Source organism: Zea mays, chromosome 2 (assembly GCF_902167145.1).
Source record: "Zea mays cultivar B73 chromosome 2, Zm-B73-REFERENCE-NAM-5.0, whole genome shotgun sequence".
NCBI classification, from domain to species: domain Eukaryota; kingdom Viridiplantae; phylum Streptophyta; class Magnoliopsida; order Poales; family Poaceae; genus Zea; species Zea mays.
Genome location: NC_050097.1, coordinates 187,623,576 through 187,694,953, shown reverse-complemented (window position 1 = coordinate 187,694,953; position 71,378 = coordinate 187,623,576). Strand labels below are relative to the sequence as shown.

Genomic DNA, 71,378 nt, shown 5'->3' with positions numbered 1-71,378 from the left:
GTCCACGGAAAAATATTGTAACACCACCTGCAGAATTACGAGCGCCGGGGGTCAATGATGACAATACAATGGAAATTGATGACAATACAATGGAAATTGTAACAATGGGAGCAGCAAATCAAATGGTGTCTATGAGGACCATTAGTGATCATGAACAAGATACACCTAATATCCTACGGAGCCATGTAAGTTGTTTATCTTTGATTATGTCTATTCTACAATTTAATCAAACTTATGCATTATGACATTAAGAGTATAACTAATATTATATTTATTGGATTTATGATTATGTTAATGCACAGCCTGAAAGTACTGATCCAAGCATGGTGCCTAGGACCGGTATGACATTTGGAAATGTCAATGAGGCATACAATTTTTATAGTCATTATGCATATGAGGTTGGTTTTCCACTTAAAAAGTATAGGGAGAGGAAGAACTGTAAGTGGTTAAATTGTTCAATGGAGGGTAGAAATACGGAAACGTTAGCTAGTAATCCAATAATCCGTAATACATACTCAAGGAGAACACAATGCAAAGCTGGTATGAAGCTAAAAAAATCTATGATGACTCCAAAGAAAATATTGTAGCCGTACAAATCGATCTGGTGCACTTAGAACATAATCATGATTTCATTAAGAAGGATACTGAAAAGAAGCATCTACAATGCAACAAGACTCATGATCCTGAGTACATGGAGTTTCTAAGTTCAATGCAGCAAAGCAGAATCCTGCAGCACTGAATCATGGACTTCGTGTCTAAGATGCATGGTGGTCCTGAAAATGTACTGATTACAGCAAAGGACATTGCTAATTTGTAAGCAATGTTTTCTTTATGAATTTAGGATATAAAGTTTAAAATCCATGTCAAATTAATGAGTAATAATTCTAATTTATTTTGTACTATACAGGAAACAAGCGAAGCAACGAGAAAAAAAATGACAATGATGTGTCTAAGTTTTTGGCTTTTTTGCCTTATGCAAAAGGGATAATCCACAATTTTTCTCTGACTTCCAGCTAGACAACGAAGAAAAAATATTGAGTATTTTTTAGTCTCATGCTAGTCAGCAAGTAGAGTATGTTGGTTTTGGATATGCAGTTGCCTTCGATACAACTCATAAGACTAATTTGTATGGAAACCCCCTAGGGATGTTTGTTGGTGCAAACCACCACCTACAATGCACGGTGTTTGGGTTCTCATTGTTGAGAGATGAAACTGTTGAAATATTCGAGTGAGTGTTTAATGCATTCAAGACATGCATGAGGACTGAAGGACCAAGAGTAATATTGACAGGTATGATTTATGTATATATAATAAATATGAACTTGAAATACATGGAGTATAAATTCAATAACTTATGCATATTTACAATGCCTGTGATTTTGTTTTGGTATGTACCATATGTTGTTTACAGAAATAATCATCTAAGAATGCCTAACAATATATATTTACATATCAAGACCCTGCAATGCCAGTGGCATTACGTCGGGTCTTCCTAAACACAGTCCATAGGTTGTGTCTATGGCATGTGCAAAATAGGTACATGCCATTTCTAAATGAGTTGTATACACGTTATGCTGAACCGGATTTTAAGACAAAATCTCAGTCTATAGTACATCATCCATTGACTGAAATAGAGTTTGAGGCTGCATGGACAATGTTGCTTGATGAGTTTAACCTGCATGAAGATGGCACTCTTAGAAAATTATATGAAATGTGTAAGGAATGGATTCCTGTTTTTTCAAACATGACTATTATGGGCTTATGGTCTCTACACAACGTAGTGAGAGCATGAACAAACTCGTGAAGAGCGCTCATGTCAATTCAAACACCCCACTTCATGAGTTTGCGAAGCAAATGTTGAAACTACTGCATAGCAGGAAGATGCAAGAAGGAAAAGGGACACTAGGTTGTATGGTATGTAATATTATTTATGCATTATACTATCTAATAGGCTCACAATAAGTATCTAATTAGTACATATGCAGGGTCAAAAGGATACCACAACATTATATATGTTCGAAATTAGGGTTGCAAGGGCATACATAAGGGATGTGATGAATAGGTTCGAGGAGTCAATAAAATACGCTACTGCGTATAGGATATCACTTGATCCAGATGGAGGCGCAAATGATTGGTTGGTGCAGCATACATCGAGATCGAAAAAAATCATGTGGGGGCAACACCAATTCAGAGTGATGGCGGATGTAGAGGCTGGGAAGTTTAAATGTGAATGCAAACAGTGGGAGCACACATGTATGACAGGGTTGTGATATAATGTCATATGATTTATATGCTAATAATAAAAGGTGAATGTGAAATGTTTTCCCTTGTTTAAATGTAGGCCTATTTTGTGTGCATCTTATCCGAACATTCATGCACATTCAGCTAGAAAGGATACCTAAGGAATACATTCTACAGTGTTACACGTACTCAGCTAGGCAAGATGTGATATTTTCAAGAGATGACAGGAAAATGAGTGGAAAGGATGGAGAGACAAAATCATATAGGTAGAAAATGTTGCTTAAAAAGGCAATGAAGGTGGTAAACCATGCTAGTATGTCAAAGGCAGGGAGTGATAAGGCTTTGGACGCAATGGATGAACTATTGGAGATGCTTGGGCGTTTGGAGCTAGATATAGGATGTGATGATGTTGGTGGTGCAAGTACTGGGGAGGGCAACCATGTGGGTGTTGTTTTTTATACAATTATTCTACATTTTATTCACAACTTAATTGTTGCCAATTGTAATAATTAAACGTTCCAGGGCGAAGAGGAGGCTGTTGGAAACGATGAAGGTGAACATGTGTCACAATGTGATAATGAGGAGCATGTACCAGTACGTTCACTGCAACAGGTAATATATGGCAAAAAAGATAATGACAATTTATGTATAATGCAAACACATTTGATGATTTAAACATTATTTGTAATATTGACTATAATGCACTAATTAGTAGGATGGAAGCAGGAATATTGATGCACATCATCAATCTGAGTTGCAAATGACGCTTGTTGGAAATGTTGATTTTGAAGGGACACAAGATGGGGATGTTAGAAAGGTTGAAATTTTAATTTTATTAAATTGCAACTATTCTGTTTATTTAATGTTTGTAAATATTTATAATTTGACATCGTAACATGTGTCACATAATATATTTTTTGTATGGCATGTAGAGACTGGAATTTGATGTAGATGGCATAAGCTTAGTGCGACCAAATAACGCAAGGCCAAAGGGAAGGACGATCAAAATTAGTGAGCAAAGAGTTGTGAAACTGGGTGCGAAAGGAGAAAAGAAGAAGAATCGAAAGTGCCAAAAGTGTGGCTTTGCTGATGGACACAGCAGTCGCACCTGACTGTCTGTGGATAAAAATAGAGTTAAATTGGCTAGCCTTGCTGATAGAAAAAGAGGATGGTCGCCTGGGTCTAGAAACAAGAATTCAACAATGGCTCCCCAATGGAATGAGACATCCACATCAAAGAAGCATAAACTGGTTGATTTTGGAGACCATGAATCTGATGACGATTATTTGACATGATTGTGAAATATACATGCAAAAAATTTCTATAGGATTATATGAAAATGGTATGATCATGATACTATATGATGATTGTTTACGTTAAAAGCTCACTGTATGGATTATATCTATTAATGCAACATAATTATTTCCTATGAAATATGCTAACAGTGGATTTGTTTGGCCATATAAGCTGATATTCATTCCATGGCATAAAGTATTTTTATTGAAAAAACTAAACAGCTGGCGCATTGAAGTCAATATGTATATACTGGCGCATATCGTAAAAAACTAAATAAAAAGGCATAAACCATTACAAATAAATGCATAATCACAATAGAAGAGAAATGAAAGAGTACATAACATAACATACCATAACATAAACAACCGGCGCATTGAAGTCACTATGTATATGCTGGTGCATATCGTAAAAAACTAAATAAAAAGGCATAAACCATTACAGATAAATGCATAATCACGACATAATAAAACTGAAAGAGTGCATAACATAACATATATAAATATGTCCATATAAAACATATCTGGTACATCATATCTAGGAGATTGCTAAGAGTGCATATGGACAAAAGTATTATCTGTATGCTAATAGAAGCCAACAGACCATTATGTACATAAACATCATTCAGTTACAGTAACCTAGACTAGGCTACTACTGAGAGAACTTGAATCTTTCTAGAACTAAAAGCATGGAGTTGTTTTTGTTTAGGCGATGGATATCATGTAATGCAGTACAAGAGAGCGAATGTCCTCTGAATTATCTTGCAAACCAATATAAGGAAAAGGTGAGTTAGACATAATTATACATACATTGTGTCACATATAACACAAAAAAAGTCTAGCTATCAATTACGTACCGAATCAATGACTGCATTGATAGCTCCATCCATGTAGTCGTAGTGCTGCATATATCTCATAACAAAGAATCCACAATCATTAGACCCTGCTTTCATTATTGGGCAGTTCGTGGGGAGTTCGATAGGGTACTTCCAAAAAGCAGGGATGGCTGATCTTGGTCGAACATTTTGTATGGCTAGATTGAGCCTACTCATTATTAACCTGACCCATGAAACCTTCCTGTCACCCAGATCCATAGGTGTACAATGGTAAGTCTTCCAGGTAGTCCCACCCAGTTCTGGCCTATATGGGTTGGAATCTAACACATGTATGCGTCCAATCTGAAAATTAACAACATACAAGGTCCAATGTCCTGCGTGTAGCATGGGTACCATTATCTACATGTAAAAATGAAAAAGCCAAATGTTGAATACACTATGGTTGATATGCATGAATGTGATTGAAATTTAAATGCAGCAAGATGCAGTGACAGTGTGATGGGTCAGGGAACAGAAATTTACTGATTTGTACTCATCCAGCTTCTTGAAGGAAGGCAATTTGTTCAAAAAGTAACTCTCCAGAATTGAAGGGTCAAAAGGACGAGGTGAATTACTATGTTGCTCCTACTCCTCAAAGTTCAATATAGCCTAAATAGGAGAGAGTAGCATTATGTATTTTCCATATATGTTATGCATTCAATAAAAGTGATATAAAGGTAGAAGTGATACCCCAACATTAACATCTAGGATGAGCCGTGATTATTCATTGGAGGAATATGTTTAGACACGTCATCGCGAACACACTCAATGAAGCATTGCATAAACACATTATCGATACACGCGCCATCAGCAAAGGATTGTTGTATGTCACGACAATTGCCACGATGTTCACCAAAGTCAATGATATTTCTACAAAAAAATTGAACATACAACAACGGAAACAACTATTATTTGTAGATATGAGATACATAATTACATAATATATCTGCAAATAATTAACAGTGTCTAGACATTGAATTTAATCTACTACATGGGAAAATGATTTATTGCCTTCATATATTGAATAAAACTTAACAGTGTCTAGACAATTACCACGATGTTGATTGATCAGAATACATAAGAATTAGACAATATGTCAGGTCACACAAATTTACGAGTCTGTACATGTCCATGGCCTTAGAACACAAGTAGGTTCGGAGAGCGTGAGCACATTCTATTTTGGATAGGAAGATGCCTGAGGCACTAACATTTCCAATAGGAGTCTTGTCAAAGACTGGACCAGAGTCATGGTGAACTATGCCACCTGGCACGGTGTGACCTTGCTGCACAAAAAAGTGAAGTATTCATTCAACATAATATGTAAATGTCAAATGCACAATATCATGCCAGAAATTATATATAAGTCAAACTTAAATACTAATAGTATTAGGTGTAACAGATTCATCAGGGCAACTCTCGAAGACTCGTCGCACTTCCTATTGTCCGAGAACTAAATTTTCCACTTGACTAGGAGTCATCTACGACTCCATCTAGGTGGGTGTCATCAATGATCCAGATACAAATTGATCACCAGATTGGGTGGCTGGTTCAACACATTGAAAACTATGAATTAGTGCATCATATGTTTGCATGAAGTATACATATATGATGAAAATGACAACTGACCTGGTACAAATTTATTGCAAGATTGTGTCACGTTATCTTCAATGTCTGAACTATATGACTCATCCCGAAGAACCTCGTCAATCAACTCTCCAAATGTATCAGCTAGCTTATACTGCTTCCTACCAATATTATTCAGACATTGCTTAATAGTGGCAACTATCTTGCCAACCTCTTAGTCATAAGCAAGCAACTTAGCTTGGAACTTGGATCGTTGATGTACAGGAAGTCGTTGGATCTTAGTTGACATCAGATCTTGGATAAGTGGCAGTTGGATGTTTATGTCGGGAAGTCGACCATGTTGATTTGGGTCTACCTCACTTGATTCTGGCCTTAGTCTAGACTAAAGTAAAAAATATATATAATAAGAGAATAAATATGTTAAGAAACAGACACACAAAGAACAGTGTGGGTATGTAATCTAACCTTGAGCTGACCAATAAATGTTGATTTTGTGACGTAACAAGTCTCATTGTTGCTCCAAAACTGATGAAACCGAATGAAAACTAATAATTATGTATATGGATTGACTCGTGGCATCAAGGGAGATCATGATATAACTACTACAATCAATTGGATTTAAAAATAGTCATAGATAACATTGTTGTAAAAACAAAAAATCTGATGTGATACACCTAACATAGATGACACCTTATATTGTGCAACATGGAAACACTACAAAACAAATATAGTATCAAAAAATGTGCATAAAGCTAAAATTATGATAGAAGAAGTGAACACTCATGGGGCAATAACAAAATGGTTCGCCACCTTGTCGAGGTTTACGCTTATCATCCATTGACAGCGCCCTTATGACATTCTTGTTAAAATACTTGATGCGCGGAGTGCCACTTTTATTGTTGGGAGCTATGGCATGGTGCAAGTGGTCCAAATAATACAGCTACATAACATATAGATATCATGTGAGTCATATGCAAATGAAGATAAGTGAACGTAAACACATAATCTATGTATGTATTTTCAGCTTGCAATTGATTAATCTAAGAAAAGATTTACCATATTTAGTATGAAACTTACAAGAACAATGATGGAACACCCGTATATCGTCGCTGAGACGTTATTAGTGCTCCTATTGTGCCATTTCTAGGCAGCTTCACATAGGTCGCTGAAAATGAGATGACACTAATCAATGTGAGGGAACCACTTCAATTCTTCTGTCAGTAGAACCTCGTTGTAAGATATCGACCAGCTAGCCGTTGGGAAAAGCAGCCAGTTGAAGAGGATAAAAACATCGGATTGAGAGCTCATCATCGTTGCCTAGCCTCAATCTGTCCTATAGCTTTGAAATCACAAACTCATCCTTCCTAATACTCAGGGAGGACTGAAGGTTTGCCGCGGCATTCGCTTTGTCAATATTTAGTGGCTTCCCACCACCCGAATTTGGAAGACCCAATATCAGATGGATAGTCTACTTGGTGATTTTCAGTTCATTGTCTAGACCAATACGAAGAGTCATGTCTCCGAGGTCTAGCTTCTGCATGAGCCAACAAAGAAGTGTCTGACATCCAATTGCATCAATCATCATGTCAAGAATACTAGAGAAACATTTTCTGACTATAGCTTGACGTTGCCTTTCATTCAATATCTGAATGGACGCAAGAACATCTCCTGGGTTGCATCTGATGTTGAGTCTCTATAAGAAAAAGGTGGATAGATGGATAAATATGTTAATAATTAAATATCATAATATCTGCATTCTTATTTTTATATAGTTCCATGGCCTATTACTGTTTTTTATTGATATGCTAAGGTAATATAGTAATTTGTATGTTTCAGCACAGAAAGTATGCATTGTAATTGTATGCATGATTAAAATATTGGAAAAGATAGGTTTCTGCAATGTTGTAAACTCACCTGCGTCTTGTTTGGGGCATCCATTTTGATATTACACTTCTTTTTTAGGGGCTCAAAGTCATCATCATCATCCACACTAGGCATAGGGAGCTTTTTATCATCGGTAGCAACACCTCTCTTTCTATGTTGCGGAGGATCACCATCACATCGAGTATTTGGAGGGTCTCCGGTGTCTGTCGAGCGCGGGATGTCGACACTGAAGCATTCTTGACTTGACTCAATGATTAATCGCTTCGGATTGGTTGGGAGTCGATCAACCTTCCGCATAAGTGAAGTAGCAGCCTGCGGAGCAACAATGTAAAACATATGTGCAACTAATAAAATGATTTTTAGTGAACAAATATACATGCTGATTTTACATGTACTTTATTGACTTACATACATCAACATATAAACAAATGATTATACGAAATAATTGTACACTCTACACACTCGTCCACATTAGAATACATCAATTATGTTATATGGCCCTAGCAACATAGTAGGTAAGTGAACAAAACATCATAAACAAAGCACTTATGTGGCATCTATCATAAAAAAAGAAAAAGAAATATATCATAAGACTATTTGCATAACCAACTAAAATGACATATTTGATCTACAACATAGACATGCCTTCGTGAATCATTACATCGTAGGAAAATATTTTTTATCGATTCGAATATATGCTAAATGGTGAAATAGATAGTATAATATAATGCAACCAGACTTTTATAAATTGCAAAGACATCAACAAAACAATTATACTTGAGGATGATTATAGCAGTAATGGTGTAAGCTATGAATGCAGTAACAAATACAACTTAGTAAAAAATACATAAACATTCATATTCAGAGATACTTATGGCAATGGCATACTAGGTTCTTACATTTTAAACAAATGGGTTTTATGGATTAAACACAGCAGGGCTATAATGTAAACCTATTTAATGCATCTAGCCTTAAAAGTCGTAACATTGCATTGTAAAAATTGTCATATACATTTATGCATACCAACATAATGTTCATACAAAACAGTATTTATCCAATGACTAACCAACAAAATAAACAAATGAATGCAGTAACAAATACAACTTAGTAAAAAACATAAACATTCATATACAGAGATACTTATGGCAATGTCATACTAGGTTCTTACATTTTAAACAAACGAGTTTCATGCATTAAACACATCAGGGTTATAATGTAAACCTATTTAATGCAACTACCCTTAAAATCGTATAATTGCATAGTAAAATGGCCATATACATTTATGCATACCAACATAATGTGCATAATAACGATATTTATCCAATGACTAACCAACAAAAACAAACATTTATGCACTAGTAGGTGACCTGTGATTTCTTTGTCATCGACGACCAGAAAATCCGTCAGTGGTTGAAACGCAGCAGCCTAGTCGCCAGTGAAGGAGTTGGGCACCTGGAATACTGCGCAGTTGTTACTCACAAATACAACGCACGAGCGGTGGATAAGAAAATGGCGGAGATGAATGGGTGAGATTGGGAAATAGCAATGTAGCGCATAAGATTTAGTGAGGAATGCGAGCACCTTGGGAAGGCGGACCACTGTCAGCGGGGCGTGTAGACGACCAATGTGACGCGGTGGCAGACGATTGTCAGCGGCGGGGCGGCTCGACGAGAACTGTCAACGGCGGCGCCGATTAGGGTTGAGGGCGTGCGGTGGCGGAGGAACGAAGAATCGCCCTGGCGATGCCCGATGAATCGCGGCGAGTCGGCCAGGTAAGTTGACCGCGACGGGAGTTAGGGTATGGAAGTATTTGACCACGTGGAAAGTGGGCCTAAGCCGGTATTTCTGGAACGTGGGTTCGGATGAGGTATTTACGCCAAATCGATTTTGTTGCATAAACATTGAAGGGAATTGGCGTTAACATGTTTTGACTATGGCAGGGGTAGTTGACCACGTGGAAAGTGGGTCTAACCCGGTTTTCTGGAAAGTGGGTTCGAAAGTGCTGCTCTGTATATGCAGAGCTCTCAATATATATATATATATATATATATATATATATATATATATATATATATATATATATATATATATATATATATATATATATATATATGTGTGTGTGTGTGTGTGTGTGAATTGTAAGCAATATGTGGACGGCAATAATCTTCGTAGTCTCTGACCCAAGGTTCCGAGCGGCTTTCTTCACCAGCCTCTCGCATCGCATTACATTACTTAGAACGAAAGCTTCTGTCCAAAAATATTAATACCGATTACACTGGTTTGTTTGGGCTCCAAGTTCCCCGCTCTAGTATGGAGCTATAGTTTATAGTATCAATTTAAATAGTTTTAAAAATATTTTTAATCTAAATAATGAAAAAATGACTCATGTAAATGTCTTCTAAAAACTTACAGATACAGCTCCACGATTTTTTAAATCACCTAATGATCTGTTCCACCAAATCAATCAAATTTTTTGTAGCTGTAGCTATTCTAAACAGGGCCAAAACTGATGGTTGTTGCTGGGTGCTGCCCCAGAGATAACGAGAACTCATTGAATCGTTGTTGGTTCGACGGCTGGACCATTTGAACTATTTCTACTCCTGTTCGACTATTTTTTGGCTGTTAAAAAATCATTTGAACTATTTTTTGTTGGCTGTTGGACTATTTGTACTCGCTATTGGACCATTTCAACTAACCGTTGGCTGCTAAAAAAACTGTAGCTAAAATTATAACTCTACCTACGTATTGTGCACATGTAACAACTATACCCGCGGGTATCCGATACCCCGCAGGTACAAGCATGGATACAAAATTTTACCTGTGAGTATAGTCGCGGGGGCGAATATAAGTAATCCCCACGGATATTGTCATGGGCGAGTATTTACTCTACCCGATCTAAACCGGGCTCGTTGTCATCCCTACCTACGATGGCCGGACGTTGAGCCCACCGCTACTCTAACCGGTATTAATATGTGCTCATGTACCTCAAGTTGGCACTAAAAGCAGAGTTCTTTAGCACCGGTTCAACCAAACAACTAGTACTAAATGGTTTTTTCTCTCTATTCCTGTCTAGAAGTTTCAGTTCTCATTCAAATGAATTTAGTTACAGCTCTTAAAAAGAACGATACTAGAGGGGTTTTTTTTGAAGTTTTTAGTATCAGGCCATGTTTGGTAGTCTTAAGACTAAACTTTAGTCCTAAGACTAAACTTTAGTCCCTACTTGTTTGGTTATAGGGACTAAATAGATTCTAAAGTTATTAAATACATTGTCCAAAGACTTAAATGCCCTTGGAATACACTCATGTGGGCTTTTTAGTCTCTTTTAGCACCTATGTGAAGGACTAAAGACTAAATAATTTTAGTCCATATTTTAGTCCTAGTGTTTGACAAAAAAGGGACTAAATAGGACTAAAAACTAGAGACTAATCTTTAGTCCCTCTAACCAAACACCCCCTCAGTCCTTTGTACGAATTGATACAAAATTGTCTCTAGTTCCCCACCAGAACTTTTAGCTCATGCCCAAATGTCTTTTGTATCCATTCTTCATTAGAACCAGCACTAAAGTTTCCGCCTATAAATCCGGTCTTTCTCAAGAATTTCTTATTTGTGAGCCCGTCAAGCCCCCTATTACCACAGCAAAACTGGAGACTTCACCACCGCCATGTGCATCACATGCAGCAATCATGCACGGTCACGCCTATCGGAAACCGAAGCTTTGTTATACCATTATTTTTTTAGTATTCAGCTAGTTGTATTGTTCTTATGTATCTTCGTTGTAGAGCTTGCGTTTCCTACCCACAATGGCAAGCTTGACATATAGAAAATAATGTTTATCCATGTTTTTTTTCTTGTGGTCCATAATGCTTACATCATTTAGGGTTTACGGTCGTGACTCAAAAGTAGTAGGGTTTATGGTTATTTCAACAAGGATATCCATTATCTCTTGAACTCAACATTAAACCCTATTTTTTGTTTTTATACGTGTCGGCTGTAAGAAAAATGGACCCCGACCTATTTATAAGTGATTTTGGTGTTTGATGAACAACAAAGTCAGTGAACTAATTATTTCGAAGTGTTTATGTTTTGTAGTTCACAGGATGCGAAGTGGGTTAGACTTAGGCTCTGAGGATGCAACTTTTCAAAAAAAGACAAAAAGGACTCCTAGAAGACTTACAAATACTAAAAAGACAAAGTTCCGAGCGGGAGCGGCTTGCTTCACCAGCCTCTAGCCTCGCCTCGCATTACTGGACAACGAAAGCTTCTGTCCAAAAATATTAATACCGATTACACTAAAACTGATGGTTGTTGTTGCGTGCTGCCCCAAAGAGATAAACTATGCGTTTGGTTGCCTGCATCTGCGCGTGTTTGCATCGTGGAATACGGGTAGTTGCTGTTTGGTTGCTGTGACCTAGGCTATGCGCGTGCGAGCTCTATGTTTGGTTGCCTGCATGCATATCTGGATCCAGGCTCGCACGATCCTCAAAGCACTCTGGGCCAGACTCACCAGATACGAGCAGATTGGTCGCATCTGCGGAGCCAGGCTTCAGCGGTCCTGGCTCACACAGCCAGGTTGCCTAGAGAAACCAACCAAACAGGTTAAGAGAACTCATCGAATCATTTGAACTATTTCTACTCCTGTTCGACTATTTTTTTGGCTGTTAAAAAATCATTTGAACTATTTATTGTTGGTTGTTGGACTATTTGTACTCGCTATTGGACCATTTGAACTAACCGTTGGCTGCTAAAAAAACTGTAGCTAAAATTATAACTCTACCTACGTATTGTGCACATGTAACAACTATACTCGCGGGTACCCGATACCCCGCGAGTACAAGCATGGGTACAAAATTTTACCTGTGGGTGTAGTCACGGACGAATATAAGTAATCCCCACAGATATTATCGTGGGCGAGTGTTTACTCTACCCTATCCAAACGGGACTCGTTGTCATCCCTACCTACGATGGCTGGACGTTGAGCCCACCGCTACTCTAACCGGTATTAATATGTGCTCATGTACCTCAAGTTGGCACTAAAAGCAGAGTTCTTTAGCACCGGTTCTACCAAAGAACCAATATTAAATGTTTTTTTCTCTATTCTTGTCTATAAGTTTCAATTCTCGTTCAAATGAATTTAGTTACAGCTCTTAAAAAGAACGATACTAGAGGGTTTTTTTTGAAGTTTTTAGTATCGGTCCTTTGTACGAATTGATACAAAATTGACTCTAGTTCCCGACCAGAACTTTTAACTCATGCCCAAATGTCTTTTGTATCCATTCTTCATTAGAACCAGCACTAAAGTTTCCTCCCATAAATCCGGTCTTTCTCAAGAATTTCTTATTTGTGAGCCCGTCAAGCCCCTTATTACCAAAGCAACACTAGACACTTTGCCACTGCCATGTGCATCACATGCAGCAATGATGCACGGTCCTCCCCTTGATTGGAAACCGAAGCTTTATTATACCATTATTTTTTAGTATTCAACTAGTGGTATTGTTCTTATGTATCTTTGTTGTAGAGCTTGCATTTCTTATCCACAATGGCAAGCTTGACATATAGAAAATGATGTTTATCCATGATTTTTTCTTGCGGTCCATAATGCTTACATCATTTAGGGTTTACGGTCGTGACTCAAAGTAGTAGGGTTTAGGGTTATTTCAACAAGGATATTCATTATCTCTTGAAGTCAACATTAAACCCTATTTTTTGTTTTTATACGTGTCGGCTGTAAGAAAAATGGACCCCGACCCATTTATAAGTGATTTTGGTGTTTGATGAACAACAAAGTCAGTGAACTAATTGTTTCGAAATGTTTTATAGTTGTAGTTCACAGGATACGAAGTGGATTGGACTTAGGCTTTAAGGATGCAACTCTTCAAAAAAAAAGACAAAAACGACTCCTAGAAGACTTACAAATACTCAGCACAAGTCCAAGACACAGGACCAAAAGAGTCCAAGAAAACAAGATAGAAGATTAAAAAAAAGAAGATAGAAGATTCAAGACATTGTTTAGAGATGCTCTATTCTGACCGGTGTTGAAAAGAATGCAGTATAACGTCTTTGGATTGGGAAGAAAATATTATGAGAGAGAAGGCACAAATCACACGGGTAAAACTTTAGGTTTCCTGTTACTTAAACAACCCATCTCACACACGTTACGGGTAAGAAGGGTGACCTCTAGCTAGCTAGATGCATATTTAACAGTATCCATGAACTGGGCCCGTTTGTATCTTTAGATTTAAATTCCATTTTGGTAATCATAATTTTAGATATAAATTAATAGGTCTAATATAGTTATATGTAGAATATATTTATATACTATAGTTAGTTATATAAGGAAAATATTTATATGTGAGTAAAATGTAGTAGTGGTTTTTAAACTTTGCATTGATACGTCACTTGTGTCACTTAGATAACCAGCAAAACAGGTCCTCTAACTTTATTAGCATGTGCAAACTTGTCTAAAACCGGGTTTGCTCAAACAAGATGCCAACATGGCGTGCCAAGTTGAAACATACTGATAAAAAATTCAGGGACCCAAGTGACATAACATGTCAAGTTCGAGGACCCAAGTGACAAATCATACCAAATCCGGGGACGCAAGTGACTCTAACATGTTGTTGGTGCCGATCTGAACGTCAATCACTGCGATGTGTACCGGCGACGGTGCTCTCTGCGGAAGCGCGGAGAGTCCACAACCGAGGGCCAAACGGTCAGCGACCTAGCGCTAAGGCTACGGTTTCTGCCGATGAGCCGGACGGTCTGCGCCTGGTGGTCAGACGATCCGAGCGTGCGCAGAGGCGACGAAGTTCGCCAATAGCACCTAGATCTCGCTCCTAGTAGGGACCCTGCCTGGGAGGAGAGACCCTAGGGTTTATCCTGGGATCAGCAGACCACCCAAGACGCCTCTAAACGATGTAGAGCCGGAGAGAGGTGAAGATTAGAGGGAGAATGTTATGTTATTGTCTACTCATAGGGCAAAATGTAAAGAACATAAGATATGTTGATTGTTTGATCGATTGTTGGTGTCTGCAATCGATCGTATTCCTTAATATATATAGGAGTGGATGTCTGGATCTATTCCTAGGTGTCTCCCAACACCAACAGTGGGTCTAGAGGGCTAAACTCGCGCGGAAAAGGAATTAACTATGCCTGATCCAATCTATTCACGGACCGTCCGCTGGTCGGACCGTCCGGCCATGCCTAGTGCCACTAATGGTGCTCAACACATGGCATGTCAGGTTGTATCCATTTTGAGCAAATTCGGTTTGGGTCGGTTTTGTACGGACCGACAAAGTTAGAGGCTCGTTTTGCTTAGTGAATAAGTGACTCAGCGTGACAAGTTTGAGGACCGCTACAACATTTTACTATTTATGTGTTGTATTTGTGCTATAGGGAAGTGAGTTGAAGAGTGTGTAGACTCATAGTATAGAGATCTATACAATTAATTTCCATCTACCACCTTCGTGAATTTAAGGTAACTTTGTGTCTAAGCTTTGCAAAGCTATAGAACGCTAAACTCTAAGCTAAATAACCTACCCAAACTAGATTTTAATTCCTTCTAAATATGACGGGATCCAAACGGCCCAAATCTACACGTATGATAGCAACCTGTACATTTCCTGCCAGAGCACTCAGAGAAGACCTTGATCAGTTACTGGCCTGATGGACGACTGTGCCACTTTGATCACTGGAGCCGCGAGCCGCCGCGAGGGTTGGGGGAGCTGAGGCCACCTCCCCTGCCTCGCCGGCGCCAGCCAGCTCGATCTCACCTGCAGCTGCAGGCGCCGGGCTCTGCGCACCAAATGACCACTCGCTCATGTCGTACGTGTGGTTGGACACGCTGAGCGGGCTTCCGGCTGCGATGCGCGCGACGGCCGGGGAGGCGCCCGCGTCGTGGGCGCCGGCGCTCCGACCGGCCACCGACCCGCCGCCATCCTTGATGGTCCTGAACGTGTGCGACGATAGGTCCTTGTCGTCGAGGAGCTTGAGGACGACCCGGAGCCTGATTCTCCAGGGCACGCGCGCCGCACAGATCCGCCGGCGATTGGCCACGACGAAGAGGAGCAGGTGCAGCGCGCAGCAGAACAGGGAGGTGGCGCCGGTGATGAGGAACAGGCCCCAGAAGCTGTCGAAGCTGAGGCTGGCCGACGTGAACGGGCTGCCCTGCGCCGCGCAGCCGTCCGCGTCGCCGAACCACTTGCGCTCGATCGAGCTCAGCTCGTCGCTCTCCGTGAGGTTCAGGATCGCCCGCGACAGGTCCCCCACGTACGGCGACCCCTTGGGGAATGCCTGCTCGGTCGATGGGCCATGCATATTTATCAGTTGCCGAAAAAAATAAATGAAATGGTGCGCCGCACTGCAAACCAAGCGGTTGTGCGGCAGCAGGCAGGGAGGGGAGGGCGCTTACGAAGCCGAAGCCGCCGGTCTTGTTGCTCTGGGCGATCTGTGTGAAGTTGTCGCAGTAGGAGTTGAGGAAGAGCCTGAGGTAGAGCGTCTCGTCGACGATGGCGCCGATGGTGCCGTTGAGCAGCGCCTCGTGGAAGCTCTGCGTGGCCTGGTACGGCCTGAGCCTGTACTGGGGGAAGCCCGTCTTGGTCATGGCCTCCCGCATGAATGAGTTGTTCATGATCCCCACCTTGTCCGTCCCCGGCCACAGCGAGGCGAAGTCCCCGATCGCCGGCTCAAGCTGCGGCACCGTCAGCATGGACGTCAGGCTAGCCGTGTAGCTGGACTGCAGGATGAGCACCACGAACACCCACACCACCACAACGAACCGCGACAGGTTGCTCTTCAGGTTCTCCCCTGCGTCGACCATTCCACCGGACATTCAATTCCCAGCTCAATAATAATGCATGCAAAACTGGAAGAATCGGAGCTAGCAGAGAGAGAGAGAGAGAGATTAGTTACTGTGTGCAAAGACGAGGGTCGAAAAGCCGAAGTAGAGGAGGGTGCCGATCTGGTAGGATGGGGGGCCACGGAACTCCTCGTTGCTGCGGTGCTCGATGGCCCACACCACGAAGCCGGTGAAGACGAAGAAAGCGAAGCTGATGAGCCAGAGGTCGTAGCGGAGCGGCTTGAGGAAGACCCAGGCGGCGCGCTTGCTCCGCTGGTCGCGCATCGGCACCACCATGGAGATCCCCGACGACATGTACGGCAGCGTGAAGTCCACGTGCTGCGACCGGTTCGCCGTGATGGTGATGTCCGCCACCGCCGCGTCGAACTCCTGCGACACGATGCAGTGCAGCTATGTTAGGAACTAAGATGTCTGCAGCAGATTAAGTAAAATGGGAGATTTGTACCGTAGATCACATTGTTCGTAGAATGAAATTTAAAATATAGCATGTTATAAAAGAATACTGACAGAGACAACGCAGATTTGCAAATCCTTGGCTCGGATACTTTGGACGGAGCCTAGGCTATTTAAATTTATACCCTTAGTTTTGTCACCTTCTTCATTTTTATCCTTCGTTATATTTTTTTGTTTAGTTTTGTCTTTCTGCTCTATAGTACTGGAAGGGCAACTAGAGGTGACCCGTTTTACCATTTATAAGTGACATTACAGGTAACTTGATAGGTTCTATGATATTAATCTTATGATCCCTCGTCTTGCTATATCGTGGATGCTAGTACATTATCACTTATATATAAGCTGTGTGGCATGCAAGTACATTCACGATTTTCGATCGAGACAGAAGTTTCTAACTGAAACTATTATTGTTAAGTGTCACTAAGCAGTGCAGTGTATAATGATTTGATTCCAACCAGCGTCTATATTACGACAAATTGGCAGGTGCAAGGGCATGGGTTCACACTTCAAGCAGCCGGCGTCACAGAAACAGCATGCATGTGGATCAACAGCGCGATACACACTTGCTGGTTAATCTCAATTTCAGAGTGACCAGAGACTCCAGAGGTTCGCAGACAATGCTGGGGGTCCACCATGTGTTGCTCTGCAGTTGCTCATGGTTACTGGCTTGAACTCAGACGGTGTCCGGGAGAATTGGACTCTTCCGTGTACGTAGTAGTCAGGGAGGAAGAATATACAAAAGGGTCGACATTGAGGAATGTGACGCGTCTGGTGTGGTTGTTTTATATAGACCACGGGCATGCAATGGTACGCAACGTACGTCGGGTCTGTTTGGTTCGTGGCTAACTGTGTCACACTTTGTCTAAGGTTAGTCGTCTAAATTATTAAAGAATTAACTTTAGGCAGAAAAGTTAGATAAAGTGTGGCAAGTTAAGCAGCAAACCAAACATGCCCAGAAGAATAAAGCAATGGTTACACCGTGTGTTAAGTATTCTATCACTAGCTTATGATGCTTTAAGTGGACTAGTCTAGTGCTAATAGATGACGTGGTTGCATCCACAACGATGTGACTTGATTAATCTTAAATGTTGTTTTTTTTTGAAACAAAAGAAACTTATACAGAATCGGTCAACTTCTTATATGTATGCAACTCTTGGTTTGGTCCGATTCAAAATGCATTATTCCGAGTCAATTCAAACGGTCAATGAATTCCGAGTCAAAATGTACGATCGATCGGCGACAGAGAAGTTTCAACTGACAGCACCCTATGAAGAGAAGTTGAGAAATAATATGTCCTGGTGTCCAATTATTAGTACATCAGGGACAGTTCACTAGTACAGTGTTTAGGGCCTGTTTAATATATATATATATATATAATAAGGGGCAAATAATTGGCCCACATTTTTAAATACTAATTAGAAAAATTACACGTGAGCTATTTCTACACTAATAAAAGCTAATTTTAGCTAGTTAGTAGTTAAAGTTCAGTACCCCTTATTAACCTAAAACTAGTCTTACATTTAATCTATTTTCGCAAGATTATTGCATCTTTGCCTAGTGTTACACTCCGCAGAGTTTCCCTAGTGGGCTAACAATTACTCCATATTTTTAAATATCTATTAAAAAGTCTGATGATATGTTAATAAGAGCTATTAGTTGCTAATTTGTGGTTAGAGTCCATTAGCCCTTATTAGTTTATAATCAATCTTTTAATCTATTTTACTTAAACGGGCTTATTTTTAAATGCAAGAACGTATTTGGACAAAGTCTATGTGTCCTGTGCTAAGGAATAGTCTGAGGTCAACGGAACGAAGCCTCGTGCTCTTATATATAAGACAAAAGAAAAGTCTCTATAGATGTAAATTGCAGGTTAAATTCCTTTCGAATAACACAGACCATGAGAATTCCTGTGCAAACCGTTAAATCTATAGACTAAGTCAACTCGCGACTGGTCAAAGGCGATCGACCCATCATTTTGTAAGAGCATCTCCAACAACGTGACCTATAAAAATGCCCTATAATTTGAAAATAGGTATATTTTATAGAATTTAGGGCACCAACAAAACACCCCGCTCCAACAGTAAAGCCCCAAATCTAGACTATAGGGCAGCCCACTACGGTGTAGTATATTTGAGTCACTTGAGAGAGTGCTCTATAGTTTTTTGACAAAATTTTATGAAATAGGGCACTGTTGGAGTAGTTTTTCCTGTGTAGAGCCCTATATTTCAATTTGAGGCACTAGTTTGAGGCATTGTTGGAGATGCTCTAAAGCTTATATTATAGGGGTGTATATTATACTCACTTTGTTCTTTTTTATTTATCGCATTTTAGTTCAAAAATGAACTAGTGACTGACAAATATTTAAGAATGTTGATAGTACTAAACTATATATGTGGCCAAAATGTTTGCATCCAATATCTCTTCTCCTTTAAAGCATCAATTTTGCGTGTCACGTGCCACGGTGCCAAGCACGTAGTTCTGTTTATCTCTTGTGCTTCGCACCTAACTATGCACCATTATACCATAATGGGTAGTGATAATTTATCCAAGCCCAATACGACATAAATCCACACACAGGCTTCTCGTCTAACAATGGGTTGTTACACCTAGACTTGTTCAAACATCGGGTCGGGTCGGCCTCGGGTCAGGTTAAGATCGGATCGTGGACCATTTATTACGACCTATACCCGACCCGTGCCTAGTGACGGGTCGGTCGGCCCATGCCTCCCTGGCACGGGTCGGTCGGCCCATGCCTCCCTGTTTAACATGTCGAGTCAGATTTTTTCGGTTGGTCGGGTTTTTTTGGCTTTGGATCGAGTTTTTTTTGGGTTGGGTTGGGTTTTGGGTCAAAAATCACGGTTCGTACCCGGCTGTGAATTATGGTTCGTACCCGTCCGTTGCATTGATCGGGCCCGGTTACATTTGGTCTAACCAAACGACTCCTTATTGCGGGTAAAAAATTATGGCCCATATCCGCCCGTTGCATTGGTCGGGTCGGGTTGGGTTTTTTCGACGGGTCGAGTCGTGTTGGTCGGGTAGCCCATGATCAGGTCTAGTTACACCATAGATGGACCATGAGAAACCATCCAAATCAAACACGACAGAAAGCTATATGCATTACAACGCTCTCACATAGTACCACCTCGCTAGCTGGAGGAGGAGGACCGACCGAGCGGGCTATAAAAAAAGGGTCGAGCTCTTTTTAACTCAACTTTCTCGGTATATTGGCTAAGATAACGTGTAATATTTGTTATTACCAATTTAATATCCAATATATGGAGCATATGTTGACTTTGATATTAAATTTATTTTTAATGGAATAATGTCACTAACTCTAGGCTCCAATCCTAAATTTATTTTACGAATTTAAATTTGTCGGCCTTTAACATATTTATCTTTGGCCACCAATACAAAAAAACATCATATGTGTGTGAAAAGCATGATCTATCTGAGGAATGTGTGTAACTACTACGAGAAATGCTTTCATATGTTTAGATTATTGCTGATCTGAGGTCATCAATATAACCACGGGAAAAGCATGATTATCTGAGGTCACCAATATAACTCTTTCTACTGTATTATATTAGAATGCTTTTTGGTGCTTCGTATATCTAAAAAAGTTGTATTTGAGAAGCATGCATGTAATTGGCACTACACCATTGACGGCTCAAGATGAACTTTAATTTAGTGGCGACATTACATCAGATATGATTTGTTTGTTGTGTTGATCTTATTTTCCAATTGACAAAATCGATGGTGGTTATTTTATACATATATAAAAGCAAATTTAAAACCTTAGCATGCTGTGACATGCGAAGGAAATGAACTCCTATGTCTAGATTTCAACACGAATGTTTGGTTGACGTTGTTATAGAAATCATAAAATATCAATCTTGCAATGTAAAACATATAGGAGTAGTAATAAGTAGTAGTAACAGAATAGCAGTATGTAGAGAAATTAACAGCTTGGAGATTTGATATTGCACTTACCCCTTTGCCGACCCTCTCGACTAGAGTGTCGTAGCGCATGGAGCCCACTAGCACGTACTCGAACGGCAGCGCGTAGGGCAGCAGACGCACCGCCGCCTCGAACACCTCGATGACGAACCCACCGGCTACCGTCCGGTTTGTAGCTGGGTCGACGTCGAGGTGCATGATCGGCCAATAGCCAGGGTCGACTCTCCCCAGCACAGCCACCTGCAGCTTCCGGCCGCTCGTCGGCTGGACCCAACCAATCGGCACGACGGTCGAGTCCGCCGGCCAGATCACCGGCAAGAGCCCGCTGTTCGACGCGATCCCGCGGCGCCCCAGTTGCCTGTGCAGTCCGCCCTTGCGCGTCCAGAATCCGATGCCCCGCTCCCTGGCGTCGTCCATGATGTTGACGATCCGGAAGGCCGGCACCGCCAGCTCGCCGTTGATGAGCTCGAACCTGCCGCCGAGGCCCTCGAACGTAGTGCTGGTTATTGCCGCGAGGAACTTGGCCCCGGACATCGACTTTCCGAGCCCGGAGAAGTCCGTGGGGCCGCTCCTGCCGCCGACAAGCCCCTGCAGCGATGGCTGGTCACCGGGGCTAACAAGGCGCTCGGCGGCGGACGCGACGGCCCATGCGGCGTCGTACGCCCACAGCGCGTAGCAGCCCATCTCGGCTTGAGCCAGATCGGCGTCCCGGTGTTGGCGCATGAACTTGTGCGCCCACCGCTTCCGGACGTCGCGCAGGCGCGCGGTGGACGGCACGTGGGGCGCGAGCCCGATGACGCCCTGCGGCGGATGGATGGAGCCGAGGAGGCCCGTGAGCCCGTCGGTGATGACCCACGCGTAGCCCTCCGCCATCATCCCAGCCTCCACCGCGGCGGCGAACACGAGCTCCGCGAGCGCCGGGCGCGCGTGCACCACGAAGGCCCGCGTCTGTTCGGACTCGAGGCGATACATCGCGGCGGCGACGGCGTCCCTGGACGCCCCGGAGGGCAGCGCGCAGCGGTAGGGCACCTCCGCGCGCACCGCCGTGAGCGCGTCGACGAGGAACGGCACGAAAGCCGCGCCGTAGTCGTCGTCCTGGTAGATGGGCACGACGCGTCGCCAGCCGAAGTAGGTGGCGAGCGCGGCGATGGCCTCCGCCTGTGCGGCGTCGCTGAGCGCGGCGCGCACGAAGAAGCGCGCCTCGGAGTGGGACACCGAGGGGCTGGTCGCCGAGAAGGACACGACGGGGACCTCGGCGCGCGTGGCGAGGTCCGCGACGAAGGCGGACTCGACGGAGGACTGCGGCCCTAGGATGGCGCGCGCGCCCTGGGTCGTCATCAGCTGCAGCGCTGCACGCACGCGAGCGACGGGCCGGCGTCAGGAACGGAGGCGACGGAGTGGGGGCGGATGGGGGGGGGGGGGGACACGTGTCCATACCGGCGGACGCGGCGGCGACGACGTCCCCGCCGGAGTCGTGCTGCAGAATCTGGACCCGCGTTGAGGAGTTGGGCAAGGCCGCGTAGAAGTCGTCGAGCGCCATCGGGATGGTGGTGCTGGCGATCCTGCCGACGGGCGAATCGGCGTCGATGATGAGCCCCACCGTGACCGTCTCCGGTGGCTGCGCCCGCGACGTGGCCGGGATGAGCGAGGCCAGCAGGCCGATGAGGTAGAACATAAGGCGGAAGGGCGGGTGCCGGGCGCGGCCGGCCATGGGTGGAGACAGCTGCGTTGAGTCGAGATGAGACGAGAGTATGAGACAAGCGGAGAAGGCACAAATGGAGCAGCGAATCAACAGTTTGGCGGGCCTTTGACGACGAGGCGAGAATTTCCGCGCAGTCGCAGTTGTGGGCGACAAGAAGAAAGAAGGTCCCACTCCCACGGTATGATATAGATTACAAAATGGGCCGAGTTAAATTAGTGGGCAGTAAGCTCGTAATTTATAGTGCTTCTTCACAGCACGAGCGATTCATATACCGTGTGTTTAGTTCATGTATCCTTAGAGCTTGGGTACAACAATACAACACTTAGCATGTATCCACCTATGCTCGATGTTTGCGTATGGGTGGAGCCTTGCCAGAGGTCTTCATCTGCACGCACTGACCCTGGTCTAAAATCTAGTACATGTAACCAAATAGTTTTAAAGTAAAAAATGTTGTATGTGCTAATGCATGGCTACACTCACAGTGACCAGTAGCGAATCTAGCCGATAATATGATCGGGGTCATCAAGAGCAGCTTTGCTATATCATATAAATTTTTATGAACTTTAACAGTATTTTACTAAAGGATTTATAAAATTTATCGGGGTCGGCTGACCCCGATAAACCCCCCTAGATTCGCCCCTGACAGTGACAGTGCCGGCTTGACATAGGTTTAGTGTCATACTTAGGCCGCCATCTCGATACGATAGGTTGGCCCGATTAAGTCGCCGACATGATTAGGCACGACTGCGATTATGATATATAGATACAATTGTGATATATACCTGTGATATATACATGTGATTATAAATTGTTATTTGTTATGGTTTTAAACATAATAAATTCATTATATTAAGTTTTAAAATTATATATATATATATATATATAATTTTAAAGATCTTCTTATTTTTTAAGCTCTTAAGATTAAATGCTGGCACGGGTACTATTAGATGTTAGTGTCGCTGTCACAACATAATTAGACACTATAATGTAGTGTCTCGGCCGCTGGTTAGCCGCTAGTACCAGCACGATAATATTGTCTAATAGTGTGGGTTGGGGGGGGGGGTTGCGGGTTGTGGTTCCGTTCAGTACACGCGGCGATTGAGATGGGTGCTGGCTGGGCCTGATCAGGTATTGGGCCACACCCTGACGGACACCAGGCTCACCAGCCCAGGATCACAACATGTTTATGGCCTGGCACTCTGGCAGGCTGGAGGCCAGAGTCTCTTACTCATTGTGCTGAAGTCACCAAACTACTAAGAAAAAAAGTTTATTTTAGCTCTCTCAACTATCACGAAACCAGATTTTCTCCACTCAACTACAAACTTGGCATAACTCTTTCATCACCTTCTAAAACCGGACCTATGACATCTTAGATTGTTTTTCTCCTTTTCTTTTATGAGAAAATTCTCTCAATGCCATCAAAATCTATACCAATTCTCTATATGCCATCAAAAATTATAAGTTCCCTTCAATACCATTAATTTAGTTTTTAAATCCCTTTAATGCCATCACCGTCACTGCTGCCATCTACTACCGTTACTGGTTTATTTGGGCCTACTTGTCATACTGAAGGTCGCTGATCCTGCTCAAGCAAATAAATTTAAGTCACTTTACTCACTCGCTGGCAGGAACGCCATGAACACAGATAGATAGATGTAGAAGAAGCACAACACGAGACCAAAAAAAATGACCCTCAAATTGCAATAGCAGTTCTGCTATTTTCTTGCATGTGCTTCTTATAGATATTTAAATAGGCTATGACAGTTGCTAGCTAGCAATGCATGCCGCGCGAACCTGAAGACATAGCGAACTCATGCCTTTGCATGTCTCTATGGCTACACGCACGAACTGCCTAACAGACTCCACGTAATTTACGTAGGAGCATCTATCTCCATGCACACACACAGACACGATGCAGCACCTACACATGCAACCAACGCAGCCCCAAATCGCCACACGATGGAGCAGACACAAACAACAGCAACACGCACACAAACGAGCTGGGATTATTTTCTAGCTAGCAAACCTTGCCATCCTCCTCCATTTGAAGCACTCAAGACACCACATCACTGGTGCCTTTTGGCCTGCACATGTCCACATGCCTCGAACTAGTGAGCGTGCTCTGGACCGGCCTAGAGCGAGCGTGCGCGCTGGCCGACGAGCCGACGCCTAGGCTGGACGGGATCCTGGTGTGCCTCTCGGCCATGGCGACGTCAGTGCGTCCAATGCATGTCGCGGGAGGTGCTCACCGCAGCAGAGACCCAACATAGACCGCGAGGGCTCAGTGACTGTCGTGTTAAGGTGTTCGACGTTGTGCACAACCTCGAGCCGCCACTGCTCTACCGCATGGTCGTCGCTGGGACCTGCCACAGTATGTCGCCCTTCTCGGGTAGCTCGAGGTCGCGCTCCACTTGCTCACCGACACCTGTGGCCTTGCCACATAGTGGTTAGCTGACATTGTCGCAACACTGGCTTGGAAGAGAACACGTGAGGCCAAGACGGGCGACGATCACGCCCGCATGCATGACTCGTGAAGCTAGGGCGGCTCTGGCGCACCCGTTGGGCAGCAGCCACACCTTTTTTCCTCCTGTACACGAGTCATGGAGATAAATAAAGAGAGGTATAAGCCGCACCTTTTTTCCTCCTGTACACGAGTCATGGAGATAAATAAAGAGAGGTATAGGAACGAGGTTATAGTATGACGAGTGGGTCCAAATGAACCAGTAACGGTAGTAGATGGCATCAGTGACGGTGATAGCTTTGAAGGGATTTAGAATCTAAACTAATGGCATCGAAGGAAACTTATAACTTTTGATGGCATATAGAGAATTGGTATAGGTTATGATGGCACTGAGGGAATTTTCTCTTCTTTTATATCCATGTCGATTGAACCTTTAAAAAGCTATATTAAATATCAAAAAATATAAATTATAAAAATCCAATTTTATTGAACTCCACAGATATATACAGGCTGGAATGGAAGGCTTCTTCGTCCTCGTGTTTTCGAGACCCCCTTCTCCAACCTATTCTTGTTTGGTGTTACTCATGTGGCGCTTGATCTCACCGTCGGCTAGCTGGCCACAGGTTGTGACACTAGACCGGGACTGGGTGTGGAGGGGCGGTTGTGTTGTGGACACACCACTACACAATAATGTTTTTAAGTCGTTGAGTCGGTTTAAGTGGTCACAACATCGATTAGAGATGGTAATGGGTACCCACGACCCGATACCTGATGGGTATTTACTCCATTAGAGTATGTATGTGGGCTAAATATTCTATCCGTGAGTCTGTTATTGGGCAAAAATCTTCACTCAATGGGTAAACGAGTATTAGAATGTTCCACCTTCACCCATACCCGTTAACCCGTGGGTATAAATATATCCAATATAAACTTAGCTTAAACATGAACTTAGACTTTAGTCATCCATCTTTTTTACTATTTAATAACCTTTTAAGCCATTATGTCATAGAAGGCTTAACGACAATTTAATGACCATGTAATAGAACATGTAATTCACCTTATGTGTGTTGAATGGATGGTTAAATGATGCTAGAAATTTTGTAATGGTATTTAGATGGATATACTTTATATTTGTATAATATAATATTTTGATAGATGTTTAATTTTTGTGGGTACGGGTAACCCGATGGGTGACCCATACCCACGTGGGTATGGGTATGGGGGTAAATCCATACCCACCAGTGTATATGGGTGACATGGTGAGGTTATTTTTTTGTCGTGGTATGAGTATGGGGTAGTAATACCCGTTGGGTATTTACCCATTGCCATCTCTAACATCGATAAAGCGACTCATACGACTAATTGATAGTAAGTTGTTCGTCAGATCGTCTAAATCGTCTATGACGCAATAAAACGATGTTGGCCGACTTGCCCTATTTTTTTACGTAGAAATATAATCTGCTTACAAAAAAATGATTATAATGAGTAGAGTGATTTACTTGTCTAAGTACAATTAAAAACTCATAAGAAAGTGACTAACTTACTTGAAATGACGCCCATAAACCTTTCGTCCCTTGTGATTACTTGTCCAGGTTTTTTTTTATTTAAATCATCCACGGTTCAAAACTGCGACTAATTCGTTGCAAAAAAAAAAAAAAAAAAACCCGGACGACTTAAAATCACTGCTACCCAGGCAACAGGCATATAGGCAGTTGCGCCCGGTTCGCATGTATGTGAACTGCAACAGCAACGTGATGGACGACGTGGCCCAATAATAGAGATTTAAGTTGATGTGGAACGGTTATATCTCACTTGGGTTGGGGGTTATATCACTTGGAAGTTCTCGCTAATCACCCCGTCCTCCACCCTTGCTTCCCTTGTCGACCGCTGTCTCCGGCAACACGACGCAGGCCTACGTACCACGTCCCGGAGATCAAACGATCGACCGGGCCATGGCCAACCCCGCCGCGACCTCCCGGCGTTCAGCCCTGTCGTCGTCGCCGTCGCCGCCGCCGCCGCTCTATCTGCTTCTCTGCTTGTCTCTGTTGCTCGCCTCTACGGTGCAGCAACCGCCCACCTCCCAGGCCCAGCAAGTGCAGGCCCCCGAGCCGGCCTTCATGTTCGGCTGGCTCGGGAACAAGCGGGAGTACACCGCCGGCGACACCGCGGCCATCCGGGTCATGTCCCTGGACCACCAGGCGGCCGCCGCCGTCCGCGCCACGCTGTCCTTCACGCTGTCGGTCAACGGCAAGCCAGGCAACAGCAGCTACGTCACCGACGTCGTGGCCAACATCGGCGACGACCCGTCCTCCTGGACCGTCTCCTTCGTGCCCCTGCGGGCCGGGAAGTTCGCCGCGCTCATCGGCGAGCCGCGGTTCGTCCCCGCCGAGTGGCCGCTCACGTTCACGGTCGCCGCGGCCGGCGTGCACCCGTCCGCGTCGCGTGCGTCGTGGACGTTCGCCGACCGCCGCGTCGTCGCGGGCTACAGGGCGTTCGTGTCCGTCTTCCCTCGGGACACCTTCGGCAACGGCATCGCGCGCGGGCCCGACATGCCTGGCTACTTCAGGGTCTCGGGCTCCTACCCCAACGGCTCTGCCGTGGAGCTCTTGAATTTTTACTACAACGGGTGGATTGCAGATGGACGCATCGGCCTCGAGTTCAGAACGAATGTTGCAGGCGACTTCTTGGTGCATGTTTACGGGAATGATAGGGAGCTACGTGATTCGCCTCTAATGCTCACAGTGGATCCAGGTATATATCAACGTACTTGATTGAATGCTCACCCAACAGAACCTGTGAACGGCTTTTGTGCATGAGTGCGTCCAGGTTGAATATGCTGATGCAGCGACTTGATAGTTTCATTAGAATCTTGGCCGTCTCCTAGCAATGTTTCCCTTGATGTATTTCATCAAAATACTATTCATTGATTTAATGTGCAAGAGGCTCGCAAGCCGGCTCGGCTTGGTTCGAAGCAGCTCGCGAGCTTCGAACAAGCCGAGACGAGTTCGCTTTTTCAGCAAGCAGCACCAAATTAATCAATTTATAGACTAGTGATGAATATTAGATAATTTTATTGATAACAACTCATTTTTAAAATTTTTAGTCTTTGATGATGAATATATACAATTTATAATTTAAATTAATTAGAATATTGAATGATGATTTCATATTTCAAATTATTATATAATGTTAATTCATTAAATAATGTAACAATAAGGAATAGGAAATGGCTCGCGAGAAGAGCCGAGCCTCTTTCTCCAGCTCGCCAAATGGACAAGCCGAGGTCAACTCGTTCAGTCACCGAGTTGAGGCTCGGCTCGTTTCCCGTCCTACTCCTAATGGATATCAGGATATTTGTGCATTTTTATGGAAATTTTAATGATCCGTCGATGTATATATTTTACATATGCAGGTTTCCTTAACATAGCAAGAAGCACATGCAGCTGGAAGCATGGAATCAACACTTTGCAGCTATCTTCCAAGCTGGAGATGTTCATATATCAGAGAGATTCCTTTGGAAATATTGTTCCTGAAATTCATCCATTCGATGCTCAAGTAGTTGACAAAGCCACAAATTTATCCATTCCAATAGTAGATCTCGCGATGGAAGCAGTAGGTGATGGAGTGCAGCTCCTTTCTTTTAATGTCGTGGAGCGTGGACAATTTTTCCTCAAGGTTTTTGATGCTAAACTGAACGAAAGGGTTTCCAACACTGTGCACTCGTTTGATGTTTTTGTTGGTACGCAACTATACTATTTAGTTCGCTCACCAGGACGCTCCATTCCTGATCATGGCTGATTTTGCTGTGCTGCTACTTTCAGGATATTGTGATGGAACAAAAAGTTTCGCAAATGGGTCTGGTTTGGCAAACTCTATTGCTGGCTCAACATCATCCTTTTCTGTTTTCTTGAAGGATTTCTACAACATCCCTTCTCCAGTTGAAACTGCAAAGCTGCAAGTGAAGATTTTGGGTAAATATGCCACATCATACGTAGACCCGATCATATCACCTGTGAGAGAACCAGATGGTAAGTTGTATGCTAATTTAGCGGTTCAGCCTTCTATTAATCCTAAAATTATTTTTTTGAAAGAATTCTAAAACTATTTTTCTTGAAAGAATCCTGATATTCTTTTTGACTTGAATGCTGAATAAATTTGCTGAGACGAACCTCATGGAGGAGAAAGTTCTTGTCAATTTAGGACCCGCTGGCCACCAGGAGGCAAGTACTCTATTCTTCTGCTTTATTTTGGTTGGTACAGCTAAGTGGCATTGATGACTGAAATTCTTTCTGTTATTAGATCATTGCTGGGAATTCAAATATGCAAACCAGTAAATTCAATGTTTCATATACTCCTCAAATCGCCGGGGAATATGAAATTTGGGTACTGTGTGGGAACATAGTGCTAAATGGTGGAAATCCATATGCCATGACAGTTTTGCCAGGTCTGGTTAGCTTTCTTATGTGCCTTTTCTTTAACAATCTTTTCACGTTCATGTAATGCATGAATCAACTGTTGTATAGTAATGCAATTGTAATTCTTACAATATCGATACGCTGGTGCTATTACACATGTATTGTATGTAGTATTGTAGTATGATGATCCAAATGGATTATATTCAAGTGAAATATCAAACAAATTGAAATTTATGCAGCTTCTATCTGATATATAGATTGATGTTTAACTTCCTGTACCATAACCTGCCCTTTTTATAGTTGCGATCAATACATCTTTATCAAGGGTTGTCCAGTTTGACCCCAAAGTAAGACTGTCAATTGAAAACGAAGTTGTTGTTCGACTTGTTGACTCATTCATGAACCCGGTGGAGTCTTCCAAGTCAAAATTGAAATTTCGGCTGACATCTGCAAGTACCACAACCCCTGTAACTACGACTACGAGTTTTGTGGCAAAAGAATTTGTCAACAACAGCGATGGATCATATACTGGTCATTATGCGGCAGGGGGCCTTGGTTCATATGGCATATGCGTTCTTTTTGAGGACAAACAGCTGCCTCCATGTCCATTCGAGGTCACTGTTCATGCAGGTAATTTTTCAGTCAGTACAGAAAAAGGCTCGGCACATAGAAGAAAAGGAAATGGTCACACGAGATAGATAATTAAGCTCTAGTTTGTGACTGTCTCGTTATGTACCGAAATATTTCCACCATTCCCAGTTTCTCTGCATGTTTGTCGAGTACTGATGAACTGTATCTCTTTGCAGATGAGTACTTTTCAGATGTTAAGAATGACACTGTTTCGGTGTGGGAGGATGAATCCGTTTCCTTCGACGTATTGTCAAATGACCGCATTGCAGGAAGTAAAGCGGAGATAGCGAACTCATCTTCTGTAAGTTAATGCCGTGAAACATGCGATGGCCACATCAAACATATATATTCTCATTACTTCACATCAAACATATCTTGCGTAAAGTTAATGATATCCCTTTTCTCTGAAGCCACTTCACGGGTCAGTCCTGCAGTTCGGCCAAACCTACCGTTACACACCTTTCCAAGGATTCTTTGGGAATGACTCGTTCTCGTATACAGTACGCGATGAGCATAACAATGTCGTCACTGCAACGGTCTTCATATCTGTTCTCTGCAGACCACCTCAGTTCGTATCTTTACCCGAGAAGTTGCATGTTACTGAAGATACAATCAGCCCACTTTTTGGGTAAGCCATAATGTCTTTTACCTAAGGCTGTCTTCAGCAGCTTACACATGCTATCGTATATCTCATTTGTTGTTTCAAACTTTATTCTGTGAACTATACAATCTACGGTGCAAAAAAAAGTGTTTTGCACGATCATATACATGATTTACAGAAGACATTGCATACTTAAGATTAACCTCACCTCTTTTGTTCTCTTTCTAAAGTAATCAAATGCGTGTATGTTCTTGGCAGTGGATTCCCGGGGATGAAAATGGTGTATTCAGATACGACAGAAAATATATCTGTCACGGTGACAGCACAGTCCGGGAGCGTGTCTTTTGATCCAGTGAGAATTAAACTTGGACAGTTTTCAGAAGATGTACTTTCAATCAGCAGCAGAGGTGGCAAGGACCTGGTGTTACAAGGAACTGTAGAAGCGGTGAATGGTGCACTAGACTCTCTGCTGTACACTGGGTACTAATCCAAGATCCTGACTCTCCCCTGGTTCTTTTTTTTTTTACTAAGATCTTGCCGTTTTCGTTTGCGTATGGTGGTACGATCCGCGCAGGAACGAAGACTTCCACGGAGACGATGTCGTAGCGCTAAATGCCTCGAGCAGAAACGGTGTGCGAAGAACCCAGTTCCCAACATTCGTCGAGCCAATCAATGACCCTTCGGTGATACTTGCTCCAAGTTCGATTTTGCTGAGTGGGAACGAATCATGGGAAGGGTATAGAATATTTGATAAGAACAGGGATACATTTGAATTTTCCATTGTTGACCCTGATATTTACAATTTCCCAGGTACATATCAATCCTTCTATTCTAGACCGTTCATGGTGTTGTTTAATACTTTAATTATGCACTGTCTGAAGAAAGGAAAAAAAAATCAATCGCAGGGAAGAAGTCCTCCTTTTTCCTAGTGCTCTCGCTAGAAGTCCTGGAGGGGACGCTAACCGTGACCTTGCCGTCCAGCGTCATTGCCGCGGCGTCGATGAAGACCGAAGCCGGTAGCTGCTGGCAGCCGGTTCAGACGTACGTGACCATCGCGAATCGCTTCATAGTGAGAGGAACCGCCATCAGGTTCCGTGGGAGCGTCCGGGACTGCAACAGGGCAATGCGGCAGCTGCGTTATTACCAAGTAGAATCCAGCTGAACCCTCGTCGGATCTCTCATGCCAGCTGTTCGTTTTCTCACATCTGCTCGCTACTTTTCTCTAAAATTGCTTATTGCAGGGTCCGACGCATGGAACGACCTTGTCCATCGCTGTGAACGACCAGGCAAACCATGGATGCTACCCTGACTGCTCGGAGAGGATGACGATGCCGCTATCCACCGCCAAGACCATTCGCCTAGTTCCACTTCCAGTCGTTGCAGGCGCCCTAGGACACGTGAGCTCAAGGCGAGCTATCTGTAAGTACAAGAACTGGTGATGTGTTCCTCTCCTCCTGGGCAGGAGACTGAAACTCCCTGTAGCGTGGAGCTCATATTTCAGTCTGTTGCTGCGATTGTTTTTTTCTTTTTCAGTGTTCAGATGGCTGGCGGCGGCCGGGATCGTGGTAATGCTATGCCAGGGCTGTGTTCTCATGTGCTGCCTATTCAAATGCATGAGAGCTCTAAAGAGCGAGCGAAGACATAAAACCTACGGTCAAATTCGCGCACCGGAGCAGACGGCCCCATTTCGTCAGAATGTGAGCGCGTTACTCTCTGAAACTTCCATAAAGCGAGCAGGGTGGCCATCGTTTTCGCCTTTTGCTATCCTATTCTGACAGTTCGTTTCTGTTTTTTTTTGCTCTTCTGCAAGATGTGTGCTTCAACATCGCAACGCGAGGACGTTGGATACTCCCCTGCTACTGCAACTGCGTCCCAGCTTGGTGCAAGCAGATCGAGTCTTCGCCAGAGGTGAGCAATGTTATTCGCTAGGAATTCACATGTTTCCGTTGCGCTGTAATTTGCAAGTGGTTGTGGTTCAGTATGCACAAGCAAAACCAGATAGATTTTTTTAAAAAAAAATTAATCCAAAACTGTCGTCAGTGAAGAATCAAAATGTTAGATTTTCTGTGTTTAAAAATCACATCAGTCTCCTAATCGTCACTGTTCTTGGTATTCCAGGTCTCCGCGTTCATGCAATCAAGAAATGGAACTCCAGCCAGTCTCTGGGGCCGTAAACAATAGAAATGAAGGTAGCCGTCCTGTTTCATACAAGGACAAATAAGGAAGGCACTTTATCGTTTAATCCGTTTTCCGAATCCAAACTATCCTCTGCTCATCCAAAAACTTGTCAGATGCCACCGAACGAGTTTCCAGTGTATAATAGTGAGTGCAGCACAACGTGAAAAAATAATGGGGGGAAACGAGATGTGTCTGTTCTATTGACAGCCATTACAATATAGGAACCCAAGCTAATTCCCTCCCCGCTCCATTATAAAAGAAGACATAACCAAATCCTGCACAAATACAACAAGCAAGCAGACACGTACGAGTTTTAAGGTCGAGATATATACTGGACTGACTAAGGTAGAAGGAAGAACTGAACTTCGTTCCAGTGAAACAATAAGGAGAAAAGCTAAAATACTTTGGCAAGTTAAAATGTACTCACTCATGCACCAAATCCGTGCTACAGCAACAAGGGTGACGAGAGAGCTCTTTGAGGAGCGCGTACCTGTCCTTGACGCGCTCCATAGACTCGAGCTTGGCGGCGACGAGCAGGGCTCCATGTAGGACTCGAGCTTGGCGGCGACACGGCGTGTTCCAGATCACAAAAGAGACAACTTTTACAGGACTGAGCCGGCGTGGGCGGTGCGGCCGGGCCGGGACAGGCATGCGCGGCGCGTTGCCTGCGGAGCGGCATGGATGTGGTCCGTCCGCGCGGTAGATAGGAAGAGACACCTGTTGACACCTTTTTTAGAGCCGTCAATCACTCAACAAGAACCGGCGGCGGTGCTCTCTGCACAGGCGTGGACGATCCGCGGCTAGGGGCCGGACGGTCCGCGACCTGGCGTGAGGCGGAGGTGCTCTCTGGTCAGGCGCGGACGGTCCGCGACCTGGTACAGGAGCCCGGGTTCCCTGTCTGACGGCCGGACGGTCCGCGCCCTAGGGCCGGACGGTCCGCACGTGCGCAGGGGCGGTGGAGGATTGCCGGCGGCGCCTGGATCTCGCTCCCGGGAGGGACCCCGTCGAGGAGGAGAGATCCTAGGAGTTGTCTAGGCTCGGCAGGCCGACCTAGACTCCTCTAATCGACATAGAGTCGAAGAGAAGCGGAGAATTTGGGGATTGGAATACTAAACTAGGGCTAAACTAGAACTAGACTAGAACTACTCCTAATGCATAAGGTAAAAACGAGTAATAGACTGGATTTGATCGATTGTTCGGGGGTTCAATCGGCCGTAGCCCTTCATCTATATAAAGGGGGAGGTCTGGATCCGCTTCAAACTGATTTCCGAGTTAATCCCACGGTTTTAGGTAACAAATCCCGCGAGAAACTAGGAACCCTAACTGACTCTGCGCACGCGCGGACCGTCCGCGCCACCACCGCGGACCGTCCGACTTCGGGGGCGGACCGTCCGCACTGCTCTTTTTAGAGCTCAACATATGCCCCCTGCCTTTTGGTGAAGGTTGACGAACCAAAAGCATATGAACTAAACCTGATGTAGGTCACCGGCCTTTCGATATGGAGATTATTCAATAAAGCACCAATATAAAGGCCGTTTCGGATTGTATCTTTCTCGGCCATGACCATTTGATCAATGGATCAAAAGGAATAGAATGGAGGTGCCCCCCAGTCTAGATAGACGAAGTGACTATACATGTACCATGGATTCATTATCGTGCCATTCCATGTTTGAACAGGATAATATACCGACGATGAGTAAATAGGTGGAAAGCACCCTGGTCTCATAGAATGAATAGCCGATGCTTGTTGTGTCGCCTTTCGGGTCGTTTTGTTTGACCGTTTTGATTTAGCAGGTGACCGAGGTTTCTTTGTTGACCGATCACGTGGAACAGTCTTTTTGCTAGTATTTTTGAAGAGCAACTGATCAAAAGTAGGATCGGCTTTGATCAGCCGATTATATGTGCTTTGACCTTGCGTCTTTTTCCTTGCTTTGTGTAGAGGTTGATGCCTTTGGTCATAGGTGGACTGTCCGGCTGAGTTAGCCGGACCGTTTGTCTGAGCACCGGATTGTCTGCACGTAGGTGCCGGACCATCTACGATACTGGGGCTAGGCTGATGTGTTTGGTTCATTAACTGTGCCTGCCCCCCGGCGTCTTCGGACCTTTTAGCCTTCTCGTCCGAAGCCTTTCGAGCAATCTCCTTTTGTGATATATCTGACATGCAAGGATTGCTGATGACGATGCCCTTGCCTTCGCCTTTATCGACCATTTCGGGCCGAACCAAGACCTTTTTGCATGTGAGTTCTATTGTATTAACAGGAAAGGGTTGTGTGTCTACTTGCATCTCCTGAAAAGCCAATCGACCCTCATTTATGGCCGATTGTATCTGTCGACGAAAAACATTACAATCATTGGTGGCATGAGAAAAGGAATTATGCCACTTACAATAAGCACGCCTCTTTAATTCATCAGGAGGAGGAATAGTATGAGTTAATTTAATGTTGCCGTTTTCAGTAACTCGTCAAATATTTTATCGCATTTGGCAACATTAAAATTAAACTTAACTTCTTCTTGTCGATTCTTTTGAATCGACTGTAAAGCAGAACACGCTGAAGGTTTAGCCAGTCCTGGCCAAACTAGTTCGGCGGTGTATACATCCGTGGATTCATCGTCTGAATTATCGTATCCCACTAGATGCATCTTATGGCTAGCCGATTTTGATGTTTCCTTACTTCGGCTTTCACAGGTCATAGCCCGCTGGTGTAAGTGCACTAGCGAAAAGAATTGGGTGCCATCTAATTTTTCTTTTAAGTAGGGTCGCAACCCATTGAAAGCTAGCCCTGTCAGTTGTTTTTCTGCGACATGAATCTGAAAGCATCGGTTTCTAGTGTCCCGGAATCTCCGGATATAGTCATTAACCGATTCTTCAGGCCCCTGTCGGACTGAAGCTAAGTCAGCCAATTCTAACTCATGTTCTCCTGAGAAGAAGTGTTCATGAAATTTCTGCTCTAATTCTTCCCAAGAGTTAATAGAGTTTGGTGGCAAAGCTGCGTACCATGCAAATGCAGTATCAGTAAGGGACAACGAGAATAAACAAACGCGGTAGGCTTCCCCATCAGCCAATTCTCCCAAGTGTGCTATGAATTGGCTTATATGTTCGTGTGTGCTTTTCCCACCTTCACCAGAAAACTTAGAGAAGTCTGGTATTCTAGTTCCCTGTGGATATGGCACAGTGTCGAATCGGTGGCTATAAGGCTTCCGATACGATTGCCCTGTACCTGACACACTAACACTGAGTTTGTCCCTGAACATCCCGGCTACCTCGTCTCTGACCCTCTCCGCCATGTCTGGCGACCATCCATTGAGTTTGTGGGTGGAGATTTCAGGTTGCCTGACATTACTCTGTCGGCTTTCCTCCTCGGGATGTTTGAGGTGTGTGTTAGGTGTCCTATTAATATCACCAGCTCCTGCCCTATACCCCTCAGGCTCTCTTGTGGCCAAATAGTATTCAGCCCTATGTCCATGAGGTGGTATGGCATGATTATAATGTGTTGCTGGTGGGGCACCATAATGTTGCTGCGATGAATGTGGGAACTGTGCGTATTGCGCAGCTCTCGGCTCTGCGTATGCATATCCGGACGGTCCGGCGTAAGAGGCCGAATGGTCCGCGACCTGGCCAAATGGTTCGAAGGTATATCCGGATTGTTCAGCCGTATATGGTGCTACGTGGGTAGTCTCGTACCCAGACCGTCTGTCGTAAAGAACTGGACGGTCCGCGATCGGGCCGAATGGTCCAGGGCTGTACCCGGACGGATCGGCCATATATGGCGCGACTTGGGCAGTCTGCGCATGGACTCGTGTAGAGTCGGATGGTCCAGCGTAATACGTCGGCCGGTTCATGCCATACCCGGACGGTCCGACGTAAGATGGCGGACGGTCCGCAACATGTCCGGACGGTCCGGCGTGATGCACCGGACGGTCCGTGATGGGGCGGAAGTGTTCAGGGTTGTACCCTGATGGTCCGGCCATGTACGGTGCGACCTGAGTGTTTTGTGTGCGGGCCAACATCTGGTCGGACGGTCCGGCGAAATACGCCGGACGGTCCGCGGTATAACCGGACTGTCTGAGATAATGCTCGGACGGTCCGGTCGCGTCCAGTACCTGCCGCGTGCCTAGTGGTTGCGGCTGTGATGGTGACACGAAAGCGTGCATCGGCATACCATATGATGGCTGGGTCAAGGGTGACCCGTTTATAGCCGATGTGTTTGACGTGGGTGGCACTGTATTAGACTCTCGCGATGGAAAGTTAGGAGCAGCTGATTTCTCGTATGCACGTAAATGCATTTTAATAGATTCATCTACATATTGCTTTAATTGATCTCCTCGTTGATCCATGAAAGTCGTAAGAGATAGGTCTGGAGTACTTACAGCGGGACCCTAAAGTGGAGGTAGGAGAGATTCCATATCGATCTCCCCTTGACGGACGATCTTCTGGTGGCGATCTACCGTGAAGTGTGACAAGTACTTGTCCGCCGCCTCCTTGCGCCATTCGGAGAGTTTATGCAACAGTTCCGCCTCTTCCTTGTCGCGTTGTTCGTTCCATTGCCGCATCACCTCCTTCTCATCGCGCATTACGAGGTCTTCAAAGGGCCTTTGGTCATCAGCCGGGAGCGCCTCCATGGTCGGCTTGATGATGTTGGTAGTGGAGATCTTGGTGTGATCCTTAGAACCGGCCATTTATGGGCCGATTTTTAGCAGATCTAGACACCTAATCCCCAGCGGGGTCGCCAAAAAGTATGTTGACACCTTTTTGGAGGCGTCAATCACTCAACAAGAACCGGCGGCGGTGCTCTCTGCACATGCGCGGACGGTCCGCGGTTAGGGGCCAGACGGTCCGCGACCTGGCGTGAGGCGGAGGTGCTCTCTGGTCAGGCGCGGACGGTCCGCGACACAGGGCCGGACGGTCCGCGACCTGGTACAGGAGCCCGGGTTCCCTGCCTGACGGCCGGACGGTCCGCGCCCTGGGGCCGGACGGTCCGCACGTGCGCAGGGGCGGCGGAGGATCGCCGGCGGCGCCTGGATCTCGCTCCCGGGAGGGACCCCGTCGGGGAGGAGAGATCCTAGGAGTTGTCTAGGCTCGGCAGGCCGACCTAGACTCCTCTAATCGACATAGAGTCGAAGAGAAGCGGAGAATTTGGGGATTGGAATACTAAACTAGGGCTAAACTAGAACTAGACTAGAACTACTCCTAATGCATAAGGTAAAAACGAGTAATAGACTGGATTTGATCGATTGTTCGGGGGTTCAATCGGCCGTAGCCCTTCATCTATATAAAGGGGGAGGTCTGGATCCGCTTCAAACTGATTTCCGAGTTAATCCCACGGTTTTAGGTAACAAATCCTGCGAGAAACTAGGAACCCTAACTGACTCTACGCACGCGCGGACCGTCTACGCCACCACCGCGGACTGTCCGGACCGCGGACCGTCCGGCTTTGGGGGCGGACCGTCCGCACTGCTCTTTTTAGAGCTCAACAACACACTAAAACAGTAAAACTAGTGTACTAGTAGCGTATAACTCTACGCATCTTCTGGATAACAGCGATATCAATCGGTTTTCATCTTAGCGCAAGCTGCTGGAAAGTTCTTGAACCCTCTGCGAAAAGAGTCTATTTGGTTAGAGCGTAGCTGTGAAGAAAACTGTTGTGGATCGTGAGCTGTGAAAAAAAGTTGATGTAGGTTATGAATAGCTGAAAAGCTAAAAACCGTTTTATAGAAAAACCATTAAAAGTCGCAAAAAAATCATTTCATATATATTTTCAGCTTCATCAAAAAGCCGCTAAAAACAGATCCAAAATGCTTTCAGTTTTATACCATGTTAATTTTTGAATTTTAAGTATAAAAGACAAAAGCCAACCAAACATATTCTAAGGCTCACTCCAACGGAGCAACCATCCGGCTAGGCAAAGCTAAAATAGGTGCCCTAGAGCAACTGTAGCAGTGCAATCCTTCTTCCAACAGAGCAGCTAAACGGGCCATGCAAAATGGAAGGCAGGAGAGAGAAAAGCTATATTGGCTGGTATTGTGACCGACAGCTAAATTCTTCATTCTTGACTGACCACTGGGCCTCAGTGTCTACTCCATTTCAGCTGAACGTATGGATGGCTGTGCTGTTGGAAAGATCTAACGTATGGCTAGACAGATAAACTACAGACACCAGCCAAAAGTACATATGGCTGCGGGATTTGCATGCCTCCTGTTGGAGTGAGCCTTAGGCTAAAACGTCCCACCTTTTTTTTTCAGGAGCACATAATCTTTGCATCCATTTTAAGCTGGGACGGATTACTGCTCATGAGGCACAACAAGGCACCTTTTTTTTGTTTTTTGTTTTTTTGCATGCAGATACACAGCGCTAGCTCCTGACAGATACAGTACCGTAATCCGGTTCTTTGCCGAGTGCCAAATGATTTACCGAATGTTTTTTCGGCACTTAGCGAAGAAGATCTTTGCCGAGTGCAAAAAAACACTCGGCAAAGGGTTTCTTTGTCGAGTGTTTTATTTTTGACATTTAGCAAAGAGCTTTTTTGTCGATTGTTTTGCCGAGTGTTTTTTTCCAACACTAGCCAAAGTAAATTTAAAATCGTAGTTTGAAGTAGTAAATTAATTCAAATAAAAAGTTTTCAAATACAAATTTGTATAATAATTTCTATTTTGGTCATTTCTTCACAAAATAAAAGTAAATTTGTTTATAAAAACTATATCTCTCTCGTAGTTTATGAAACTACATGGGAGATGCATATGATTTGTGAATAATGTTAGAACCAACATGTAGGATGAATAAATGACTAAAAAACTAAAATAACCTTTTAGATCTTGAGAAGTTATATAATTTTTTAGTCAGCAACATTTTGATTTGAAGTCATCTTGTCAACGAAAACTACGTCTGAATTTTAAAAATTTAAAAGTTGAATTTTCAAAACGACTTCAAACGGAAAAACCACCAAAATAAAAGTTGTAGGTATTAAAAAGTTATGAAACTTTATAGTTGACAACATTTTGGTTTGAAATCATCTTGTCATGAAAAACTTTGTTTGAATTTTAAAATTTGAAATTTTCAAACGATCTCGGATGAAAAAACCACCAAAATAAAAGTTGTAGGTCGTAAAATGTTACGAAACTTTATAATTAACAATTTTTTGATTTGAAATCATCTTGTCATAGAAAATATGTTTGAAGTTTTCAAATTCGAAATTCAAATTTTGTAAACGATCTTGGAAGAAGAAACTATCAATATAAAACTTGTAGATATTAAAAAGTTATGTAACTTTACAGTTGACAACATTTTCATTTAAATTCATTTAGTGCATCAAATAATCAATTTACTCTCGGTTTGTTATAATACATGGGGAAGGAAAACGTAATATAGAACAAGTTCTATAGTGGTGTAGTGATATAGGAGGTTGCGTGCGAGTTTAAATCTCACCATCGGTCACAAAACACGTGAATTCAGTTAAAAAATTGGTGAAAATGATAGGACGATAAGTAGACAATGGTGATGGTTAAGGGTTGTTCCTTTAATTAAAAAATGTTTTTATTTTTATTTTCGATTCTTAATTTACCGAGTGCCGAAAAAAATATTCGGCAAAGAACCATTTGCCGATAAAATATTTGCCGAGTATTTGGGACACTCGGCAAATAATGCCAGTCCGATAGCGATAACGTCAGATTATATAAACTAATTTATTTTAAACTAAGTGGTAATACAAAATACGTTCGATTACATATATAATCTGGGCAGATTATAATTAAGAGACAAATAACCCCTTAGTTCGTGAAAGTGGTCTTCCATTTTTTTTCTCTCATTTGAAGAAGATGGTCAAGTATTTGACTCGAGGGAGGTTTATTTGTTGAAGTGATAGAAGATTTACAACCGTTTTAATGGTAAGTGACAATGACATCACAGTGTGCAAACTCTAATTAATACTCTTATTCTTCACGAGCCTTGAGGAAGCTCTTGCAGAGCATGAGCCAGAACTCCCGGTCCGGCGCAGTGGTCTCCAGCTGCCTGTTCACGGCCTCAGCAAAGGGAATCTGCAGCGTGTGCGAGTGGCAAAGCGGAATCAGAGTAGAGATGCGGAGAGCGACGCGGCTGCTTGTCCGTTTGGTGAGAGGAATCAGTCGCTGTAAGGTGACGTGAAAGCAGGCACTCACGGTGATGGATCCCGCGGCGAGGAGGCGGTCGACGAGGCTGAGGAAGATGTCCTTGGTGTACTCCGGGTGCCCCTGGATGCCCAGCACGTGCTCGCCGACGCAGAACATCTCGACACCGGTCTTGTCGGAGGAGGCCAGAACCTCCGCGCCCTCCGGCACCTCCCACACCTGCTCGATCGACATGCCAGCCATGATGCACGCAAGGAGCAAGAAACGCAATCAGATATGCATGCCAGGAACGTAACGAGGGGCGTGTGCTGTTCTCGTGGCCGTGCAGCATGCAGCGGTGGCCTACGTGCATGGGAATTAATGGCTACGTGCGATGCGACAAGGAAACGCACGGGCACGGCACGCACGCACCTCGTCCTGATGGACCTCGGTGATCCTGGCGCGGAGCGGCAGCTGGTCCCGCTCCCGCAGCGCGTCGAGGAACCTGCGCGGCGGCGCCTCGGCGATGGCCACCTCCCTGACGCCAACGTCCCAGCCGGCGCGGGCCTTGCCCACGCGGCCCCCCAGCGCGCGGCAGATCACCTGGTGGCCGAAGCAGACGCCGAGGACCCGCTTGCGCATGCCGTGCAACGCCCGCACCAGGAGGCACAGCCGCAGGATCCACAGCTCGTCGGCGTACGCGTCGTGGGGGCTGCCGCTGATCACGAACCCGTCGTAGGCCTCAAGCTCACCGGGGCCAGGGAGCTCGCTGTCGATGGCCCGATACAGGTCCCACGTCTCGCCGGCGTCGCCGAAGGCCGCCACGAAGACGTGGAGGTACCCGCCGTACTTGTTGAGCACGTACTCCGAGTCGTGCGCCGCCATCAGCAGCGCGTACCGCCCGCCCGTCGTCGTCATGGTCGTCGTCACCGCTGCCTCCGCAACCGCAACCATGGCTGGTTTATCAACAACAACCGATCTCGGTCCTTGGAGGAACAAGCTAAATAAGAGGTCGATCTGTGTAGCGAGCTAGCGATGAAGCTGAAACTGAAGAAGCGATCGTTTCTCAGATCAGCTCAGCTAGCTTGAGCTTAGCGAACAAGCTAGATTTGAAAATGTGTATGTGTGGTGTGTGTCGCAGCTGGAGGGAGATGCAGATCAATTTATAGAGGCACGTACGTTCGGGCGGCCGACGAGAGAGCGACGAGCTAGCCAATGTGCAGCGCCGCACCGCATTATGCCAGGTCGGAGGCGAGGCGGCGTGACACTTTCCGGACATGGCGGGCGCGCGGGGAGAATGTTGACAAGTACGGTGGCAGCCATCTGATCGGATGAGACGACACCATGCGATAATTCATCATACTGCACTTTGATGCATGGAAAAGTAACATGGCCGCCGGCCCCGGATGCTCTGTTCTCGATCTTTTTGACTATTGTCATGATGTGGGACCGGAACTCGGAGCTCCATCGGTGTGGTCTTGTTGACGGGTACTGCATGGCTGCCGCTGTGTGTTGCGCGCGATCGACCTTGGCGAGAACATTCGTCAAAAAAAAAACATGCGCCAGAATTACTACATCCATCTTCGTTTACTTTTAGGTACCGTTTGGTTCACATATTAGTAATGTAATGGGTAACCTATAACGTTAAATCATGTCTGTTTAAATCCAATCGTAATCGATACCACACTACAAATGAATACCACCTTATTCAAATTTGTTACTGCCGGTGCTAGTACCTTGAAACTAGGGTACCCCTTGCTACTGTATAAAGACGCAGCACCCACGCGGCTATCTTTAGTCGCGTGGCAAAAGAGCTATATGTGGTGAGACCAGGCCATGACTCGCCCTAGCCTCGGGCGACTACTCTGGGCCAGCAACAGCACCTGACCCCACCACATGTGCGGGTCCGGTACCGCCACGTGTCCAGAGAGAGTGATATACTCTAAGGCATCAACAGTGAGTCCGGACTCCCATGGGAAAGTGCCGGACCCCTGGATGTACAGTCCGGACCCCCAAGATTGGTCCAGGACCTCTACGTGTGCAAGCTGGACGCCTGGAATGGGATCCGCCACCCCCGGTATGGGGTCCGGGCCGCCCACAATGGGATCCCAAGGTTACATGACAGAGCATACTCGGGCCTTGATCAGGACCCAGGCGAGGGTCCGGTGCCGACACGTGTCTAGACCTGATCTGGTTATCACGTACTCCTGCTCCCCGCTCAGGCGGAGACCCGATGCTACCACGTGGCCTACTGCGCATGGCATAAGCCAACGGGTGGAACCTAGCATGACGCCTCAAGGCTACGCGCGCTTTCGCATTCATTGCGGATAAGATGTGCACCTGTCCATTCCACTGACAGGCGGCGTGCTCAGTCCACGATACGTGGGCCGTGCTGTTACTCACCATTACTCGTACGTTTTGACTATCAATGCTACATGGACTGCGGTCATCATGACTCCCGCTGATTACTCATACGTTACTAAGGCGGAGGATCCTTGTGTACTGTCAGCATTTACTATTCACATAATGTATTACTACCATTATGCTCTTGGGCCCGCATGTCGGGGCTCGACATCCTTGTATGTGCCTCCCTTAAACTATAAAAGGGAAGGCACACAACGTTACAAAGGACAGGTTCACATACACAAGCTCATACGCTCACGCTTACACACTCAATACAACATACACACAGTAGAGGTAGGGTATTACGCTCCGAATGCCTGAACCACTATAATCCCTCGTGTGCTCTTGTGTTTATCTCGAATCCACACAACAAGCAAAACACTTAGGCCCCCTCCTCATCTTAGGATTAGGGCGGGTGCATTCCGCCACCCGACCGGAGGATTTTCTCTCCGACATTTGGCGCGCCAGGTAGGGGGCTTGGGCTTTAGGTTTTTCGCCTGTTTTCCTGCTCGACACGATGGTTCAGATCATCGAGCATCGTGACTTGCCCGAGGACTTCCTAATGGAGGAAAAGGCTGCATCTTCCATGCCACGGGGCTCCAACCGCCCTGCGCCTGGTGCTACTGCTGTGCACGCTGCGCAGCAGCATACGCCCGCGCAGACATCCAGGGCTCCGTCAAGGGCTGCTCCTAGGACGCTGTCTATAGCCAGGGAGTTGCTACGCCACCCTCCGAGCTCCACGGCCTCGCCGAGGGCCATGAAGCAGTGGCGTGACGATGTCGACCGTCTCCTCGGCATGGCGCATTCTGGCTCGGCTAGGCCCAGGCCTCGGTCATTCCGACGTCAACATGAGGCATCGGCGTCTGTGCGCTCACCCTCAGTGAAGGCCGCACAGACTGACGACCTGCTGGCGGAGCTCAACCGCAGGCGTGCGGGCGAGGATGCTCCAATCTCTCTAGAGAGGCCTGATGATCTGCGGGCAGAACTCAACCGTAGGCGTGCGGGCGAGGACGCACGAGTCTCTCTAGAGAGGGCACGTGAGCGCCGGCAAAACTTCGAGGGCCGCAACCTCGACCAAGACTTCGCTTCGCTTGCGCCACAAACTCCAAGGGGCGCCCGAATCCACACGGGTGTCCCATTGGTCGGCATGGGCTGTGCCGCGCTAGCGGATCACCTCCACGCGACGACTTGGCCGCCCAAGTTCCGGCCACACCTGCCGGAGAAGTACGACGGTACGTCAAACCCGTCGGAATTCTTGTAGGTCTATGTCACCGCCATTACGGCAGCTGGTGGAAACACTGCTGTGATGGTGAGCTACTTCCATGTAGCCTTGACCGGGCCGGCCTGGACCTGGCTCATGAACCTGACCCCGGGGTCCGTCTACTCCTGGGAAGAGCTCTATGCACGGTTCACAATGAACTTTGCCAGTGCTTATCAGCAGCATGGCGTGGAGGCTTATCTCCATGCCGTAAGGCAAGAACCCGGGGAGACTCTCCGAGTTTTCATCGCCCGCTTCACCAAGGTACGAGGGACTATACCTCGTGTCTCCGATGCCTCCATTTTCACTGCTTTCCGATAGGGTGTGCGTGATGAGAAGATGTTGGAGAAGTTGGCGACGCATGACGTGGAAACCGTCACCATGCTCTTCGCTCTGGCCGACAAATGTGCCAGAGCTACCGAGGGCCGTGCATGGCACTCGGCACCATCGACCGGAGTTACCCAGACGGGTGGCTTGGGTGCCATCACCCAGGGCGGCAACAACAACAAGAAGAAGAACTGCGGCCACGAGAGGCTGCAGTCTGCTACTTTGGTCGTTGTAGTTGCGACTAGGGGCCAGAACGAGCGCAACAAACGCCCACGACAACAGGGAGGCAACAGTGGTTCATGCCCTGTCCACCCCAACAATCGCCACAACGCCTCGGAGTGCTGGGAGATCATCAAGCTCATGAAGCGCGTCAGCGAGCAGACCTCCAAGGATGGCTCGCCGCCTCGTCGCCGTCCTGGCAAGGAGAAGGTCGACGAAGGTGACGCGACCGCGGGAGAACGGGACCTCAGGTATCAGTCTCCTAAGGGGTCCTTAAGGATGTCTTCACTGGAGACTCTGACTTTGGTGACGACAAAGACCGCCGCAAGAAGCTGTACGTGATGTACGGCGGGAGCTGGGAGCTCACCTCTTATAGGAACGTGAAGTCCCTGCGCCGAGAGGTCCTTTCGGCGACCCCAGGGGTCCCGAAGGCTGCTCCACATCAGCGGTGGCGGAGCACCACTATCTCTTTTGGGGCATCCGACTGCCCCGAAAACATGGCAGGGGCTGGCATACTGCCACTCATCACCGCCCCTGTCATCGCCCACATGCGGCTGCATCATGTCTTGATTGACAGTGGGGCTAGGCTCAACGTCATCAGCCATGCCACATTCAAGCAGCTGCAAATCCTAGGGTCTCGACTGGGACCCTCTCGTCCATTCTCCGGAGTGGGCCCACAACTGGTGTATCCCCTTGGGAGCATCATACTCCCGATAACATTTGGGACCGAGGAGAACTTCCACATAGAGAACGCCCAGTTCGACGTTGCGAAGGTTAACCTCCCTTTCAATGCCATCATTGGCAGGCCGGCCCTGTACCGGTTCATGGCCATTACCCATTACGGGTACTTGGTCCTCAAGATGCCATCCCTTGCTGGGGTCCTTACTATGTGGGGCGACCACGCCGCTGCGCTTGCAGCTGTCGAGAAGCTGCACGCCCTGGGGGCAGAAACTGCTCGTCCGAACGACAGAGGGAGGGACCCCTCGACTTCCGGTACCAAGGCACCTACCAAGGTGCCAATGGTGCAGCCATCCAGAGCAGATGGTGGACCCATCAAGGCCATCCAGGTCGGCGTGGACTGCTCCCAGACCACCCGTATCGCGGGCAATCTGGAGGAGAAATAGGAACTCTCGCTCGTCGCCTTCCTCCAGGCAAATGCCGACGTGTTCGCATGGGAACCGTCGCAGATGCCTGGGATGCCCAGGGAGGTGATTGAGCACCATCTGAAGATCCACCCTGACGCCAAACCGGTGAGTCAGAAGCCTCGGAGATGGTCCGTTGAGCGGCAGTACTTTATCCGTGAGGAGGTCCGGAAGCTGCTACACGTTGGCTTCATCGAAGACACCCAGTGTGGCTGGCTAACCTAGTCATTGTTCCAAAGGGAAACGGGAAGCTTTGGATGTGCATCAACTACACCAGCCTTAATAAGGCTTGTCCTAAGGACCCGTATCCACTTCCACGCATAGATCAAATTGTGGATTCTACCTCCGGGTGCGACCTCTTGTCCTTCTTAGATGCTTACTCTGGTTTCCATTAGATCCAGATGTCTAGGGAAGATAGGAAGCATACCGCTTTTGTAACAGTGGATGGGCTTTACTGTTATGTTGTAATGCCTTATGGTCTGAAAAATGCCTTGCCAACATTTGTACGGGCGATGAGTAAGACCTTCGGGGACCTAATTAGGGACATGATAGAGACATACGTCGATGACATCGTGGTCAAGACTAAGAGAGGGTCGACCCTAGTGGAAGACTTGACCCTGGTCTTTGACAAGCTGCGGGCAACGCGCACGAAGCTGAACCCAGAGAAGTGCGTCTTTGGTGTCTCCGTAGGGAAGTTGCTGGGATTCCTGGTTTCACACAGGGGCATTGAAGCAAACCCGGAGAAGATCAAGGCAATTGAGGCAACGAGGCCTCCGGCCCGGATCAAGGACGTCCAGAAGCTTACGGGGTCACTGGCCGCCCTTAGCTGCTTCATCTCAAGGCTGGCTGAGAGGGCGCTACCTTTCTTCAAGCTCTTACGGAAGTCCGGCCCATTCTCTTGGACCGAGGAGGCAGAGCGAGCCTTCCAAGAGTTGAAGCAGCACCTTGTGTCCCTACCGATACTAGTAGCTCCGGAGCCAGGGGAGCCGCTGTACTTGTACATTGCAGCGGCTACAAAGGAGGTGAGCATGGTGCTGGTCGTCGAAAGGACGGTAGAACATCCCCAGGGGAGTCAGAAAGTTCCCCTAGGAGAAGGTGGTGGTCCAACCACCATGTAGCTTGAGGACTCGGGACCAACCGTAGGGGTTCGGACTATCCAGAAGCCAGTCTACTACGTCAGCGAGGTCCTCCATGAGGCGAAGGCCAGGTACCTCGAGACGCACAAGCTTATCTATGCTGTGCTTGTTGCGTCCAGGAAATTGCGCCACTATTTCCAGGCACACAGGGTCGTGGTGGTGACCTCCTTTCCGTTAAGGGCCATCCTCCACAACTCTAACGCCACAGGCAACATCGCCAAGTGGGCAGCAGAGCTTGCTGAGTTCCAGCTGGACTTCTAGCCTCGCCACGTTGTCAAGAGCCAAGTCCTGGCTGACTTCATCGTAGAGTGGACCCCTCCCCCAAGTGCTCCTGGGGGTCTGGATCTCGATTCAGACCCCACACCTACGAAGCCTAGGGTCCCGGTCTTCACCGAGCCCCACTGGACGCTCTTCTTCGACGGGTTCGCCCGCCAGCAAGGTGGCGGTGCTGGGGTGGTCCTCGTCGACCCAAGCGGAGATCAAGTGAAGTACATGGTGCACCTTGAGTTCAAGGCCACCAACAACATGGCAGAGTATGAAGCTCTGATCTTCGGCTTGTCTGCGGCCCTATCCCTAGGGATCTGCCAGCTCCTCGTGAAGGGGGACTCCTAGCTAATTATCAAGCAGGTCCACGGGGAATGTAGCTGCAACGAGCCTAGGCTCGCAGCTTACCTCCTCCACGTAAGGAAGCTGGAAAAGGACTTCATGGCCCTGGAACTGCAACATGTTCCTCGGGCTAACAACTCAGTGGCAGATGAACTCTCCACGAGGGCATCAACTTGGGCACCCATGCCCGAGGGCGTCTTCGAAAGACGGCTGCTGAGACCTACCGCCTAGCCTGTCGAGCCGGGTGAAGGGGGTGAGACTAGCACCTCGAAGCTAGCGGTCCCGGTGGCATACCATCTACAGAACCTACCGAAAATTGTGTGTGCTACGGAGGGTCCTGCCAACCTCTTAGCGCCACAACCAGTATCTCAGAGTGGTCCCGATGCATGGATCTTCGAGATCCGGGACTACCTGAAGGAAAATATCCTTCCTGAAGATCATGTGTCCGCGAGTGCATAGTGTGGTTGGCTAAACGATACGCGGTGGTAGAAGGGGATCTCTACTGCCGTGGCACCAACGACATTCTCATGCGGTGCATCACCCAGGACGAGGGTCGTGAGTTGGTCGCGGAGATCCATGGAGGTGAGTGCGGAAGTCATTTGTCATCCTGCACACTGGTCGGTAAGGCCTTCAGGCACGGTTTCTACTGGCCAACCACTCTCCAGGATGCAACTGAGTTAGTAAAGTCCTGCAAAGCATGTCAGTTCCATGCAAAGCAGATACACACACCAGCTCAAGCTCTACAAATGATTCCACCCTCTTGGCCATTCGCTGTATGGGGGGTGGATATCCTGGGACCATTCCCAGGGCTGTCGGCGGGTACCGTTTCCTCTTCGTCGCCATTGACAAGTTCATAAAGTGTCCACAGGCCACCCCTATGGTCAGTATCACCCAGGGTGCTGCTGTTGCCTTCCTCAAGTCGATTGTCTATAGATTTGGGGTCCCAAGCCATATCATTACGGACAACGGGGCCTAGTTTACAAGTTGACTCTTCTAGGAGTGTTGCGAGGGCATCGGCACCCAGCTCTGCTTTGCGTTTGTGGCTCATCCCAAGAGCAACGGCCAAGCCAAGAGGGCAAATGCAGAAATCCTCAAGGGACTCAAGACACACACCTATGACTGCTTGAAAAAGCATGGTGCAAATTGGTCAACGAGCTTCCGTCCGTACTATGGGGGAACCGGACCACACCCAACCGAGCTACTAGGGAGACCCCGTTCTTCCTGGTCTACGGGGCCGAAGCCTGCCTTCCCCCAAAAATCATTATGGGCTCCCCACGGGTCCAGTCTTTCGATGAGTCTATGCAGGAACAACTATGGCGTGAGGATGTGGACTTCATCGACGAGCGCAGATGGCGAGTGGCGATCCGAAATGCATGGTACAACCAAGCGCTCAGGCGCTACCAACAATGGTTCGTGCATAGTAGGGAGCTCAGGGTCGGGGACCTAGTCCTAAGGCGAGTACTGAACCGAGAAGGGCTCCATAAACTCTCCCCCAGTTGGGAAGGACCCTTCAAGGTGACGGTAATACGCCAACTCGGGTGTGTCCGCCTTGCCACAACTGAAGGAGTGCCTCTTCCTAACCCCTGGAATATAGAGCATCTCCATAAGTTCTATCCATAGAAGCAAAACTGGGGGATTGAGTTTTCTTCCTTTGTAGCTAGGTTGCGCATATGTGTACGTCAATCCGGTGAGGTCCGCCCTCGTAAGCCCGGCCTGTTGGCCTACACCCATGTATATCAAGTTATAAGGAAGAGATTTACCCCCCAGATGTGCTTTTGTGATGGTTTTATTCTGCTACTGTTTTCAAGCATTATTTTTTATCTAACCCACCCATATAGTTCCCACCCTTGCTGGTATGATGACATCCGAATTGAGTAGCCAGGCTTGCAGTTCAGGACCCCTCTACTGCTACAGGGGGTCCGGTAACTTCGGGTCTGGTTCTAGAGAATGGGTGCTCGTTTCCTGGAGTGGTCCGGAGCTGTGTAGTCGCTTAGCCTGGTTCGTACCCTAAGCCTGCACCTCCACCACTCTGCAACTGGTACCCTACTATTTAGGGCTATGATCCTGTAGGTCCAGGCATATGGCATGGCTTCCTAGGCTAAATCCTGCAGGTCCTGTTGCATGAATCAAAGGATGGCAGATACCAGACGATGGGTTCTATGGGTGTGCTACTAACACTTCAAAGCCGAAGCTGTGTGCAGGTCTAGGTCCCCGTCCAGAGGTAGGTAGTCTCAAACTGTAGAGACTACCCCCTAGGGGCCGGACCACCAACTTTGTCTTTGGTGTACTGGTATCCAGCCTCGACACGTCGAGCCTACCTACCAGGGGGCCAAGTACCGGATGGAAGTTGGTGATGCTACACATAACAACGACAAATAACATATAGATAAGTACTAATACTGCTTGATTATTGGTTCTCAAAAGTATGTTACACCACCAAAAGTTATTACAAGCCGCTCCCCAACGGGACCCTTGCCTTGTTTCTGCAGATTTGGCTACTTGTCGTCAGTAGGATCCCACTAGAAGTGCTCAGCCACCAGCTCCACGGCGTCTTGCACGCTCTCCCGGACGACGTCTTCTATGGCGGCTACCGGACCAGCGATCACCGGCGCCAAAGATATGGCGGGGTCATGACTTCGGAAGCACGTCAGGACATACTCAACCACCGCCTGGCAGAGCTTGCTGCCCTCTACCTCTAGGCGGGCGCCAAGGATCTGATCCAGGCGTCGGAGGCGATCAGCGGTGGAGTCCAGCACCTAGAGCGCATCAGAGATTGACGCTGGTAGCTCCGACACTGGGATGGGGCTCATCCCTAGCGGCACCAGTGCCGTGTTTGCCTCGCCAGCCCATGCGGCAATGCGCTGGACCCTGGCGCGATGCTCCGCCTAGAGATCTTCAAGGGCCTTCCTGGTGGCCTCCACCGCCTGGGGACCTGGCGCCGCCTATGCCGTGTTGAACTGGCGGATCTGCTCCTCTAGCTCCTTTTCTTTCTTCTCTGCCTCGAGCTCATGCTCGGCCAACAACTCACCTCGCCAGGTGAGCATTTCCTCCCTGAAGGCGAGATCCGTCTCCCGCCTGGCGAGGTCCGTCTCCCGCCTGTCCAAGGACTGTCCCTTCGCCTTGAGATTTTCCTCGGCGAGGGCGGCGTCGCTGGCCTTGCCCTCGAGCTCCTGCTGCCATTTCTGCATCCTCTCCACAGCCTTGACCTGCTGGGCCCGCTGGGCTTCCAGGGTCTGGTCCAGGGCGCTCAGCTTGGCCTGAGATTCTGTTGTGAGGGCCTCCCTCTAGCTGACGGCCTCCTCCCTCCTGGCCACCTTCTTCTCCCTCCGGTGCGCCTCTAGCTCCCTAGCATACACCTTCTAGAGGTCCTTCTTGTACTCCTTGCGGTCCCGCTAAAGTTGGGACCGCTCGAAGATGAACTGGCGGGACGCCGTCTTGGCGCGCTCCTCCAGTTGGGTGCGCCAGTCGCTGAGGCGCTGGTGCTCGGCCTCAAGCGCCTCCCACTCCCGCAAGATTGCTGCCCAGTGTCACTAAGGACCTGGTGGGCGCGGGACAGCATGTGGGGGAGGGGGATTGGCACAGCTTCTTCCTTGGCACCTGACCGGAGCCGTCGTCCGAACACCACTTACATCTCCTCCGGTGCAGGTGGGGGGTTGGAGCTGGACGCGCCTCCGGTGTCACCCTAGTGACGGAAGTGGGCGCGATGTCGGAGGTGGGCACGGATCCCCCAGCTGGGACCCCCTCTGTCACTGTGACGCCGCCTGATGCTGGTGCCACTGCCGCCGAACCCCTGGCTAGGGCATGGGAAGCCGCTAGCGCTGTGTTGGCAGCAGCTAGAGGCGGACCGCCGGCACCACTCCCAGCAGATTCCTGCTGCTGAGAGTCAGACCCATCAGTGGGCCTGGTGCCTGGTGAAGGAGGCGTGGCCTTGGGAGCGGCGGAGGAGGAAGCCCTGGCGATCAGATGTTGGGTTAAGAATTGTCGGCATGATGATCAGATTCATGGAAAAAGGGGCTACACTTACTTGGGGCTCTGGACTTTCCAGCGACCCTGGAAGCGAGGCGACCGCTGCTGTTGCTGCTGCTGCTGGTGCCCCTGGGGGTGATCACCCCCAGAGGGTGGTGGTGGCAGCGGCACCGGAGGACAAACACACCTCTGCGCGCCGTGGGCCTAGGAGCTGGCCACCTCGGCCCCGCCAGCAGTCCTCTGGCGCTTCTGGGGGGGTCCGAGACAAGTGACCCATCAGCCCGACGTAGCCTACGTCGCCTCTCCTCCTCCGACCCACCGGAGCTACCTAGGGCGGAGGCACTGCTTGCAGTCCCTTTACCCTTGTCCAAGGGGCTGGGGGCCACGACGGGGTTGACGCTGGGGGCCACACCGGCGGGCTGAGGACCTCCAGCTGGTGCATCAGAGATCTAGATTCTACAGAGGGGGTCCTAGCCGCCAGTCTGGCGAACCGCCACGCCGCTGTTGTCGAGGGTCGGCAGCGTGGCCAAAATCGCTGTCCTCAAGCCTGGGTCATCGCAGAGCGCTAGGGTGGCCTAGGGGAGGATCAGGGACTCAAGGACAAAAGTCTCCCCGGTAATCCCTCCCACCAGGACAGCCAGCTCGTCCTAGGACAGATCGGTGCCCGGCCCGCGCTGGATCCTGCCGATGTTGTTCGGGCCGGTGAACCAGCAGCACAGGTGTCGGGTACCATAATTAGGGGTACCCCCAGTACTCCTAAACATGGCTGGAGAACATTTTTAAAACAAACCATAAAGACTGGTAAGCACGATTCAAGTCAAGGCCTCATCTACCAAGGGACATGGTCCGTCTCACCCGAGCCCAGCCTCGGGCAAGAACAGTAGTCCCGTACGAATTCACGGCTCGCCTGAGGGTCCCCTCAGGCAGTGGGCGCACCCCCGGCTCGCCCGAGGCAAAACTCGAGCAAACTTTGTCGTATAGCGGCCTCGGCCAAACCGCCTTGCCACCGACCGTGTCACGTGCGCATTTAATGCAGGGATCACCTGACACCTTATCCCGACACGTGCACCGCAGTTGGCAAGATCGAAATGACCGCAGTCACTTCACCCTTTTACTGATCGTTCCGACATGATAACGACACTATTCACCCCGTTCCGACCACTGTGCCAACCACCGGGGTAAGACTAACAACAGTAAGTTATCGCCTCTCCCGAGTTCAGCCTCGGGCACAACACGGAGTTCCGCCTCGCCCGACCCCAGCCTCGGCCTCGGGAGGAATCATCACCACGCCCGACCCAGGCCTCGGCCTCAGCCTCGGCCTCGGGAGAAGGTCTTCGCCTCACCCGACCTAGGCCTTGGCCTCAGCCTCGGCCTCGGGAGGAGGTCTTCGCCTCGCCTGACCTAGGCCTCGGCCTCAGCCTCGGCCTCGGAAGGAGAACTTCGCCTCGCCTGACCTAGGCCTCGGCTTCGGGAGAAATCACCGCCTCGCCCAAGACGGCCTCGGACCGACTACGCGAACAGGGAATACAACACTATCCTACCCCTAGCTAGCCATCTCAGGCTACAAAGGAATAGGACCGGTGTCACATCAAATTACTCCAGTAACAGGTAATGATGATCCCCGGCATGCGCCCATGACGTCGATTGTCCTCAGCTCTCTACAAAGTCAAAGAAACGTCAACAGGACACAAGCTTCAAGGCCACCTTGACGACCAGGCCACACCATCGGCCACAGCGCTACAGAGCTCGGCTCCGACTCAGCGGAGCCGGCCGCGCCGCTACAGGGGTCAGGACCTGGGACCACGCCGCCGGCCACGCTTCTATAGGGCTCAGGCACTTCTCCACTGTCCACATTAGCGCATGGCTACACCCCTATATGTACTGCTAGGTCACCTGCTTGTACCTATAAAAGGAGATGCCCAGGGCCTTCCTAAGGAAAGCTTTAAAAAGCTCACCTAGATGGCTCACCCAACATCAACAAAAAACACTTCAGGGCAAACCTTCTCTCCACAACACTAGACCTCTCAAGAGACCTGGGATCCGTTCCCTCTCTCGCAAAGCTTGTATCCCCTACTACAAGCACCTCGGCGCAAGATAATATAAGCCTCATCCCCCCTCTACAGGAAGTAGGGCCTTCTTAGCCCGAACCAGGATAAACCTTGTGTTTCATCTTGCATCAATCCATCCGGGCAGTGACACACAGCATAAAATTCACTAGTCAGCTGAGGGTCCCTCGGGTCCGAAACACCGACAGTTGGTGCGCCAGGTAGGGGATCGCTGCGTGTTGACAATACTTTCCCGTTAAGTTCCAGATGGACAATCTTCAACAGCCTCTTCAGCCCGGGATGGTGCTCCACTTTGGGAGTCTCGAGTTCATGTCCCTCGACGACAGCTACGACATGATACTCCTCCCACCGCAACACAACAGCAACGATGGTCGTCAGCTCGCCTGGCGAAGGCAAACCCGTCGACGACCTCTCCCCAGGGCGGAAGAGGGACATTCGGGTCTACCCCGCCACCCTCCTCGCCGAAGGAGATGGAGATGGGGCAACCATGGCTAGGCAAGGGGCAGCACCTCGTCGGCTGTCGGACCAGAGCGAGTTGACGGCGCCGGCATCCCTGCGGGGGACATGTCGGGCGTTAGCCTCGCACCTGGGACAACGACGGGCATCACTTCCCGACAACATGCCAACCCCAGGCGGACTGATGACGCCAGCACCCTTGCGAGGGACTTGTCGGGCATTAGTCTCGCGCTTGAGATAGCGACACGTTTCATCCCCACTGCAACTTCACCACCATCCACCAACCAGGAGGTACCATTGGTTTTCCATCCTGTTCCTTTTAGATTTAGCTTCGATCCGCCAGGCAACCCCACTTCGGCGAGCGCTTCCACAAGGATATATCCTGACCTCCCAGAGTATCATATGTGGTCAACCTGGGACCTACTGACAGTCGCCTCTACCTCCGAACCCATGGGTCCCGAGGAAGAGGACGACCCCGACTTCAGTATGGATTTCTCCGAACTCCGCGATCCTAGAGCCATGCGAGACTTCATGTCCGCATGTGACCATTGCCTCTCTGGTGACTCTGACGATGGCCACAACCTTGACGACGAGGGTTATGACCCAACTCACGAATGCTTCCACATCGATCAGGAGGAGCACGACGGAGACAACCACCTCGGCATGCCAAGAAACAACGACGCCCCTGCACCCGTGTCTCGCGTCGAGATCCCGCGGGAGCTAGCTGAGGCCCGGACCCCTGCAGGGGGTCAGGACACGCAGCTTGAGCAACTCCACGAGATGCAGGCCAAGCTCGATGAAGAAAGGGAGCGACTTATGCAGCTCCGACAAAACCTTGAGCAAGAGTGGGCAGGCCGAGCCCTCGCCGGAGGAGCGCGTCATCAAGCCCGAGACGTCCAGCGCCGTATTATTGACGACACCAGGGCAGAACTGCCCCCGACCTTCAACGGGGCCAGCCAGAACCTAGCTGCAGCGGCGATGTTACTCCGAACAATGCCAGAGCCATCCACCACCGAGGGGCGACGTGCCTAGGGCGAACTCAAGGGCCTCCTGGAAAACGCCGTAGTCCAACAAGCCGAGAGCTCTACCTCCCGAAGGCGGGGATGCCCGTCGGAGCATCACGCCGAGCCCTCCCGACATGTGCGAGAAGCCTCGGTCCATACCGAGCACACAGGAGATAGGACCCCTGCGGTCCTGGACCGCCTCAGCAACGAGCAACACCACCGCGACCGTCGAGCTCGCCTCGAGGAAAGGGTGCGCCGAGGCTATCACCCCAGACGCAGAGGACGCTATGATAGTGAGGAGGATTGGAGCCCCTCACCCGAACCACCAGGCCCGCGGGTCTTCAGCCGAGCCATACGACGGGTGCCGTTCCCGGCCCGGTTCCGAGCTCCGACTACCATCACCAAATACTCAGGGGAGACAAAGCCGGAGTTATGGCTCGTGGATTACCGGCTGGCAGGCCAGTTAGGAGGGACGGACGACGACAACCTCATCATCCGCAACCTCCCACTCTTCCTCTCCGACGCTGCCCAAGCCTGGCTGGAGCATCTGCCTCCTGCGTAGGTCTTCGACTAGGACGACCTAGTCAGGGTCTTCGCCGGAAATTTCCAGGGTACATACGTGCGCCCTGGGAACTCATGGGATCTCCGGAGCTGCCAGCAGTAACCAGGGGAATCCCTGCGAGAATACATCCGACGGTTCTCAAAGCAGTGCATCGAGTTGCCTAACATCACCGACTCGGACATCATCAGAGCATTCCTTGCCGACACCACTTGCCGGGATCTGGTAAGCAAGCTAGGACGCAAAACTCCCACCAAGGCAAGCGAATTGATGGACATAGCCACCAAGTTCGCCTCTGCTCAGGAGGCCATCGAAGCCATCTTCTGGAAAGACATGTAGCCTCAGGGAAGGCAGAAGGAAGACGTCCCCGAGGCGTCCGTCCAGCGCGGCACAAAGAAAAAGAGCAAGAAGAAGGCGCAAGCAAAACACAACGCCGTTGAGGCAGATCTTGTCGCTGCTGCCGAGCGCAGGAACCCTTGGAGACCTCCTGGAGGGGCCAACATGTTCGACAAGATGCTCAAGGAGTCGGGCCCCTATCACAAGGGTCCCGTCAAGCACACCCTTGAAGAATGCGACATGCTCCGGCGTTACTTGAGTAAGGTTGGGCCCTCGGCGGAAGATGGCAAGGACCAAGGCAACAACAATAAGGGGGGCGACAAGGAAGAAGAGTTCCCAGAGGTCCACAACTGCTTCATGATCTATGGTGGGCAAGTGGTGAATACCTCGGCTCGACACCGCAAGCAAGAGCGCCGGGAGGTCTGCTCGGTGAAGGTAGCAACGCTAGTCTACCTAAACTGGTCCGACAAGCCCATTACCTTCGACCAGGACGACCACCCCGACTACATACCAAACCCAGGAAGGTACCCGCTCATCGTCGACCCTGTCATCGGCAACACTAGGCTCTCCAAGGTCCTCATGGACGGAGGCAGCAGCCTCAATATCATCTATGCTAAGACCCTAGGGCTCTTGGGGGTCGATCGGTCCAAGATCCGAGCCGGTGCAACACCTTTTCACGGGATTGCCCCTGGCAAGCGTATCCTGCCCCTTGGGCAGATTGACTTGCCCGTCTGCTTCGGAACTCCCTCCAACTTCCGAAAGGAAACCCTCACTTTCGAGGTAGTCGGGTTCCGAGGAACCTATCACGCGGTGTTGGGAAGACCATGCTACGCCAAGTTCATGGCCGTCCCCAACTACACGTACCTAAAACTCAAGATGCCAGGCCCCAAGGGAGTCATCACCGTTGGATCCATGTACCGCCATGCTTATGAGTGTGATGTGGAATGCGTTGAGTATGCCGAAGCCCTCGTCGAGTCTGAGGCCCTCATCGCCGACCTGGATAGCCTCTCCAAAGAGGTGCCCGACCCAAAGCGGCATGCCGGCAACTTCGAGCCAGCCGAGGTAGTTAAGTCTGTCTCTCTCGACCCCAGCGACGGTGCCGACAAAAAAGTCAGGATCGGCTCCGAGCTCGACCCCAAATAGGAAGCAGTGCTCGTCGACTTTTTCCGCGCAAACGCCGAGGTTTTTGCGTGGAGTCCCTTGGACATGCCAGGCATATCGAGGGATGTCGCCGAGCACCCATTGGACATTCGAGCCGGTGCCCGACCCATGAAACAACACCTGCGCCGTTTTGATGAAGAAAAGCGTAGGGCCATAAGCGAGGAGGTCCGCAAGCTAATGGCAGTAGGGTTCATCAAAGAGGTATTCCATACAGAATGGTTAGCTAACCCTGTACTTGTAAAGAAAAAAAGGGAGGAAATGGAGGATGTGTGTAGATTACACTGGGTTGAATAAAGCATGTCCAAAAGTTCCCTACCCTCTGCCTCGCATTGATCAAATTGTGGACTCCACTGCTGGGTGTGAAATCCTGTCTTTCCTCGATGCCTATTCAGGCTATCACCAAATCAAGATGAAAGAATCCGACCAGCTCGCGACTTCTTTTATCACACCTTTCGGCATGTATTGTTATACTACTATGCCATTTGGCTTGAGGAATGCAGGTGCTACATACCAAAGATGCATGAACCATGTGTTTGGAGAGCACATCAGCAGAACGGTCGAGGCTTATGTCGATGACATCGTTGTGAAAACAAGGAAAGCCTCCGACCTCCTCTCTGACCTTGAAGTAACATTCGGGTGCCTGCGAGCAAAGGGCGTAAAACTCAATCCCGAGAAGTGTGTCTTTGGAGTCCCCCGAGGCATGCTCCTAGGATTCATCATCTCCGAACGAGGCATCGAGGCCAACCCGGAGAAAATCGCAGCCATCACCAACATGGGGCTCATCAATGATTTAAAGGGAGTACAAAGGGTCATGGGATGCCTTGCGGCTTTGAGCCGCTTCATCTCGCTCCTCAGCAAGAAAAGATTACCCTTATACCGCCTCTTAAGGAAGACCGAACGCTTCACTTGGACTCCCAAGGCCGAAGAAGCCCTCGGAAACCTTAAGGCACTCATTACTAATGCACCCATCTTGGTGCCCCCTGCTGCGGGAGAAGCCCTCTTGATTTACGTAGCCGCAACCACTCAGGTGGTCAGCGCTGCGGTCGTAGTCGAGAGACGAGAAGAAGGGCATGCGTTGCCCATCCAGAGGTCAGTCTACTTCATCAGCGAGGTGCTATCCGAGACCAAAATCCGCTACCCGCAAATCCAGAAGCTACTGTACGCGGTGATTCTAACACGGCGAAAGCTGCGACACTACTTCGAGTCTCATCCGGTGACTGTGGTGTCATCCTTCCCCCTGGGGGAGATCATCCAGTGCCGAGAGGCCTCGGGTAGGATAGCAAAATGGGCAGTGGAACTCATGGGGGAAACACTTTCATTTGCCTCTCGAAAGGCCATAAAATCCCAAGTCTTGGCCGACTTCCTGGCTGAATGGACCGACACCCAATTGCCAACAGCTCCAGTCCAGGCCGAACTTTGGACCATGTACTTCGATGGGTCGCTTATGAAAATGGGAGCATGCGCTGGCTTGCTCTTTGTCTCACCCCTCGGAGAACATGTGCGTTATGTAATACGCCTCCATTTTCCAGTGTCAAACAACGTGACCGAATACGAGGCCTTGGTGAATGGGTTGCGCATCGCCATCGAGCTAGGGGTTCGACGCCTCGACGCTCGTGGCGACTCGCAGCTCGTTATTGACCAAGTCATGAAGAACTCTCACTGCCGTGACCAAAAAATGGAGGCCTACTGTGACGAAGTTCGGTGCTTGGAAGATAAGTTCTATGGGTTGGAACTCAACCATGTTGCTCGACAGTACAATGAGACTGCAGATGAGCTGGCTAAGATAGCCTCGGGACGGACAACGGTTCCCCCAAATGTCTTCTCCAGAGACATATATCAACCATCCGTAAAACTCAACGACGCACCCGAACCCGAAGGGACCTCGACCCAGCTCGAGGTACCTTCAGCCACCGAGGGTGAGGCCCTGCACGTCAAGGTAGAGCGGAATGGGGTCACACCAATCCTAAACTGGCAGACCCCGTACCTGGAATATCTCCTCTGAGGAGAACTGCCCCTCGACAAGGCCAAAGCCCGGCGACTGGCTCGGCGCGCCAAATCGTTCGTTTTACTAGGTGATGAAAAAGAGTTGTACCACCGCAGCCCCTCAGGAATTCTCCAACGATGCATATCCATCACCCAAGGACAAGAGCTGTTACGTGAAATACACTCGGGGGCTTGCGGTCACCATGCAGCACCTCGGACCCTCATAGGAAATGCTTTCCGTCAAGGCTTCTACTGGCCGACCGTGGTGGCTGACGCCACTAGGATTGTACGCTCCTGCCGAGGGTGTCAATTCTACGCGAGACAGACACACCTGCCCGCTCAGGCTCTACAGACAATACCTATCACTTGGCCGTTTGCTGTGTGGGGTTTGGACCTCGTCGGTCCCTTGCAGAAAGCACCCGGGGGCTTCACGCACCTACTGGTCGCCATCGACAAATTCTCCAAGTGGATCGAAGTCCGACCCTTAACCAGCATCAGGTTCGAGCAGACGGTGGCGTTCTTTACAAATATCATCCACCGCTTCAGGACCCCAAACTCCATCATCATTGACAATGGCACACAGTTCGCTGGGAAAAAGTTCCTAGACTTCTGCAAGGACCACCACATCCGTGTGGACTGGGCCGCCGTAGCTCACCCGATGACAAATGGACAGGTGGAGCGCGCCAATGGCATGGTTTTGCAGGGACTAAAACCAAGGATCTACAACGACCTCAACAAGTTTGGAAAGCGGTGGATAAAAGAGCTACTCTCGATGGTTTGGAGTCTGAGGACAACACCTAGCCGAGCCACGGGTTTCTCGCCGTTTTTCCTGGTCTATGGGGCCGAGGCCATCCTACCCACAGACTTAGAATATGGTTCCCCGAGGGCAAAGGCATACGATGACCAAAACAACCAAACCAGCCGAGAGGATTCATTGGACCAGCTGGAAGAGGTTCGGGACGTAGCCTTGCTACACTCAGCGCGGTATCAGCAGTCTCTGCGACGCTATCACGCCCGAAGGATTCGGCCCCGAGGCTTCCAAGTTGGAGACTTGGTGCTTTGGCTACGACAAGACACCCGAGGGCGCCACAAGCTTACTCCTCCCTAGGAAGGGCCGTTCATCATCGCTAAAGTATTGAAGCCCGGGACATACAAGCTGGCCAACGATCAAGGCGAGGTCTACATCAACGCTTGGAATATCGAACAACTACGTCGCTTTTACCCTTAAATGTTTCAAGCCGTTCATGTATCTCGATTCCTTTACATATATAAATAAAGTCTAACCGTCAAGGGAGGATCGGCCTTGCCTCGGCAAAAACCGACCCTCCCTCGGGGGCTAGAAGTGGGGAACCCCCTCTGCGTCAAAATTTTCTTTCTGTGTCACCCTTTTTCTTCCTCGGAAAAGTTTTCTACCAAAACGACTTTCGTGCCTTTCGACTATATCGATAACGAAATCCTAAAACGAACGAGAGAAACCTCGAACGACAAGGTCGGCCGAGCCAAGGGACTCCTACGCCTCCGGGATACGGATACCTCGCTCACCACCTTCCGCAAAAGGTAACTCACGCTCAGATAAGTGATTCTGCTACCGCACAAGCCCTAATGCTCGAAACGAGAGGAAAGAAACGCAAGGACACTCGCGACTTCGGATCTGTTGCACGCGAAAACACTGAATGAACCAGGGACAACCCTAAAACAATGAGGCCAGCCGAGCCGCAGGAACTCCTACGCCTCCGTGATACGGATACCCCACTCACCACCTTTTCGTCTAAGGGATGCCTCAAAAAAGCAAGCCAAAAACACGACTCAAGAGCAACGCAGCTTTATACTCAGACATCCAAATGTTCGGGCCTCGGTAGCCTCAGAAAACATACACATACTTAAAATAACCATTCTACACAGGTTCAGGCGTCGGCTGGGGAGGAGCAGCACCCTCGGTGTTGTTTCCACTTGCGGCAGACGAAGGAGCCTCACTGGCGGGGGCGGCAGAAGGTGGCCCAGCCTCGGACGACGACACGGGCGGAAGGATCTCTACCTCAAAAAAGGAAGCCAGCGCCGCGCCTGGACCCTCGGCAACCACATTAAGCCTTTGGGCCTCAGCTAAGGCGGCATCCTTGTCATCGGGTAGGTAGTATCCCTCGCTGACCCGCTCCAAATCCATGTCGTAGTGGGAAGCGAGGACGGCGAAGGCCCGCCTAACACCGTGATGCAGCGCCCCGCGGAGTCTGATGCGCACATGGCTGGCCAAGGCCCGTAGGCGACTCTGGGGGGAGCTGCCCGAGGGAACATCGTCAAGGCCAAAGGTCCGGCAAAAGGCCGAAATGGACTCGGACATGGCCGTGCGGTCAGCCTCCTTCTTCTCGGCCGCCTGGGCAAGCGCCTTGCAGTTCTTAACGGACTCATTAAGAGCCGTCTTGAACCCTGAAGATAGCCAGACAATATTCAGACACGAGGAGAAGAGTTAAGCTAAAGCAAAATCACAAAGCAGGCAAAACATACCTTTGGCCCGGGAACTCTGCTGTGAAGCCGTAGCTTGGGCAGACCAGGCTGACCCGATGACTACGGCTAGGCCCTCCGAAAGGATCCCGACCCGAGCAGTCGCCTCGGCTAGCCGCTCCATGACCTCAGCCAGCTGTCCCTTAAGGGTCTCAGCCCGGCTCGCGGCCTCGGCAGCTTGGCCCCGGAGCTGGTCCTGCTCGCTGGTGACCTGGCCAAGCTCCAGCTGCCGTTGCTGCATCTCCTCGGCCTAGGAAGCCACCTGCTCCCGAGCCAACGAATCCTCCGTCCGTGCTGACGCTGCCCCTATCCGCGCCACCGCTGCCTCCGACTTGAGCTCCTCACAGAGCAGCCGAAGGTCCGCCGCCTCGGTGCTCTGTTGGGCGAGGCGCTTGTTGGCCTCGGCAAGCACGACCCCCTGGAGCCGCAACGATTCCCAAACACTGCTCTCACGGTGGAGGAACAGCGACTTAGCGGTGCTCATGTCCGTGAGCTCCTGAAAAGAAAAATGGAATATCACAAAGAATGCTCTGACCACATGAGGTGTGCGTCTAAATCCTTACCTGGAAGACCCTGGGAATGTCTTGGGAAAGGACATCCGTGGCCGTCTTAAGCGACCTCATCACCGCCTCGCTGTAGTCGTGGAAAACTTTCCGCAGCCTTTCCTCTCCCTCATCATTGAGGGAAAGGAGAGGCTCTGAGGTATCGTGGCCCCAGAACACAAGCGGCTGCGCTCCCCACTCATTGGGATTGAGCTACATGGGGATGAGGCCGCTGCTCCCCACGACGGGCCAAGGATCTGCGTGCCCCACGACCGAGGCTTCGGGTCCCTCTGCAGCCAACGCATCGGGCCTCTCCTCGGTCAAGGCGACATGCCTCTGCTCACCAACCTCGGCAACAACGGCTGCCCCCTCCCCATGGTCAAAAACGGGGGAATCAGGGATGACCAGGACCGAAGGAGCTGGGGGCGAAGGCACCTCAGCCATCTCGACATCGGCAGCGGGGGGCGGCTCCGTGGGCGCACCAGCGGCGGTCCCGGCAGGAATCGACGTTGGTGTCGGCGACGAGGAAGGCGGGCTCGAGGCCGCATCCGTGTCACCTGTCTCCCCTGGCACGGTGGCCGCTCCGATAGGGGGGCTGACCTGGGAGGCTTGCCCCATGATAGCCCGTGCCTCCTGGGCCCCCTGCCGGAGGGCGCCTTGCGCGGAGGCCAACCAGCCAGCATGGTGCACCGTAGCTCCGGCTGAAGAGGCTGGCCCCGTCTTAAGGGCCTTCGTGGGGGCCAGACCAGCCGAGCCCTGCCTCCGCTTGCTGAAAGGAAGAAAATACAAAATCAAGATACACAGAAAAATGGCTAAAACAAGGGTGCCCTCGGATACTTACCCGCTCCGGGGCAAGGCCAATGGTGCCTGCGGGGAGACCTCTCGGACCCCGGTCTCCGCAGACGCTACCGAGGGTTGGCCAGCGGCCGGCTTCGACGCCACCTCCGCCTCAGACGCCCGAGGCGCCGGGAGGGCGACCTGCCCGGGTGATGTCACGACAGCCGAGGGAACGACTTCCCGCACGGCTGGCACGGGCACTTGCTCTCGAGGGGCATTCGGGTCGACCTGCCCCCCCGGAGTCACCCCAATTATCTCAGCTAAGGGGTCAAGTACCCCCTCAGCCCGCCTCCGCTCCTCGGATCGGGACCCTGGCGTCCCGGCCCCAAACACTGGTGGTGCCAGCCCACCTGGAGGCTGGCTTGACGATCCCTGGCCCAGCCTCGGATCCGGACTGAGGCCAAGTCGAGCCGCCATGTCGTCGTCCTCGTCATCATCATCATCATCATCATCGTCGTCGTCGGGCGTGTCCGGCGACGGCTCCAACGGGAGCCCATCCCTTTCCTGCCTCCGACGACGCTTCTCCAAGGCTTCCCGAGCCCACATCCTCTCGCGAGCTCGGGCCTTTTCCGCGTCTTTTTTCTGCTTATCCTTCTCCGTGACGAGCCTACGCGCGGTTCGGCCCGCCGCGTCCTCCGGGACCGGTGGCCGGGAGGTTTTAAAGTTCCTCAACCCCTGGGACGAGCAAAAATCCCAAGGGTAAGGGCTAAAAACGTAAGAAACATGGCACAAAACAGAGGAAGGGTCGGACACTTACTAGGGACACATACCCGTGGTCGGGACGCATCGTGGGCTGGTTAAGGACGCCAGCGTCCAGCCTCCCCACCGTGCCCGCTATCCATCTGAGAAGGTCATCGGTGGAGAGGGGGGTCGAGGACATCCGTGAACCCTCCAAATTGACCCCGGCTTCATTTCCGAAAGTCGCAACCGCCGCTCTGCCAATGGGAGCACCCTCTGGTGGTGGATAGCGGCGACAACCCCCACGGCGGTAAGGCCTTCGGCTTGAAGCTTCTGCAGGGCACGGAGAAGGGGCTGGAGCTTCTCCTGGTTCTCGCGTGTGGCCCCCCAGTGCCAGTTATCGCGGCGGCGGTCACCACTCGTTGAGAAAAGGGCGGCAGCACCCCGTCGTCATTCCGGAGATAAAACCACCGGCTCTGCCACCCCTTGTTCGAAGACACAAGGGAGGCAAGGATATACTGCTGCGCGTGCCTCGACCTCAGCTAGAGGGTGCAGCCGCCAGCCCACACCACCATACAGACCTTCTTCACGTTCGTCGACACGGTTGAGAACTCCACGGAGAAGAGATGGGTCCACAGGTCCCAATGGGGGTCAATCCCCAAAACCCCTCGCAAACCGTCGCAAAAATGGCCGCCTGCGCGATGGAGTTGGGGTTGAAGTTGTGAAGCTCCACCCCGTAGTAGTGCGGGAGCGCCCGTATGAAGCGGCTCATCGGCATCCCAAACCCCCGCTCATGAAAAGGGGTGAAGCTAACCACGTACCCCCGCGGCGGAGTCGGGTCAGCCTCACTCCCGGGGGCCAACCACTCAGGCTGCGGCCCGTCGGAGAGAGGACGGAGCAGACCCTCGGCAATGAGGGCCTGCAGATCCTCCGCAGTGATGGTGAAGGGCCACGGGTCGTGCGGTGGAATGACGGTCGTCTTGTCAGCCATTGACGAGCGGAAGCGATGGAGGCGGAGGGGACGAGGTGTGTGGTTTTTTCTTCTCTCTGACTACTCTCTCAGGTTGTGAAAGCAAAGGCAGAAGGCAAGGACGGAAGCGCAAATGGCAGGGTAAAGAACCGCTGCCGGTCCCTCTCCCAGACACTCCACGAGTCGCCCGTCCCGTCGCATTAACTCTCTGGCAGGACACGCGTCACCCCTAGTAGGCGAGCGGGCGCCGTTTCGCCTCCGTCATGATGACCGCCTCAAAAAGGTGTGCCACACTGTTTTAGTTTATTTCCTTTCTTCCTTTTCTCTCCCTCTCTCTCTCTCCGCAGGGATCGGGAAAGGAGATATTTCAAAAGAGTCCTTCTCAGCAAGGGAAACGGGCTCCGAGCCCTCCTACTGATCAGGGGTTCGAAGGTTGCGCCCTGCGGGGTTCGGCAACCGCTCCAGAGCACTCGGGCTCTGAGCCCTCTACTGATCAAGGGTTCGAAGGCTGGCCCCTCGGAAGGGTTCGACAGCCGCCCCAGAGCATGCAGAGTCAGGGATGACCCTAGGTACATCCGTTACATGGCCGAGGCTCGGGCTATGCTCCCGTGGTACCCTAGGACATTTTTGAGACCAGCGGGAACGATTTGTAATGGAATCCCACTGGAGGGTGGCACCGAGCCCTCGGACCCTATCAAATGGGTCCGGGTCCAGCAAATCACTTGCAGGTACTTTTGGAGCGCGCCTCTGGGCCACTAGCCGACCCTTATCGAATGGGGCTCGGGCGCCCACTCGGATTACCCGTTAGCAACTCACTGGAAACACCATGTTCGGTGCCCACCGAGGGAAACATGGCGCGTTCCCCCTTTCCTCCTTGCAGAAAGGCAATGAAGGGGCATACTATAAAAAGCCGAGACGGTCCTTGATCGTCCTCTCGCTCCGTGCAGAGGCTCGGGGGCTGCTCTCGCACCTGGCTACGGCTAAATTGTTGACCGCGTCGACAAACTAACTTAAAAACTCGGAGCCTGACTATGCACCCGGGCTGCGGCCAGGCCGCATGAGAGAACAACAAGGCCGACCAAGGAATAACAAGAAGAGCATTAAGACCTCAGAGGAGTCAAACCACTCCTCCGAGGCCTCGGGGCTACACCCGACGGGTGCGCTTGCGCGCACCCATCGGAACAAAATACTACTAAAAAGACTAGTCACCTTGCAAAAATCTGGTAGAACCTCCAAGCGAGTGCCTACACTCCCTTTGAGGCTCGAGGGCTACTGTCGGGTACCATAATTAGGGGTACCACCAGTACTCCTAAACATGGCTGGAGAACATCTTTAAAACAAACCATAAAGACTGGTAAGCACGGTTCAAGTCAAGGCCTCGTCTACCAAGGGACACGGTCCCGTCTCACCTGAGCCAAGCCTCGGGCAAGAACATTAGTCCCGTACGGATTCACGGCTCGCCCGAGGGTCCCCTCAGGCAGTGGGCGCACCCCCAGCTCGCCCGAGGCAAAACTCGGGTAAACTTTGTCGTATAGCGGCCTCGGCCAAACCGCCTTGCCACCAACCGTGTCACGTGCGCATTTAATGCAGGGATCACTTGACACCTTATCCCGACACGCGCACCGCAGTTGGCAAGATCAAAATGACCGCAGTCACTTCACACTTTTACTGATCGTTCTGACAGGATAACGACACTATTCACCCCGTTCCGACCACTGTGCCAACCACCGGGGTAAGACTAACAACAGTAAGTTACCACCTCTCCCGAGTTCAGCCTCGGGCACAACAGGGAGTTCCGCCTCGCCCGACCCCAGCCTCGGCCTCGGGAGGAATCGTCACCATGCCCGACCCAGGCCTCGGCCTCAGCCTCGGCCTCAGGAGAAGGTCTTTGCCTCACCCGACCTAGGCCTTAGCCTCAGCCTCGGCCTCGGGAGGAGGTCTTCACCTCGCCCGACCTAGGCCTCGGCCTCAGCCTCGGCCTCGGAAGGAGAACTTTGCCTCGCCTGACCTAAGCCTCGGCTTCGGGAGAAATCACCGCCTCGCCCAAGACGGCCTCGGACCGACTACGCGAACAAGGAATACAACACTATCCTAACCCTAGCTAGCCATCTCAGGCTACAAAGGAACAGGACTGGTGTCACGTCAAATTACTCCAGTAATAGGTAATGATGATCCCCGGCATGCGCCCATGACGTCGACTGTCTTTAGCTCTCTACAAAGTCAAAGAAACGTCAGCAAGACACAAACTTCAAGGCCACCTCGACGACCGGGCCACACCACCGGCCACGGCGCTACAGAGCTCGGCTCCGACTTAGCGGAGCCGGCCGTGCCGCTACAGGGGTTAGGACCTGGGACCGCGCCGCGTCCACGCTTCTATAGGGCTCAAGCACTTCTCCGCCGTCCACATTAGCGCATGTCTACACCCCCATATGTATAGCTGGGTCACCTCCTTGTACCTATAAAAGGAGATGCCCTGGGCCTTCCCAAGGAAAGCTTTAAAAAGCTCACCCAGACGGCTCACCCAACATCAACAAAAACACTTCAGGGCAAACCTTCTCTCCACAACACTAGACCTCTCAAGAGACCTGGGATCCATTCCCTCTCTCGCAAAGCTTGTATCCCCTACTACAAGCACCCCGGTGCAAGATAATATAAGCCTCATCCCCCTCTGTAGGAAGTAGGGCCTTCTTAGCCTGAACCAGGATAAACCTTGTGTTTTATCTTGCATCAATCCATCCGGGCAGGGACACGCAGCATAAAATTCACTAGTCGGTTGAGGGTCCCCCGGGTCCGAAACACTGACAACAGGCGTGGCCTCCTCTACAGCGGCATGATCCGGCGCTTCAGGAGGTCACCGACCACTTGCATTGACGTCAGGCCGTCCGTGGCCAAGGCCTTGATCCTCTCCAATATGGGCAGGAACTCTGGCGATAGGGACGACTTGGTCCTCCATTGCTTGCGGTCGAGGGCCGGCCCATTGAATGGCAGGACGAGGCGGTCGTTGGCCTCGGCGCTGGCAATCACCCAGTCGCTACGCCAGTTCTCCCACCTTGCTCCACCAAGGGTGGGGATGTAGACCACGGCCGGATCTAGCCTTGTTTGGAAGTAGTACGCCCCGATGTGGTCCTTGGTCTTCTCGGACTTGATAAGCACAAAGAAGAAGCGGAAGAGGGAAGTGCAGGGGGCCACACCTACAAACATCTCGTAGAGGTGGATGAAGATGGCCGCCTGGAGGATGGAGTGGGGCGTGAGGTGCTGGAGCTAAAGCCCGAACTCCTCCAGCAGCAGCAGGAAGAAGGGCGAGATCAGCAGCGCCAACCTGCAAGAGATGTAGGAGGTGAACAACACGAACTCCCCGGCGGCGAGATCATCGAGGGGGGCAGCGCCGGCGCGGATTCTTCCGGTGAGCCCTGGCGCGCTCCACCCAAGCAGGCCGCGCACCAGATTGAGCGCCTCCTCAGACTGAAATTGGTCGGGATGACCTAGCGAAGCCATGGCAAGTGCGGCGGCGTGAGCGTAAAGTAGAGGAGCACGAAGGCAAAGGGGCGCATAGGAGCACGAAGGTAAAGAGGCGCAGTCGATTGGAAGAGAATGCGAAAGGGTAACTGCTGTACGCGGGGTGAATCCTTTTCAAGGAAACCTGAGTCCTCGTTCAGGGAAACCCTTCCGCGCACCCCTAAATCACTGCTGGAAATCTCGCTCGACGGGCACCCAAGACCCAGGCAGCCCAGTCTATGACACGGGGGCCCGGGTCCATAAGTCATACAGTTTGTGTGCCGGATTTCGAGTGCGGAAAGAGCAAACCACCGCACGCGCCGGTAGTGCGCCTTCCTTGGGGCCGCTGCAGAAGACAGAAGGTAATTTTTTAAACCAATGCAGCGGTAACGAGGCACCCCGCACATGGCCCGACAAAACCACCAGTCGTGGGGGTCGTGGGTCAGTCAGCCGCGGGGACAGATATGGCATTTGGCGTGACCGAAGGTGATTGACAGAGGGTGCATCAGCAGACGCGCTGAAACGGCGTGCCAATCACCAATCAGGCCATATTGAGGCAAAGTACAAGCTTTAGCCCCACCTGCAGGCTCGCATCCTCCCCTAAGGTGGGCCCGAGGGCCACTGTCAGTACCCTGAAACTAGGGTACCCCTTGCTACTGTATAAAGACACAGCACCCACACGACTATCTTTAGTCACGTGGCAAAAGAGCTATATGTGGGACTAGGCCATGACTCGCCCCAGCCTCAGGCGACTACTCTGGGCCAGCAACAGCACCTAACCCCACCACATGGGCGGGTCTGGTACCGTCACGTGTCCAGAGAGAGTGATATACTCCAAGGCATCAACAGTGAGTCCGGACCCCCATGGGAAAGTGCCGGACCCCTGGATGTACAGTCCGGACCTCAAAGATTGATTCAGGACCTCCACGTATGCAAGTTGGACCCTTGGAATGGGATCTGCCCCCCCGTATGGGGTCCGGGCCGCCCACAATGGGGTCCCAAGGTTCCAGGACAGAGCATACTCGGGCCTTGATCAGGACCTAGGCAGGGGTCCGGTGCCGACACGTGTCCAGACCTAATCTAGTTATCACGTACTCCTGCTCCCCGCTCAGGCGGAGACCCGATGCTACCACATGGCGTACTGCACGCGATATAAGACAACGGGCGGAACCTAGCATGACGCCTCTGGGCTACGCGCGCCTTCACATTCATTACGGATAAGACGTGCGCCTGTCCATTCCACTGACATGCGGCATGCTCAGTCCACGATACGTGGGCCATGCTGTTACTCACCATTACTCGCACGTTTCGACTATCAATGCTGCATGGACTGCGGTCATCATGACTCCCGCTGATTACTCATACGTTACTAAGGTGGAGGATCCTTGTGTACTGTCAGCATTTACTATTCACATAATGTATTCCTACCATTATGCTCCTGGGCCCGCATGTCGGGGCTCGACATCCTTGTATGTGCCTCCCTTAAACTATAAAAGGGAAGGCACACAGCGTTACAAAGGACAGGTTCACATACACAAGCTCATACGCTCAGGCTTACACATTCAATACAACATACACACAGTGGAGGTAGGGTATTACGCTCCGGCGGCCTGAACCACTATAATCCCTCGTGTGCTCTTGTGTTCATCCTGAATCCACACAACAAGCAAAACGCTTAGGCCCCCTCCTCATCTTAGGATTAGGGCGGGTGCATTCTGCCACCCGGCCGGAGGATTTTCTCTCCGATAGCTGGTATTCAAGTGTAAATCATTATCATTACCATTTACATTAGATTTCTTTAACCAAACGCCACCTTATATATAAACTAGTAAACGGGGGGTATAAGGGACGAAAAAGTTTAAAAGAAACTAAACTAAACCACTATAACAATATTGTTGGTCACTTGTTCTTAAATGCTGTGAATCAAGAACAAGACAACACAATTGTTAGAGATCATGGACTTTCGTCTTCCGAAGCATTACCTTCACATGGATATAAAGGTCATCAGACGAAGGTCAAGAAGGACATACCTTCATCATTTAACATGCGAATAAGAATGCATAAGGATGAAGGCAATAGCTACATCTTACTAATTCATTCACATTTATATTCCATAAAACATGTATGAATATCAACATGATTGACATTACATTGATACCTTCGGCTTACTCGAAGGTGTGGATACGAGAGAGTGAACACAATTCAGTGTGAACAGTATGGTGCTACTGTTCATCTATTTATAGGTACGGGATGCAGCCCACATAAAATTACATTCATGTCCCTGCCATTCATCTATTACCATGACATAAAACATTAGAGACTGAGTAGTCTTTGTCCCTTTTCAGTCATCATCATACTTGGTCTTCGTCATCACATTAAAACCGAAGCTCTGTGGCTACAACTTCGTCGTCCATTCTTATCACCTTCAGATTATATCTTCACCTTGTTATATAAGAGAAAACCTTCATCCCGAAGCCTAGGGATGAAAGTGGTAATTCAAACTGTTAAAATAAATTTAAAATTTTAAAATAGATA

The 71,378-nt window shown here is 49.3% G+C and overlaps 3 protein-coding genes and 1 long non-coding RNA gene across 4 annotated transcripts; 1 reads left to right on the top strand and 3 right to left on the bottom strand.

Moving 5' to 3' along the window:
- Nucleotides 1-15,273: 15,273 nt before the first annotated feature.
- Nucleotides 15,274-23,007, bottom strand: LOC103647444 (glutamate receptor 2.8). Its single transcript, XM_008671985.2, has 5 exons — nt 22,578-23,007; nt 21,174-22,489; nt 16,784-17,099; nt 16,284-16,678; nt 15,274-16,165 (listed from the first exon to the last, which is right to left on the bottom strand). The coding sequence occupies exons 1-5, from the start codon at nt 22,849-22,851 to the stop codon at nt 15,524-15,526; spliced, it is 2,943 nt and encodes a 980-aa protein (XP_008670207.1). The 5' UTR covers nt 22,852-23,007; the 3' UTR covers nt 15,274-15,523.
- A 4,161-nt stretch (nt 23,008-27,168) lies between these two features.
- Nucleotides 27,169-33,306, top strand: LOC103647443 (protein GAMETE EXPRESSED 2). Its single transcript, XM_008671984.3, has 15 exons — nt 27,169-28,054; nt 28,716-29,042; nt 29,125-29,331; nt 29,504-29,523; nt 29,603-29,747; nt 30,019-30,348; nt 30,525-30,649; nt 30,759-30,976; nt 31,208-31,429; nt 31,524-31,759; nt 31,855-32,096; nt 32,191-32,368; nt 32,483-32,646; nt 32,760-32,857; nt 33,068-33,306. Exons 1-15 carry the CDS (start codon nt 27,256-27,258, stop codon nt 33,168-33,170), a joined length of 3,414 nt encoding a protein of 1,137 aa, XP_008670206.2. The 5' UTR covers nt 27,169-27,255; the 3' UTR covers nt 33,171-33,306.
- Nucleotides 33,128-33,817, bottom strand: LOC118476401 (uncharacterized). The gene is made up of 2 exons (XR_004856393.1): nt 33,618-33,817; nt 33,128-33,402 (listed from the first exon to the last, which is right to left on the bottom strand). It is a non-coding gene; the product is annotated as an uncharacterized lncRNA (long non-coding RNA).
- A 7,079-nt stretch (nt 33,818-40,896) lies between these two features.
- LOC103647442 (gamma-glutamyl peptidase 3) lies at nt 40,897-42,342 on the bottom strand. Its single transcript, XM_008671983.1, has 3 exons — nt 41,636-42,342; nt 41,276-41,443; nt 40,897-41,155 (listed from the first exon to the last, which is right to left on the bottom strand). The coding sequence occupies exons 1-3, from the start codon at nt 42,155-42,157 to the stop codon at nt 41,051-41,053; spliced, it is 795 nt and encodes a 264-aa protein (XP_008670205.1). The 5' UTR covers nt 42,158-42,342; the 3' UTR covers nt 40,897-41,050.
- Between the last annotated feature and the right edge of the window lie 29,036 nt (nt 42,343-71,378).

Excerpts from the sequence above, each read along its gene's own strand:
- LOC103647444 (XM_008671985.2), bottom strand. The coding sequence starts at position 22,851 with ATGGCCGGCCGCGCCCGGCACCCGCCCTTCCGCCTTATGTTCTACCTC. Across the intron at positions 22,490-22,577 it reads CGTCGCCGCCGCGTCCGCCG|CGCTGCAGCTGATGACGACC; the intron begins GTATGGACACGT and ends GCGTGCGTGCAG. Across the intron at positions 17,100-21,173 it reads TCGAGAGGGTCGGCAAAGGG|GAGTTCGACGCGGCGGTGGC; the intron begins GTAAGTGCAATA and ends ATCGTGTCGCAG.
- LOC103647443 (XM_008671984.3), top strand. The coding sequence starts at position 27,256 with ATGGCCAACCCCGCCGCGACCTCCCGGCGTTCAGCCCTGTCGTCGTCG. Across the intron at positions 30,349-30,524 it reads CGAGGTCACTGTTCATGCAG|ATGAGTACTTTTCAGATGTT; the intron begins GTAATTTTTCAG and ends ATCTCTTTGCAG. Across the intron at positions 30,977-31,207 it reads ACAATCAGCCCACTTTTTGG|TGGATTCCCGGGGATGAAAA; the intron begins GTAAGCCATAAT and ends TGTTCTTGGCAG.
- LOC103647442 (XM_008671983.1), bottom strand. The coding sequence starts at position 42,157 with ATGGTTGCGGTTGCGGAGGCAGCGGTGACGACGACCATGACGACGACG. Across the intron at positions 41,444-41,635 it reads CCGAGGTCCATCAGGACGAG|GTGTGGGAGGTGCCGGAGGG; the intron begins GTGCGTGCGTGC and ends TCGATCGAGCAG. Across the intron at positions 41,156-41,275 it reads TCGCCGCGGGATCCATCACC|ATTCCCTTTGCTGAGGCCGT; the intron begins GTGAGTGCCTGC and ends CACACGCTGCAG.